At 44.1% G+C, this 71,789-nt stretch overlaps 2 protein-coding genes across 2 annotated transcripts; one reads left to right on the top strand and one right to left on the bottom strand.

Moving 5' to 3' along the window:
- The first annotated feature begins 22,280 nt into the window (after positions 1 to 22,280).
- On the top strand, positions 22,281 to 23,910 carry LOC129626642 (RNA-binding protein 42-like). The gene has a single exon (XM_055545890.1). It carries the CDS (start codon positions 22,335 to 22,337, stop codon positions 23,766 to 23,768), a length of 1,434 nt encoding a protein of 477 aa, XP_055401865.1. The 5' UTR covers positions 22,281 to 22,334; the 3' UTR covers positions 23,769 to 23,910.
- A 39-nt stretch (positions 23,911 to 23,949) lies between these two features.
- FBXO32 (F-box protein 32) lies at positions 23,950 to 61,503 on the bottom strand. Its single transcript, XM_055545893.1, has 9 exons — positions 61,193 to 61,503; positions 54,992 to 55,104; positions 54,092 to 54,141; positions 52,948 to 53,040; positions 38,971 to 39,064; positions 37,941 to 38,125; positions 31,085 to 31,267; positions 29,905 to 30,048; positions 23,950 to 29,265 (listed from the first exon to the last, which is right to left on the bottom strand). Exons 1-9 carry the CDS (start codon positions 61,306 to 61,308, stop codon positions 29,176 to 29,178), a joined length of 1,068 nt encoding a protein of 355 aa, XP_055401868.1. The 5' UTR covers positions 61,309 to 61,503; the 3' UTR covers positions 23,950 to 29,175.
- Positions 61,504 to 71,789: the final 10,286 nt, after the last annotated feature.

Genomic DNA, 71,789 nt, shown 5'->3' with positions numbered 1-71,789 from the left:
TAGGAAATATGTTCATGTTTACTAACACACACACATCAATTATTATTTCAATGAATCTGTATAGATTTCTTTTTAGGTTGAGCTGCTTGGCTTGTGGTGTTTTAGTTCCCTGCATAGATGGAACCCATGCCCCCAGCAGTATGGAATTCTAAGCACTGGACATAAGGAAATTCCCTATATAAATATTAAAAGCCATAATGAATACATTCACTCTAAAGAAACTGCAGGAGTATCTACAAGGCAGGCTTCTATTTGTCTGCCCCAAATAAGGAGAATATTACAATATTGCAGAGCCAATGGTACTGTTTACTTTCAATTTTATGTTATGATTCACATAGCTGAGGTTATTAGAAAAGGGACCTAACCTCATATAAGTCTGAGAACAGAAAAAAAAAATCATAGAGGTATCAAATTCATGTTTCCTAAACTGGTATTCCATGGAATACTGTTTTGGGAAGTGTTAATAGGCTTATCATGATGAAAGGGCTCTGTGGTCCAATAAATTTGGGAAGCGTGTCATGGTAGATCCCCTACACTTATGTAACACTGCCCAGGGATTATTAAAGGAGCTTAAAAAAATATGTTTTCCAGAAAAATTATATGATATAAACAAAATATTTGTCAGACCACTTTATGGAAGCAGAAGATATAAAAGAAGAAGAAAACATGTCAAATTTAATGTGATTTTTGTTGTATAAATTTATTTGGGACTAAATGTTGGTCTGCACAATAACATGAAATATTTAAAGTTGTGTGACCACATTCCTTGTTAAGAGAAGCTGCTATTAGGTATGTCTTCAAATAGCTTTTAAAATCTATGGGGAAAATTGCATTTGCTTTTCAATGAGGAAAAATATTTTTTAGAAAAAATATATTCTCTATTTCTGCCATTGAAATACAGCTCAGCAGAACTTATGGAAAAACTAACAGCAAAGATGAAACATCCCGTTTCAAAGTAGTCATTTTGTGGATGAAGGTAGAAACCTACAATCTTTCCCCCACCACAGCATTTCATATTTAAACCTTCTATTTTTAACCTGATGGTGGGATTCATGGCTAATGCTTATGAGATCTGTGTCTAGACAGTTGAGAAAAACAGGAAATGAGTTACATTGTTGTAGCTTAAGAGAATTTAACCTTTTGTCTTCTAGCTCCAAGCTCTGCCTGCTTTAGAAAAACATTCCTTCTCTCTTGAGGATTTCAGGGCATTTAAGGAACTATAATAATCCAAGGCCTCTTCAGGGAGCAGAGATAGCTATTTTGGTGGAAAAGGAAATGAGAACATGGGTTTACTGGGCTTGGCCCATAAAATGAACACAGCCATTTGGAGGAACGTGTTTGCTCTCTTCTTCTGAATTCTGGGTGTTCACAGCTGTCTCGGATGGTGTGCTTCTGAAGGGTAGGAGCTCAGCCTGGCTAACTCCCTCTGTGATGGGTGCATCCTGTGATGCTATAGGACATACACTGCCCCTCAGAAGGACAAGTTAAGAAGCAGCAGCAGATGGTATCTATGCAGTGCTTTCTATGTGCCATGCACATCACATACATGATCTCACTTAATCCTCTCAATGACCCTAATAAAATATGGTTACTACTATTACCCCCACTTTACCCATGAAAAAATGGAAGCACAGAGAAGTTAAGGAACTTTGTAAGAGTAGCAGAAGGCTTTCCTGGTGGCTCAGGGGTAAAGAGTCCGCCTGCAGATGCAGGAGACGCAGGTTTGATCCCTGGGTTGGGAAGATTCCCCGAGAAGGAAACAGCAACCCACTCCAGTATTCTTGCCTGAGAAATCCCATGGACAGAGGAGCCTGGCGGGCTACAGTCCATGGGGTCACAAAGAGTCAGACACGACTTGGCGACTAACCAACAAGAGAAGCAGGACTGGCATTTGAACCCAAATAAATATGATTCCAGAACCTATGTTCTTGGCATTCTATACTGTTTAGGGCTGTTTTGACAATTAAATGAGATGATGTACATAAATTTGTCATGGTTTCTGGCCTCTCAGTTTAGTTCAGTTCAGTCACTCAGTCGTGTCCGACTCTTTGCGACCCCATGAATCGCAGCATGCCAGGACTCCCTGTCCATCACTAACTCCCTGAGTCTACCCAAACTCATGTCCATTGAGTCGGTGATGCCATTCAGCCATCTCATCCTCTGTTGTCCCCTTCTCCTCCTGCCCCCAATCCTTCCCAGCATCAGGGTCTTTTCCAATGAGTCAACTCTTCACATCAGGTGGCCAAAGTATTGAAGTTTGAGTTTCAGTTTCAGCATCAGTCCTTCCAATGAACACCCAGGACTGATCTCCTTTAGGATGGACTGGTTGGATCTCCTTGCAGTCCAAGGGACTCTCAAGAGTCTTCTCCAACACCACAGTTCAAAAGCATCAATTCTTCGGTACTCAGCTTTCTTCACAGTCCAACCCATGACCACTGGAAAAACCATGGCCTTGACTAGACGGACCTTTGTTGGCAAAGTAATGTCTCTGCTTTTCAATATGCTATCTAGGTTGGTCATAACTTTCCTTCTAAGGAGTAAGCGTCTTTTAATTTCATGGGTGCAATCACCATCTGCAGTGATTTTGGAACCCCCAAAAATAAAGTCTGACACTGTTTCCATTGTTTCCCTATCTATTTCCCATGAAGTGATGGGACCAGATGCCATGATCTTAGTTTTCTGAATGTTGAGCTTTAAGCCAACTTTTTCATTCTGCTCTTTCACTTTCATCAAGAGGCTTTTTAGTTCCTCTTCACTTTCTGCCATAAGGGTGGTGTCATCTGCATATCTGAGGTTACTGATATTTCTCCCGGCAATCTTGATTCCAGCTTGTGCTTCTTCCAGCCCAGTGTTTCTCATGATGTACTCTGCATAGAAGTTAAATAAGCAGGGTGACAATATACAGCCTTGACGTACTCCTTTTCTTATTTGGAACCAATCTGTTGTTCCATGTCCAGTTCTAACTGTTGCTTCCTGACCTGCATATAGGTTTCTCAAGAGGCAGGTCAGGTGGTCTGGTATTCCCATCTCTTTCAGAATTTTCCACGGTTTATTGTGATCCACACAGTCAAAGGCTTTGGCATAGTCAATAAAGGAGAAATAGATGTTTTTCTGGAACTCTCTTGCTTTTTCCATGATCCAGCGGATGTTGGCAATTTGATCTCTGGTTCCTCTGCCTTTTCTAAAACCAGCTTGAACATCTGGAAGTTCACTGTTCACATATTGCTGAAACCTGACTTGGAGAATTTTGAGCATTACTTTACTAGCATGTGAGATGAGTGCAATTGTGTGGTAGTTTGAGCATTCTTTGGCATTGCCTTTCTTTGGGATTGGAATGAAAACTGACCTTTTCCAGTCCTGTGGCCACTGCTGAGTTTTCCAGATTTGCTGGCATATTGAGTGCAGCACTTTCACAGCATCATCTTTCAGGATTTGAAATAGCTCAACTGGAATTCCATCACCTCCACTAGCCTTGTTCATAGTGATGCTTTCTAAGTCTCCCTTGACTTCACATTCCAGGATGTCTGGCTCTAGGTGAGTGATCACACCATCATGATTATCTGGGTCGTGAAGATCTTTTTTGTACAGTTCTTCTGTGTATTCTTGCCACCTCATCTTAATATCTTCTGCTTCTGTTAGGTCCATACCATTTCTGTCCTTTAATATGCATCAAAACTAATTCCTGCTATTATTTGTTTGTGTAAGTAAAGTAACGCTACTTTTTGTTACAAGTGGATGATGACACCTCTGCTCCTTGTAAGATACACAGTGTGTAGTGCTTGTAAGTAGCTGTTGAACTGAGTGTATTGAATAGTAATGGTAAGGATTTGTATTTACTGTATTACCTGCAACATTATTGTAGGGCTGGAGATACAATGATGGCAACAGCTGGTCAGGTTTGAGCCTTTGAAAACAAGTAAAGGAAACTGGATCACACAATAAAGTCTACAATTTTGACTTTATTAGCCATTGTTTATAAGAGTCTAACAAATGGCTGCATACCACATACAACAAATATGACATAGACTGAACAACTATCACTTTCACTTTGTCACACTCAAAAGTGGCAGGGATACCCTATTAGGTAAGACAGAATCCTTGTGCTCATGGATTTACAATCTAGCAGAGAATACATTAAAAAACAAGCAAGTGGAATCATTACAAATTGTAATAGGCACCACCAAGGAAATTGTGGAAGGGTTGCAATATAGAATAATGGGTTGGGATGGGGAAGGAAGTGCAGATCTTACTTTGCATGGGAAGGAAAGGAAGACTTCTTTGACCAGGTGACATTTAAGCCCTGATGATAGGAAAGAGCCTGGAAAGAAGAAATAATACAAAGGTTTTGGTGAGTGGGTGGGGAAAGAACTTGACAAGTTCAAGGGTTTGAAAGAGTGTGTGTGGCTACGATGAGGCCGGAAAGATGGTCAGGACAGGTCATGGTGGGCCTTACCAGCCCTTGGTAAGAAATTCAGTTTTATTCTAAGTGTAATAGGAACCCACCAAAGGGTCCTAAATAGACAAGTGACATTATCCGATTTGCTGCTGTGTGGAGAATGAAGTAGACAGAATGGGAGTGCTGTTGAGGGGCCTTCCCTGGTAGTCTAGTGGCTAAGATTCAGCATCCCCAATACAGAGGGCCCAGGTTCGAACCCTGGTTAGGAAACTGAGAGGGTAACGGGTAGGAAGGCCAGGAGTCTCCAAACGGAGGAAATAGGCTGCAAGTGTCAGACATTTTTTCTCTTTCTTTTAAGTGGCAGGAGGAAACAAACTAGTGATATATTTTTTTCCCCTTCTCTATACAAATTTAAAAGGAGCCATTAGGCGGAACTGACTTGACAAACCATTATGTTATACTCAGACATTGTTCCCCTAATCTATGTAAATGAAACTATTTGTATGGTTATCTGCCCTTCTACAAGATTTAAGTCAATCATTTTATGGCCCAGGATGACTCATCTGGTGCCAAGATTATCCCAAAATACATCTTATGGATGAGGGGCCTGGTACCATTCTGAGTTTTAAGACATTCCTTTCTTTCATTAACGGACTGCTAGTGACTATATAACATCCAGCTAAAAAACTAGCAGGGGGGTACTCTTTCTGCCCCCTTCTGACGCCTATGTCAGAAGCTTTCTCTATCTCCTTTATACTTTAATAAAACTTTATTACACAAAAGCTCTGAGCGATCAAGCCTCGTCTCTGGCCCTGGCTTGAATTCTTCTCCTCTGGAGGCCAAGAATCCCGGTGTCTTTTCATGGCTCAGCAGCAACCTTTCGAATCTAGATCCCACAGACCATAACTAGAAGATTCCATGTGCCACAACTAAGACCCAGCACAGCCAAACAAATAAATAAATAAAAATAAATATGAAGGAAAGAATGCTGTTGGGATTGTCTGTACAAAAGATAGTGGTGACTGGGACCAAGCATTCCTTAGGAGGGAGGGTGGATAGTCAGAGACCAAAAAAGAGATGTGATGGTGGAAGCAGTGGTCAGAGTGATGTGGGGCCAACAGCCTAGGAAAGCAAGCAGCCTCTAGAAACTGGAAAAGGCAAAAACATGGATTCTCCCTGAGAACCTTCAGAAGGAACCAGTGCTGCCAATCCATTCTAGACTTCTGACCTACAGAACTGCAAAATGAGAAATTTGTGTTGCTTTTCACCTCTAGGATCGTGGTCCCTAATTACAGCAGGGAGGTGCTGGCAGGAATAAGTAATCTGCCTTTCACCCTGCCTCACCCTCCGGAGCTCTTTGTCTTCCTTCCATTGGCTGGATCTAACCAGAAGCCACAGGTGAGAGATGCACAGATGCTGTTCACAGGGGCCAGCCTTTTAGGTGACAAAGAGGATGGAGGGGAGAGGAGAGTGAAACTGGAGCAGCAGAGAGAAAATGTCCAGCGCAGCACAGGCTGCCAGGCTGAGCGGTTTGCTCTTCATCTGGAGCCTATAATAAAGCAGGACGTTTGGCGTGCTGCCTTGGCTTATCTCGGCCCTTTCTTTAGTGAGTTCTCTCTAGCACAGCCTTTGAAAACATCTTTGGTTTTGCCTCACACCTTTATAGTGCAGATAAAGGATGTCAATGCACCTGTTTCTAATATCTAATTCACCCGTCAGAGGGATGCAGCAAGTTTCCAAAGCAAATGAGATGAATTAAAGTTAATCCACCATTTACTGTAAATATAAGAAGAAAAAGCTGCTTGACATCGCAGTATTGTGAGTGAATTTACCCCAGTCTTTTTCCTGTTTTCCCCTAAAATGGAAGTCTCAAAGCACCTATCCTCCGACCAACTTCATCAGCATTTCCAGGGTGTTTTAAGCTTTTACAGACTTGGGGATTCTCATTTAGTTGGTCAGAGTGAGGACTGAAAATCTGTTTTCTTTTAAAAATAAGCTCCCAGAAGGAGAAGGGATGCATGTATATGTATGGCTGAGTTCCTTTGCTATCCACCTGAAACTATCACAACATTGTTAATTGGCTATGCTTCAGTATAAAATAAAATGGTAAAAAAATAAAAATATGTCCCAATAGATTATAAGGAGCAACAAGTGCCTTAGAGATTTTTTTCTTTTTTGGACAAACTGACTATAGATTCACTAGCTCCATATGATGTGAAAGCAGACTTTTTGTTAGTCTTAAAACTGCCTCCTTCAGAAGCTTACCCACTTCCACTTCAGGTCAGCTGGATTGTGATTGGAATTAAATTTACCAAACACTGTTGGGTATGAACAGAAACATCTATTTCGTTAGTTAATTATATTGCATACATGTAATAAACTACTATGATTTGGCAGCCACTGAACTATGCATGGTGGATACAGAAATGAATGAATAATAATACAGATTTTCAAAGATTTAGCTTATTGGGAGGGACAGCTCTGCCAACAAATAATTATAATATGGTGAGATCGGGGCTGTGATGGGACCATGGACATAGTGCCTTAGGAATTGGGAGGAGATGCTCAAAGAAGTCTTTATAGAAGAGGTCACATTGGCGCTGGGTCTTGTAGGGAGAGTTGGAGTTTATGGAACAGGGAAGGGCATTCCAGACAGTGGGAAGAATTCACAACAGAGGCATGAAAGAGATGGCTAGTTTAAGGAGCTGCCTGTAATTTTGAGGACCTGGGGCAGAAGGTATGTATGTCTCTGAATGTGGCTTTCGGGGATGCATGGACTATATTATCACCAGCCCTGCTGCCATGACACTGAGCTTGAGTGTTAGATTAGTGTTAATGGGAAGCTTCAGAATAATTTGAAAAATTATTATAAAAATGACAAAAGTAACTCTTGCCATACTTTGATACAAGCAAGAATAATTTTGCAGTTAAACAGTGAAAGTCCTCTTTCACTACTCTGTTCTGGGTCCATCCAATTCAGTCCCCACTGCCCCCCGTCCCCCACCCTGACCACCCTGAGGTAGCCATTGTAATAGCTTGGGGCATCCTCATTGATGTATTATACATTTTATTATGTATGTTTTCAAATATACTCCTATGGACTGAATTGCGTTCCCTCCTAAAATCACATGTTGAAGCTGTATCTCCCAACGTGACTGTATTTGGAGATCGGGTCTTTAGAAGGAAATTAAGATTAAATGAGCTCAGCTGTCCATCATGTGAGGCAACAGCAAGAAAATGGATGTCTGCAGGTCTAAGAGAGCTCTTATCAGAAACTGGACCCTGCTTGATCTTGATCTGGGACCCTCCAGCTTCTGGAACTGTGAAAAAATAAATTTTTGTTGTTAAAGGCCCCTGTCTGTTTTATTTTGTTGTGGCAGCCTGAGACTAAGACACCTTCCCAAAATTAGAAAAAATAGCAAAAAGAATCTTAATTGACATGTTATCCAGATTCAATGATTATCTATTGAATGATCATAAACAGGGAAGTGGTGGGAGTAGATAATGTGTTCTAGAAAGACCTCTCAGGCAGCAAAGTGGGTATGTTGGAGGGGTTCAGGCTGGAGATGGGGAGACAGGTTAAGCAGCTCTTGTAAACTTCCAGGCAAGCGATGCTGAGGGCTCTAGTTGGGGGAAGGCACTAGAGGAGAAGAGGAAGGGCTGACCAGGGAGGAATTTAAAAGTGGAATTGATGGGCTACATGTGTTTCAATCATGTCTGTGTTTCATTATATCTAAGATGCCATGGATTGTTAAGATGCAGCCTGAATTCAAAGACATAAAAAATGGAAAGAATGTTAATTTTAGGATTGATGAAAGGCCCTAGAATTGAGAGCTGGGACCACCAACCCCTCCATGGGAACAGCAGACATGAGCTCATAATTTAGAGTGTAAAAGAGAAGCAAGGTTTTGATATCTGGAATCCTGATGCATAGCATGGGTTAATGAACTTCTTTTAAAAAATTACTTCTTAAGTTGAACTCTTCTTTTTTACTGTTCTTGATTAAAGAACATGTTGGAGGGGTGGGTTTTGTGGCTGGGAACTTTATAGGAGCCTCTCCATTTTAATAAAATGCTATCCAGATGAGATGATGTCATTTACAACTTCACAATCATGCTCAGTTTGGGGGCAGCCAAATTCTGTCTATTTAATAAAAAAAGGATGTTTTGAATGGGGGTGCTAGGGGATTTGGCCTGTTGATTCCTTTTCATGGTGCTTTCTTGGGCTTTCAGACAAGTTTGGACTCCACAGGCAGATGGAGCTCTTATCCATGTTTTCTCTCCCCAGTGACAACAGGCCTACAAGCCTGTCATTACCCAGTACTGGCATCTCTCGTCTTGGAGCTGGGATGGTTACATAAACACTGAGAGCAACATAGCTTGTCCAGGCTACACTTCAAGGACCTGAATTCCCCTTTGGATGGAACAGCACTCAAGTTGAAGCAGGCTGAGGGGCAGGACGCCGCTTCCCCAAGCAGAGCCAGAGGTGGGATTGATGGCAGGGGCACCAGGAGGGACCCTGGCCACACCACCCAGTGAATTCACGTCTGCACAGCCAGGACTCCACCATGATGTCTGCCTTTTCACATTTAAAATTGGATTGAAAAATGTGTGCGAGTGTTTTCAAAGACTCCAGATCCAGACTTCTTTTTTTGTTGCAAGTTATTTTAGGGCTTATATTTTATCGGTTGCTGTTTTGGAAAAAAGCTTTCGCCTCTGCGTTCCCGGAAGTGCCCAGCAAAGTGAATGTGCGCTCTGGATTTAGACAGCCCAGGTTTGAATGCCAGTTCCACTGTGTGTCCCTGGCCAAGCTGCTCATCCTCCTGTACTTCAGTTCTGTCTATAAAGGGGGGCTAATAAGTAGTGCCTATTCCATAGAATTGTTGAGATAGTCAACCATTTCACATGCTTAGAACAGTGCCTTGCTAATTCAATATACAAGCAGCAAAAATAACCACAGCTAGAAATATTGAATACTAGCAAAAGTGTTCGGCTTACTCTGTGCCAGGTACTTTTCTACATAAAACAGCTCTCTTTATCCAACCAGCAATCCTATAAGTAGATGCTGTTATTATTCCTGTTTTATAGATGAGGAAACTGAAACATAGAAAAGTCTATTGGGTATAAATATTCTTGTGTCTCTGCTGAACCTCATATAAACCTGGTTGTAGAGTATTAAAATTATTGGTTTATATGCCTGGCTCTCTTCCATATATATGTGAGCTCCTCAAATATGATAACTCTAGCTGTCTTTATTTCCGCCCTCCGGGCAAGTTATCCACATTAGTTATCCACTTTATACATAGTAAGTGTGTATATGTCAATCCCAATCTCCCAATTTATCATAGATCTAGTACCAGACACACAGTAATAATGTTAAATAAATTGGAAGGAGCTTAGTGGGAAGTGTCAGTTTGGGGCATCAAAATGAAAATACATATTGTTTCAGTATTGGCTCCCAACCGTTGTTATATGGTTCTTTCCGAAGCTCCATGGGAACAGCTTCCTTGATGACCTTCGGGCCAAATTATGCAGTTTTTCATTTCCCGCTGGTTATTGGCAGTTTCACTCCAGAACTGGGCTTCAGCCTGGTTTATTTTATAATGTCTCTCTCGGATTCCCGCTGTAGCTCTCCTCCCCTCCCGGCCAGTGCAGCGGTGACTGCAGTCCCTGCTGGTTTCCCTATGGCTGTCTCTCCTCCCGGAGCTTAGGTGTGGGTGGGTGGTAGGAGGGTGGCATCAGGGTGACATTTGCCTTACTTGGCATTCCAGCGTGAGGTTTCCGTCCTCTCTACACGGGCTCTTGCTGTCTCTCCAGCTGCTTGGTAGACGGTTCTCTCTCAGGGGGGGCGGGTGCTCAAGGCTGGGTCTTCCATGGTGTGTGAGGGCCGGTCCTTTGCAGGCCCTTTGGGAATCTCTCCCTCCCCGACACACTCCCCAGCTCGGAGAGCTGCCTCCAGTTGCAACCTCTTCCCCTGACCCTACTTCAGTTCCTTCCTCTTCCATGGCTGCTGGAGTCACTGACCTGGGGGACATCCCTTTTAAAATGTGTTTTTTTTTATTGTGGTAGAAATCGCATAATATAAAACATACTATTTTGACTATGTTTAACTGTACAGTTCAGTGGCACTCTGGACATTCACATTGTGCGACTCTCACCATTATACATCTCTGGAGTTTTTCACCTTCCTAAACTGAAACTCTGTCCCCATTAAACTCTAAGTCCCCATTCCTCGTTCCCACCCTCCACCCCTTAGCCCCTGGCATCTACCAATGTGTTTTCTGACTGTGAATTTTTTTTTGGCAAAGAGGATGGGATCTGACTCTATGAATTTGACTATTCTTTCTCATTGTTGTTCCATCACTAAGATGCGTCCGACTCTTTGGGACCCCATGGACTGCAGAATGCCAGGCCTCCCTGTCCCTCGTTATTCTAGGTACCTCATATAAATGGAATCAAACACTGTTTGTTTGTACCTACTATATACTGGAATGCATTTTTAAGGTTAACTTAAAACTTAGATAGCATATTAAAAAGCAGCGACATTAGTTTGCCAACAAAGGTCTGTCTAGTCAAGGCTATGGTTTTTCCAGTAGTCATGTATGGATGTGAGAGTTGGACTGTGAAGAAAGCTGAGCACCAAAGAATTGATGCTTTTGAACTGTGGTGTTGGAGAAGACTCCTGAGAGTCCCTTGGACTGCAAGGAGATCCAACCACTCCATTCTAAAGGAGATCAGTCCTGGGTGTTCTTTGGAAGGAATGATGCTAAAGCTGAAACTCCAGTACTTTGGCCACCTCATGCGAAGAGTTGACTCATTGGAAAAGACTCTGATGCTGGGAGGGATTGGGGGCAGGAGGAGAAGGGGACAATAGAGGATGAGATGGCTGGATGGCATCACCGACTCGATGGATGTGAGTTTGAGTGAACTCCGGGAGTTGGTGATGGATACGGAGGCCTGGCGTGCTGCGATTTATGGGGTTGCAAAGAGTTGGACATGACTGAGTGACTGAACTGAACTGAACTGAATATATAGGGGGATCCTCTTTTAATGAGGTGCAGAGAAGATGGCTCAAGCCCAGTCACCTTCTTAGTGTCCACTCCACCCTGGGGAAACGTGCACGCCCGTGTGTGCCTCTGGAGACGTAGCCAGGTGCCTTGTTACCCCTCTCTCTCCCAAGCCAGTGTCCTCTCCAAGTCTGTCCTCCCCCACCCCAGTTAACAGTTGCAAGTAGGGAATGAAATGCCGGTCTTCTAGATCATTGGAACTCCTGGACTTTATGAATGAATTCTCCTGGAGTCCCGGTAGGGGAGTGGGGGAGGATATAGGCTCTTCCTGTGAACACTGTTCTCCAGCTCTCTTCACTCTTCCTGTTACACTGACTCAGAGGGTGGAGGGAATTCAGTTGATTCTGACCTCTCCATAAGCCCTTCGGGGTGGTGGCTGGCTCCAGCTGTTGAATTTACAAGGTCAGAATACTCAGTGCCATTTGTCCTTTGCACTGAGTTTTATCTCAAGTCCTGGGACTTCGTTGCAGCTTTGTTGTTCACAATAGCCAAGACAGGGAAGCAAACTAAGTGTCCATTGGCAGATGAATGGATAAAGAATATGTGATATATAAATATTTGCATATATATGTTATATTATATATAATATATAAGCTGAAGCTCCAATACTTAGGCCACCTGATGCAAAGAGCTGACTCATGGGAAAATACCCTGATGGCGGGAAAGATTGAAGGCAGGAGGAGAAGGGGATGACAGAAGATGAGATAGTTGGATGGCATCACCAATTCAATGGACACAAGTTTGAGCAAGCTCTGGGAGATGGTGAAGGACAGGGAAGCCTGGCGTGCTGCAGTCCATGGGGTCACAAAGTTGGACACAACACAGTGACTCAAAAACAAAATAATATAGATAAATATATAATTATATAAAAATACATTTTTTAAATTTTATTTTATTTTTAAACTTTACATAATTGTATTAGTTTTGCCAAATATCATTTTAATATCCCATATTAAAAATATGTAATGGAATATTATTCAGCCATGAAAGCAAAAATAAAATCTTGCCATCAGTGACAACATGGATGGGCCCTGAGCACATTAACATTATGCTAAGTAAAATAAGTAGACAGAGAAAGACAAATGCTAGATAATCTCACTTATATTGGAATCTAAAACAGCCAAACTCACAGAAATAGACAGGAGCTGGGAGCTGGAAGAAATGGAGAACTGTTGGGTAAATGATACAGACCTTCAGTTGTAAGATGAATAAATTCTGGGGTATAGCCTGAGTTAACAATGTATTAGATACTTGAAAGTTGCTCAGAGAGTAAATCTTAAATGTTTTCACCACAGACATCTAAAATGGTAATCACATCAGGTGATGAAGGTGTTCAGTTCAGTTCAGTCACTCAGTTGTGTCCGACTCTTTGCGACCCCATGGACCACAGCATGCCAGGCTTCCCTGTCCATCACCAGCTCCCAGAACTTACTCAAACTCATGCCCACTGAGTGACTGATGCCATCCAACCATCTCATCCTCTGTTATCCCCTTCTCCTCCTGCCTTCAATCTTTCCCAGCTCCAGGGTCTTTTCTAATGAGTCAGTTCTTCGCATCAGGTGGCCAAAGTATTGGAGCTTCAGTTTCAGCATCAGTCCTTTCAATGAATATTTAGGACTGATTTCCTTTAGGACTGACTGGTTGGATCTCCTTGCAGTCTAAGGGACTCTCAAAAGTTTTCTCCAGTACCACAGTTCAAAAGCATCAATTCTTCAGCACTCAGCTTTATTTATAGTCCAACTCTCACATCCATATGTGACTACTGGAAAAACCATAGCTTTGACTAGACAGAACTTTGTTGATGGAGTAATGTTTCTGCTTTTTAATATGCTGTCTAGGTCATAGCTTTTCTTCCAAAGAGCAAGCATCTTTTAATTTCATGGCTGCAGTCACCATCTGCAGTGATTTTGGAGCCCCAAAAATAAAGTCTGTCACTGTTTCCATTGTTTCCCCATCTATTTGCCATGAAGTGATGGGACCAGATGCCATGATCTTAGTTTTCTGAATGTTGAGATTTAACTTTTTCATGATGATGTTTAAGCCAACTTTTTTTTTTCATTTTTAATTATATGTATTTTATTTTAATATCCTTCCCAAAGAACATTTAACATTTATAGTTGATAATCTAATTTGGGTTAAATGTATCACTACTCAGTTTTATCTTTTGAAGTGTTTTCGACACAGGACTTTGCTCAATGATGTAAGCTTTAGTTGTTATCATTCTGTAGCAGATGCTATCTATGTATGATTTGGAGGTGATCTTAGCTATGGTGCACATAAGATTAATCGCATTTACTGTGTTGTGTACTGGAAGTATCCGTAAGTTACTACCCAGGAATCTCTGCTGAATCCTGAACATCAGTTTCCATTCTTCAGGTCCATGCAGGGCAGCAAACAGAACCAAAAAACTATTTTGGTGAATCTTAATAAACTTCTCAATTTTGTAAGCCAACTTTTTTTGATGAAGGTATTAACTAACCTAATTGTGGTATCATGTAACAATATATTGGGTTGGCCAAAAAGTTTGTTAATATTTTTCCATAAGGTGTTACAAAAAATCATAACATCCAATGTATCAAATCATTATGTTGTATACTTTAACCTTATGTGACATTGTTTTGCTGTTTAGTCACTAAGTTGTGTCTGACTCTTTGTGACCTGTCAGCATGGATTGTAGCCTGTCAGCCTCCTTGGTCCATGGGATTTCCCAGGAAAGAATACTGGAGTTGGACACAACTAAACAACAACAAAAACCACAGAAAGGAATGAAATATTGCCATTTGCAGCAACATGAGTGAACCTAGAGATTATCACACTAAGTGATGTATGTCAGACAGAGAATGACAAATATCATATGATATCACTTACTAACAATACAACTGAATATACTAGTAAAACAGAAACACAGACATAGAAAATAAGCTTATGGTTATCAAAGGGGAAGCAAGGGGGAAGGATAAATTAGGAGCATGTGATTAACAGATACACACCCCTATATATAAAATAGATAACAATAAAGATTTACTGTATAGCACAGGGAACTATATATTCAATATGTTTTAATTATCTATAATGGAAAAGAATCTGAAAAATAACACATAAATATTTATATATAACTGAATCCCTTTGCTGTACACCAGAAACTAGCGCAATATTGTAATAAATTATAGTTTGAAAATCACTTTCATGTCAAAGCACTTCAGAGCTGTGAAATGCCTGACTAGAAAGAGGGGCAGATGCTGACCGGGAGAGGGGCGGAGGGAGCTGTGTTCACACATAGGAGGGGAACGGACACAGGGCTGTACTCTGTGTATAATCTTTTCTCGTCTACTGGGGCAAGGCTGTGAGCACAAGCCAAGAAGTTTTTCAGTTACTTGTTGGCGAGTCTCCCTCTAAAAGACCATTTGGATGTCAAGGCTAATGAAAGTTTAGCCGAGGGACCCTGGGCACCTGGTGTAGGAAATATTTCACAAAGACTCTTCACATGGTGTAGTACTGGGCACTATGTGGCAAAAGGAGCTGCAGAGTCATAAAAGGACAGCAGGTTTAGGGTCAGATTTGAGCTTAGAACCCATCTCTGTGGTTTAGGAACTGTGTGACCAAAGTGTGTGATAGTAAATGTTTAAAAGAATCAGCTCTCCAAATAAGGAAAAAAAGTTCTGATTTGTAGTTCTTGCTGATTTCTGAGATGGAAATATTCCCACTATGGTTGATTGTAAGTTATTAACATACTACTGAATGTGGAGTTGAAAAAGGTGAATGCATTCAGCTCAGCTCTCATGAGCCGCTTCCAGCCTACCACACTGTGTGATTTTGGACACATCATCTACTTTCTCTGAGCCTCCCCGGTTTCCACACTTGTGAAGTGAGGATAATATTCAATACTAATATCTCCCTCACAGGGCTGCTATGACAGTTCAAAAGAATAATACATTTGAAAGCATTTGGCCAAGAGTAGGATTCAGTTTATTACTGATGTTGCATCTTGGCTTTCTCATTTCTTATTACCTAGGAGTTTATAAAATTGAAAGGATTTTCATCCAAGAATAATTCTAACTGGTGAAGGGTGTGTAAATGTCTGTTGTGGAAGCTGGAGAGGGGATGGAGAGACCATTGAAAAAGCAAGAAATAAAACAAAAAGACAAAATAAACTAGTTTCATCTGAACTAATAAATGATTTCCTAAAATCACAAAAGGTTATATGAAATAGAAGGGACCTCGAAATAGCTAAACCAACCCACCTTCCTTCCTATTACAGATGAGGAAACTGAGTCAGAGAGAGAAAGCGACTTCTCTGGTTTAGCTTTCTAGGTTTAGCCCAGCTGTGATGGAGCCCCAAGTAGAAGCCAGCTCTGCTGACTGGCTATTTGGGACTCATTTGTGAGTCCACCTCTTCTCAGCTTGTGCTTGTTGGCATGAGCAAAGAGTGATGGAAATCTCAGGCTTCCTTTCATACTATTCAGGAAAAGTGATTTGACTCAATTATCAGAACAGTTCTTTAAACCAGTAGTCTCCAAAGTGAGATGCTGGAAGAAAAAAAGCCAACAACTACTATTGATTTTTCTATTAAAGAGTGAGACGTCAAGCAATTATCTTCTGCCAGGGAATAATCTTGTGTTGTTTCATCGAAGGAATTACTCAGACAGGTGTGGAAAGGATTAAGGGAATACAGAAGATGCTGAGGCCCCCAGAGATGAGCAACAATGACAATTACTTCTCCCAGGTTTGGAGAGAAGCCTAGGGATGGCTGGAACTGTGAGGAGGAGGGATACAGTTTTTGCCAGGGACCAGGGACCAGGGACCAGCCAGGAGAGAGCAGGCAGGAAGGACACTGAACTCTTTCTCTGCTCTGGTCTCTGCCAGCACCTCCTATTGGGCAAACCCAACCAGATGCCAACTGGCAAGAGAGTCTGGGGGATGTAGGGCCCTTTGTGGTCCGCCTCCTAGGGCACTGAGCTGGGCAGAGAAGCGGAGAATGTATCTTCAGGGTCAAGCAGAGAACAACTAGCACAAAAGCCTTAAAGATGTTTAATGTTTGGGTTGACAGTGGTCTTTCCATCTGTATCAGACATCATTCAGTACCCAAGGCACTTTGGTCTCAATGAGGAGTGGAGGCCAGTGGAACCCAAAGTTGATCAGTGTACTGTGACAGATTGCAACTTCTGTATGCCCAGCTAAATGGAATTGTGGATTACAGTATCTAGTTTGAAATAAGAAAAATCTCACAAAATGGACAAATGCTTTAGAAGTTTCCTAGTTTCTTGCAAAGAAACAGCAAAGTGAAGATACTGTTTGCAGATGCCAAGGAACAAGAGAATGTGAGCACTGACATTGCTCTTCACTGGCCACATTAGCTCAATGATAAGCTAATGAAATTGAATTGAAAATTGGCCCAAAAGTTCATAATGGTCACAGCTATTTGGAATATGGATTTATGTCCATTATTACTAATAATGAATCTCCTTCTGTGTGTGCACTATGCTTTGAAATATTAATTAATGATAATACTGCCCGCCAATACTTCATAAATATATAAATACACGTATTTTGGTTTATGCTTAAAAAATATTTACTGATGGGATGGTTGGAGACCACTGGTTTTAAATAATAAACAAAGGCTAGAATTGCAGGGGTCATTGATTTAGTCATTGTGCTTCTCTTTAGAGACAGTGAAGGCAACGTGGTTTTTCTGCCTAGAAGACATAATGCAAAAAAACAAAAGGGAGAGTGGGCTTGTGAATAATAATAACAAATGTTTATAAGTAAGCTTCTGTGTTAAGCTCTGCTCTAACCACACAAAATCCATGTAAAATGCATCAACTCAATTACTCCTCACAGCAACTCCATGATGTGGGTACTGTCATCGTTCCCATTTTACAGATAAGGGGACTAGGCAGGTCAAGGTTTTAGTACAGTGTTCGGTACAGCCAGGAAGAGGTAGCGTGGGGTTCGAACCCAGGAAGTTGACTTCACATTCTTTGCTCTTGATCTCTAGGCCTTGCTGCCTCTTTGAAGGAAGTAGGAGCTCCGTGGAGTAATTTTGAAATTAAGGAAAAAAATTGCAAAGTAAAATCAAAACAATTGAATACAAGTTTTAAAAGTACAGAGACAGGAGAGTCACTCAAATGCTCTTTTGTGGGTTAAGAGTGACTATTTCCTTGTGCTCTTTGGCATCTGCCAAATATGATTTTCAGGATGTGGTAGCTGGCTAACTGCCTCTAGTACCCAGTAGATTCTGCTCTCCTCTGGGTTTTCCCTCTTGCCCTCTGAAGCCTTCCTCTAGACTTGCCTTGCCCTTGTTCTCTTTCTAGGAGCTTGTATTTTTTAGGGTTCTTGAGAGGAATAGAACCAATAGGAGGTATTGGTCTCTCTCTCTCCATCTCTCTCTATAGATAGTAACCCCTCTCCCAGATATATTAATAGATATGTAAAATATTTTGTTCTTTAAAATCTATTATACAGATTTACTTATTCATTTGAAACTTATGTGACCATTGTTTTTCAGTTTTCTTCAAACCAGTCAATCCTAAAGGAAATCAGTCTTGAATAATCATTCAGTTCAGTTCAGTCACTCAGTCGTGTCTGACTCTTTGCAACCCCATGGACTGCAGCACGCCAGGCCTCCCTGTCCATTGCCAACTTGCGGAGTTTACTCAAACTCATGTCCATTGAGTCGGTGATGCCATCCAACCAGCTCATCCCGTCATCCCCTTCTCCTCCTGCCTTCAATCTTTCCCAGCATCAGGGTCTTTTCAAATAAGTCAGTTCTTCACATCAGGTGGCCAAAGTATTGGAGTTTCAGCTTCAGCATCAGACCTTACAATGAATATTCAGGACTGGTTTGCTTTAGGATGGACTGGTTGGATCTCCTTGTAGTCCAAGGGACTCTCAAGAGTCTTCTCCAACACCACAGTTCAAAAGCATCAATTCTTTGGTGCTCAGCTTTCTTTACAGTCCAATTCTCACATCCATACATGACTACTGGAAAAACCGTAGCTTTGACTAGATGGACCTTTGTTGACAAAGTAATGTCTCTGCTTTTTAATATGCTATCTAGGTTGGTCATAGCTTTTCTTCTAAGGAGCAAGTGTCCTTTTAATTTCATGGCTGCAGTCACCACGTGCAGTGATTTTGGAGCCCCCAAAAATAAAGTCTGTCATTGTTTCCACTGTTTCCCCATCTATTTGCCATGAAGTGATGGGACCAGATACCATGATCTTAGTTTTCTGAATGTTGAGTTTTAAGCTAAGTTTTTCACTCTCATTGGAAGGACTGATGCTGAAACTGAAGCTCATTGGAAAAGACCCTGATGCTGGGAAAGATTGAAGGCAAGAGGAGAAGAGAATGACAGAGGATGAGATGGTTGGATGACATCATCGACTCGACGGACATGAGGAGCAAGCTCTGGCAGTGGGTGATGGACAGGGAAGCCTGGTGTGCTGCAGTCCATGGGTCACAAAGAGTCGGACACGACTGAATGACTGAACTGAATATTTATTTAAAAATTTATTTATTTATTTGGCTGCACCAGGCCTCAGTTGTGGTACATGGGCTCTTTAGTTGTGGTGTGCAGACTCTTAGTTGTAGCATCTAGTTCCCTGACCATGGATGGAACCTGGGCCCCTGCATTGGGAACTCAGAGTCTCAGCCATTGGACCACCAGGGAAGTCCCTGAGCTCACAGTTCTGATGGGCTGCTCCAGTGCCCAGGACACTGTTGCTTCATAAACATGGCTTATTGGAGAGAAGTTGAAATGCTGGGTCTCTGTGAAGCTTCTTGGGCAGAAGCATGATTGGCGTCAGCCTCAATGAAGCCCATGTAGAGCGGGAAGGAGGCAGCTGCACACCTGCCCCCAGCAGGCAGAGCCATCCGGTCCAGCTTCGCAGGTTCATGTATCAGGGCGGCCAGAGTGACTGGGTGCTGGCTTAGGCTATGCCTTTCATGGCAGACAGTTTCCCCACTCAGCGGGGGACGGGGACATGGAGCAGAAGGATGAGTGGGAATTTGAAGGGGCAGAGCTAGAGTGTCTGCTAGGTTCTCTGTCTTAGTTTCCTGTGTGGTTGTAACAAGTTAGCACAAACTCAGTGGCTTAAGACAACACAAATTCATTAGAAGGCCAGAAGGCAGACACAGGTCTCTCTGGGCCAAGGTCAAGGTCTCAGCAGGGCGAGGTTCCCTTCTATAGGCTCTAGGAAGTGAAGTCGCTCAGTTGTGTCCAACTCTTTGCGAGTCCATGGACTGTAGCCCAGCAGGCTTCTCTGTCCATGGGATTTTCCAGGCAAGAGTACTGGACTGGGCTGCCATTTCCTTCTCCAGGAGATCTTCCTGACTCAAGGATCGAACTCAGGTCTCCCACATTGTAGGCAGACGCTTTACCAACTGAGCCACCAGGGAAGTCCATAGGCTCCAGGGGTGGATGTTTAATCCTTGCCTTTTCCAGTAGACTTTGATCTCGTTCCTTGGTTCTGGGGGACCATTATTCCGCCCACCTTAGTAGCCTTAATGCTTTCCATTTTAAAATAAGCTATTAGTGTAAGATATGATTTTTAATGGAAAGGTATGATAATTTCACTAATTTTAAGAATGCTGAAGTTTTTCTTTGAGAGAATTCGAGATATATTTATGTTTAACTTACTAAATTTATAAGTTATTAATTAACTTGGGAATGTTTTGCTTATTAGGATTGAAGCTTCTGTGAGCAGGTATTTGAAGTGCTTACTTTCTAAAAAAGCAAATGCATTAGAGTTATAATTACAGTTTTAAAACATTTAAAAGAATTTTTATCGTCGAAGGGGCTTGTTTAGTCTGTTCAATGTTTGAGTTTCTCAAAGAATAATAAAAGGCCCTCTTATTTCGTATGATAATTTACTGGACTTATATTTACTTGAATTTAAACTTTAATGAACACTAGGTCTGCACATTTGTTACTTTTTCAACTACCATTAATTTGTAACCAAGATGCTATAAATAGGTCTATGCACATAAACTCAGGCTGATACTTATTCTAGTCCAGGGTAAGTCTGTGGTCCTAAGCGAGACTTTCAGAAACATTTTGTGAATGTATGTGTGGATTTATTCATTCATTTGGCCCAGGCACTATGCTAGGTACAAGTAAGATTACAGTATAACAGAAAATATAGTATTAGTCACTGAGTCCTGTCAGACTCTTTGTGACCCCATGGACTGTGGCCCTCCAGGCTCCTCTGTCCATGGACTTCTCCAGGCAAGAATACTGGAGTGGATTGCCATTCCCTTCTCCAGGGGATCTTTCTGACCCAGAGGTCAAATCCGTGTCTCCTGCACTGCAGGAAGATTCTTTACCATCTGAACCACCAGGAAAGCCAAAAAAGTGATACCAGATGAGATTTACTCAGTTGGAGAAAGCTGCAGCTAAGAAATGGCCCTAAGGAGCAATGGATAATTATCAGACAGAGGGGCTGGGAAGAGCATTGTAGGAAGGTAGAATGGCCTGAAAGAAGACTGCATGGCAGGTGTAGGGAATGGTGAGATTTTGTGATCCTGTTGGGAGTTTTTAAAAAATTCTAATTATTCTCAGGTGCCTTTTATGTCAATTTCTGATGGAGAGTCAGTGTCAAGATCAGGGCACGCTCTAGAGTAAATGTGTCGAGTAAATCAGTCACCCCCGAGTTAGTCACCAGAGCAATCACACATAAGTAACTGGGAACACAGTGCAATTCCTAACCTGATTCTCTCGTTGCTCAGGGAATCATAACTGCTAACATTTATTGAGCTCATATTATGTGCCCAGCTCCAGGCACTTTATAAGTATAAGCTCACTTAACCCTCATAGCCATAAGAAATAGGTTTATTATCAACACGGTTGAGGAAATTGACACAGAGAAGGGTTAAGTGACAAAAGCCACACTGCACGTGAGTGCCAGGACCACGATATAAACCTTGCAGAGGCTGTTTCCCCTTTCTGGAATGCTCGTGCCACCATCTTCTGAAGCCAGCTCTTCTCATCTTTCAACATCACTTCCTCAGATGGCCAATTTCCGCCCCACATCTTGTTATTCTGCACCTTAGTCCCTTGCTTTTTTCCCTTCATAGCACTTATTACAAATTAAATTTGTCCCCTACTTATTTTTTTGTCACCTACTTGGACAACAAGGAGATCAAACCAGTCAATCCTAAAGGAAATCAACCCTGAATATTCATTGGAAGGACTGATGCTGAAGCTGAAGCTCCAATACTTTGGCCACCTGATGTGAAGAACTGACTCACTAGAAAAGACCCTGATGCTGGGAAAGATTGAGGGCAGGAGGAGAAGGGGATGACAGAAGATGAGATGGTTGGATGGCATCACCGACTCAATGGACATGAGTTTGAGCAAACTCAAGGAGATGGTGAGGGACAGGGTAGCCTGGTGCACTACGGTCCATGGGGTTACATGGAGTTGGATGTGACTGAGCGACTGAACAACAACTTGTTTTTTTCTTTCCCACTAGAATCTAAATTCCATTAAGATATAGACTCCATCTGTCTTGTTCACTATCTTATGCCCAGTGTCTTGCACAGAGTCTATCATGCTCAATAGATGTCTGCTGATGAGTAAATTAATACTGACTTTAAAGTTCATTATTCCCTAAGCATTCTATTTTATGAACAGTAAGTAGGAATATCCCATTTAAGCATAATACTGTATTTATGATTCAGGTTGGTATTCAGCAGCAAGCTTAGTTTTCTGTGTATTCCTAGAAAATTTTATAACAATGTTAAGTTTCTGAGAGAAGGAATATAAGCCTCACTCAGCAAAAGGTAAACATACTCAGTTTGATAAAAAACCAACTTGGAACCGGCGGAGGCGACAGAGCTGAGGCGGTAGTACCGGAGACAGTGACGGCAGCAGCAATGGCCGGAGCGGGGCCAGCCCCGGGCCTCCCGGGTGCAGGAGGACCTGTGGTTCCGGGCCCTGGTGCCGGCATCCCTGGAAAGAGCGGCGAGGAACGCTTGAAGGAGATGGAGGCGGAGATGGCCCTGTTTGAGCAGGAAGTTCTGGGGGCTCCCGTAACAGGAATCCCAACTGCCGTGCCTGCGGTGCCCACAGTCCCCACGGTTGAAGCGATGCAAGTCCCAGCAGCTCCTGTGATTCGCCCAATTATCGCGACCAACACATACCAGCAGGTCCAACAGACTCTGGAGGCCCGAGCAGCCGCTGCAGCCACAGTGGTTCCTCCCATGGTGGGTGGCCCACCTTTTGTGGGTCCAGTTGGCTTTGGCCCTGGTGATCGGAGTCACCTGGACAGTCCAGAGGCTCGAGAAGCCATGTTCCTGCGACGAGCAGCTGTGGCCCCCCAGAGTGCCACTATTCTGCGTCCAGCCTTCGTCCCTCACGTGCTGCAGAGAGCAGATTCTGCTCTTACCTCTGCAGCAGCTGGGCCCCGCCCTATGGCCCTGCGGCCCCCTCACCAGGCCCTCGTGGGCCCCCCCCTGCCTGGGCCCCCTGGACCACCTATGATGCTGCCACCAATGGCTCGGGCCCCCGGACTGCCCTTGGGCTCCATGGCTGCTCTGAGGCCTCCTCTGGAAGAGCCAGCAACACCCCGAGAGCTGGGCCTGGGCCTGGGGTTGGGCCTGAAAGAGAAGGAAGAGGCTGTGGTGGCAGCAGCGGCTGGGCTGGAGGAGGCTAGTGCAGCGGTGGCGGTGGGAGCCGGGGGCGCCCCAGCTGGCCCTGCAGTCATTGGGCCCAGCCTGCCACTGGCCCTGGCCATGCCTCTGCCTGAGCCTGAACCCCTGCCCCTCCCGCTGGAAGTTGTGCGAGGCCTACTGCCCCCACTGCGCATTCCTGAGCTCCTGTCCCTGCGTCCGAGACCCCGGCCACCTCGGCCTGAGCCACCCCCTGGCCTCATGGCTCTTGAGGTGCCGGAACCTCTGAGTGAGGACAAGAAGAAAGGGAAACCAGAGAAACTGAAGCGCTGCATTCGCACAGCAGCTGGGAGCAGCTGGGAGGACCCCAGCCTGCTAGAGTGGGATGCAGATGAGTTCCGGATCTTCTGTGGGGACCTGGGCAACGAGGTGAACGATGACATCTTGGCCCGAGCCTTCAGCCGCTTCCCATCCTTCCTTAAGGCTAAGGTTATTCGCGACAAGCGCACAGGCAAGACCAAGGGTTATGGCTTCGTCAGCTTTAAGGACCCCAGTGACTATGTGCGCGCCATGCGTGAGATGAACGGGAAGTATGTGGGCTCACGCCCCATCAAGCTGCGCAAGAGCATGTGGAAGGACCGGAACCTGGACGTGGTGCGCAAGAAGCAGAAGGAGAAGAAGAAATTGGGCCTGAGATAGGGTCTGTGGCCAGGCACCCGCTCCCATCCGGCCGGGCGCTGGTTCCTCCCCACAATTCTTTGGAAAACCCTCAACTGTCTACCCACCCATCCTCCCCAACACCAGTTTCAATAAATTTACGTTCATTTCCAAAAAAAAAAAACCAACTTGAATTGACATGCACCAAAAATGCACCAGTGTGTGTTGTTGGAAAAACATTTATTGCAATTCAGTGTCAAAAAAATTTTACAAAAATATGCCACCGTCTGGTACAAACAACTATAAAAAAATCAGTTCGTCATGCAAGAAGAGAGTGCAAATAATTTATACAGAAGGACTCAGTTCACACAATATTAAATAAACATCTCTGCATGTAATTGGTCTAACCTTATACTTTTAGTTAAAATGTTCAATCCCCTATAGCATTTTTCATTAAAAAAGTACTTGAAAGCTTCTAAGCTTAGGATATGGACTTTCACATACACCTCCTCTAGCCAGGATGATTGGCAGTATCGGCAGAATAAAGATGGCGCCACGTGTTCTCAAGTGCAGAGCACAGCTTGACGCCTTCTGTTTAACAGCCTTGTATATCATTAATTAAATAAACATTTCTATACTCAAAGACAGAAAAAGTCATGTTCAAACTCCGGAAGTAATGTTGCAGCAGATGGAGTTTCAAGCCGTTCAGAGTTTTGAAGCAGCCATCCATTTTTGGCCAAATGGAGCAGGGCCTGAATTTTGAGAGATCTCTCAGAAAACTTTGTTTGCTGAGTTCAAGGGTACTTTGAAAAACGTCTAGCAACAAAGTCATGAATATCCTGGTCCCTTGCTCCTTGCCGCCTCATGGACTAATCCCCCTTTGCTTGTGAGGTTTAGCAGAGAGTGACCTTCCATTGGTAGAAACTCATTGGGTCTCACAGCAGGTACCAGAGGACCAGGAGATGGAACGGATGGGGTAAATGTACCTCTTAGTCTAAGGAGAGAGGAAACACCTGCTTGGTTACCATCAGAATCTCAGTTTCTAGAAAGCAATCCAGGTGCTCAGCAGTCATCTGTCTCAGGGGCCACCTTTACAATTAAAACCTGAGTACCTAGAGAAAAATGAATTTGTCAACATAGGCTGCTAACTTTATGGCAAGCAGGTTGTACTCACTAGTATGCCGTACCCACAGCAGAGTCCGAGTTCTATAAAAACGTTAAGAGGTTCCTTAACTTCTCCAGGAAGAATCAGGGGCTCTAAATGTTTTTTAAAAGTTAGCAGCCAGACACCTAGCACTGGACCACCAATGTGAAAGTCTTGAGAGGAATCAGCTCTGGTGTCACGTGTGTCCAGCCACAACAAAAGGTGCTGGGGTAGGGGGCACAAAGTCAAGGCTCACCAAGTCCCAAGTTTATACTCAGGACCACTGCTGAGTACCAGCTGGGTTGAGGCATGCCTCCCAAATATTCTGGACCCACTACCTCATCTGGAAAGGCAGAAGGAATGCCAGACTCCATCATCACTAACCTTCCTCCCAGCACTAAAGTCTAGGAGAGGAGTTTCCTTCCTCTGGAAAACCACGAGACGACTCCTTAACAAAACAGAGAAGAAAGCATCTACAGAAAATGTGGAGTTGAAAGGAATTACGATCTTGTTTGTTGAAGACATCAAGGGCCCAAGCTATATCAAAAAGCCCCATCTCTGCATTTGCCTAGAGGTTCGGGTGTTTCTGAGGTCTGTTTAAACACTAATAGGATTTTAGGCCAGCATCCAGTCAGAGGGATGGTTCACAGACTCTGAGAGTTGGAAACAGATTAAAACAAAAAAACACAAAAAACAACAGATGTCAACATGGAAAATGATGATAGAGTTTAGTTTAAAAAATTCACACATAAAATTACAGTTAAAAAAATTCACACATAAAATAGTGTTTGCATAGCAAGACGTAATTGCCCTACAGCCTGGCAGAAATATATAAACTCAGGTGCATATTTTATGATAAACATTGTATTGAACACTAAGCATGATATACTGTTGAAATGACTGAACTTCTTGCAAATCACACACTTGTTTAGACAAATCAGATTCCAAGCCCCTTCTCTTCTCCCACATAAAAACAATGGAAACAAGGAGCCTCTGTTAATTGCAAGCTCCCAAACAGTTTTTGAAGAGCGAACTGCAATAAGGTAATCACACTTGTCACCTTCCTTCATCGTTGCCAAGTAAAGCCCGTTCTTGCACTGACAGTTTTGCAGTGTAAATCCAGCCCATCTAACATATCTCCTCTGATCTACTTCAACATAAAATGGATCATGGCTAAATAGAGCTCATCTCACAACTGACCCTTTTGATCTCAAAACTGGAGATGTTTTCACAGTAGTTTCTGCCGCCCTCCTCCCACGTGACTGGTCCATCTGCTCAAAGTAAGTGTTGAGTCATAATGTGATCTACTTCAAAATGTCTGGATCTTGCTATAAATTGAGTCCTACGTAAGCGTCACATATTCTCCTTTCCCCAAATGCTGTGCCTTCTTCTCAAGAAACTCTAGGATTGTTGATCAGAAATGTTTGCATTGAAACAAATCATTACACTCGCGTGCATCAACTTCTATGTCCTGGACAAAAACTCTTTCCTTCTCTGGAGGTCCAGATTACTCTCGTATGCGACATCAGTTTTGAATCCTCTTTTCCAGAGTTGCGGTGGGATAGGTAGGTACAGCAAAGACAGTAGAGCATTCTATCTTTTCCAGCACTTTCCACTGTCATGTCCCTTCTGGCTTTTTAGGCCAGCAGTTCTGAGACAGAGATTCTTTGTTTTTTGTTTTTTAGGTCAGGTTGTCCTGGGAGGGTTTGCCAAAAGAAATTCTATAGACAATCAGTGCCCAGGGAACAAGCATTTTCTTTTAAACATTTTGGTTTTACTTATATGAGCGGCTCTGGCCACACTTCAGAGGTACTCCGTGTCACCAGCAGAGATGCTCATACTGCTTGTGCTCTTTGTCCACCGCTGCCCCCCCTGCCCTTGCACAAACCACAGCATCAAAGACACCCCACTTCTGTTCCTTCCCCTCTCCCTCGCCACCTGCCATTTCCTTCCTTATAATCCTCTTCCAAAGAAAGGGAATCACAAGTATTGGTTTCTTTTTTCTTTTTCCTTAAAAATTTTCCTTGACTCTGTCCACACCACCTCCAGTGATGTCAAAGGAGATGGGGAGAGTTGGGAGTCATGATCTGGGTAAACAGTTCAGAAAACTGTAAGCCTGTCCCTTGTGGTAGGGTCGTTTTGCGTAGGTGTTCTTGCTGCCTGGGGCCTGCAGTGTGGTCTTGAGCACCTCGGACAGTCCAAGCGACACTGGTTCCCCAGTTTTGTGCTGACAGTCAAAGCAGGCGACATTTCTGGAACTGTCAACCTGAAGGTGCTGAGGAGTCTCGGTTTACTCCATTAGCACGAAGGCACTGAGAACAAGTTGGGGGGAAGATGTGAAAGGCCATGAACGCCCCAAATTGCCAGAGTCAAAGGTTCCAGAGCCCTCACCACAACAACAATCTCAGCTCCACTCACGTCTTTAAGGAGGCTGAGACCTTGGAGAGAACCTGCCTGAATTAGGGCAGAATGAGCCTTTGATTCCATAGTCTGGACCTGCATTCTCCATGTGACCTTGACTGGGGTGGGCGGGATCCTGTGAGGTGTCACAATGGTTTGTGACCCTCCAAAGCTCAACCAACATGATCTTATTCTTTAATATTTACTTTCCCCCAAAATTGAAATACAATTTACCTTTTTCTTCTTAGGGGGGATGATGATGAAAAAAAGATATTGAGAAACCCATAGGCACAGACCTTGTACAGTGAGGAACATCAACTAGTGGTCAAGCTCTTCTCCAGATACTGGTACTTGGGTTGTGCTTTGAGAGAAGGGCACGAAGGGGCCCCTCATCACTAGCTGGTCCCTTGGCTTGTTTCTGTACGTTCTTAACCATCTATCCCCATTTCAGGTCACCCCCAATTCAAACCCTAAAACTACACTCTTGCTCAACATACATGTGGACCAAGTTCCTATTTCTGCTTCACTCATTGGCCAAGATCATGGAGGGTGCCCACTTTACGTACAAAAAAAAAGGAAAGCAAATACAATTGCAAAAATATATACACTGTTGTAGAAAAGCAAAGTTCTATAAAAGGTAAAAAACAAAAACATTCCCCACTACCCCCCAGGAATATTGACTCCTTAAGTCCTGAGATTTCCTTCTTCCACATATAACTACCTTTTAGTATTTGTCTAGCAGGTTCCCCTGGGGTTGAACTCAAAGTACCTCCATCCACTCCCTGTCTGGCTAAAACACCAGGCTTTATCAACCTCGTAAGAAGCCCTAGCTCAGGTTGACTAAATTTCAGTGCTGGATGTAAAGAAAACTCATCACCCATCAAGAAGAACAGCAGCTGATATGTAAAACCTGTTCTACAAGTCTTTATCAGGCCTCTGGCTCCAAACAGTCCCCAGAGACAGGCTTATCCATCAAGATACCCTAGGAAACCCAGACAAGCCAAGAGGTTAAACAGGAATAAGAAAATCTTCATGGCTATTGGGTGACTCGTTCCATTTTTCCTGCAGCAGGATTTCCTCTGGGACTGCTTTTAATTGGCCTTATGTTGCACAAAATAAGCTACAATGTGAAAGGGAAAAAGGCATATGTGCTTTGGGGTTTGTTCAAAGAGAAGAAACCCCAAAGAGTGTCCCATTTGTCTAAAAGGGAAGCCTGAAGCATGAGGAAGGATGCCTCCAATCTCTCTTCCTGTTTCACTTTTGATGAAGACACAAAACAGACAGAGACCGTCTACTGGACCATGCGGTTTGTCAGAGCGAGCGTTGCAGCTTTCCGAGGTAGACTATTGTGCGGTGTCTTCGGAAGATAAGGCCCTACCTATACCCATGTGGGTTTAAGATGAGTGGTGCTTCCATTGCCTTTGCCAAACAAACCCCAAATCAAAACCCAAAGCCCAGGGGTTTCTCACATGTAGTTTTTCTTCTTATTTTTTTTTTCTCCCCAACAAATTTTCACATTGTAAACAAAGAGCGTTCTAGTTTGTATTCGAGTTTTGCCCTCTCTTCCACAACTCTAGGGAACTATCAAGGAGTTGCAGTGAACTTCAAGAGAATTCCATTTTCACCGATGAAATAGAATTCCTGCCTTATAGTCTTGCTGGCAAATCGTTAGGAAAAAAAGTTTATTTACAGGATTTCTGTTTTCCATACCAATTCTAATGAGAAGTCCATATGCTTAAACTTGCAGCCAGCAGCTGTATCTCTCCCCTCCAGTGTCCCTTATCTCAGAAGTTTTGAGCCAATGTTTAACATGTACACTATTTACAAACGAAGTGTCCAAACTCTGGATTCCCAACCATCCAATCATCAGGGGAACCCTTCTGAAGTGCTGTCATGTGCTGGGATTCAGAACTTGAACAAGTTGATAAAGTCCTGGGGTGAAAGTGAAATGGAACAGCTCTCTGGGTTATTGGCTGTGCACGGGTGATCGGTGCCCTGGAAAGGAACATCACGGTTAGGTGGGCATTCTCCCCAGCATCCCATTGGCTTGTGGTACCCTGAGGAATTGCTGCTGCCGCTCTTCAGTCACTCAGTCATGTCTGACTCTTTCGAGACCCCATGGACTATAGCCCATCAGGCTCCTTTGTCCATGGGATCCTCCAGGCAAGAATACAGGTGTGGGTTGCCATTTCCTTCTCCAGGGGATCTTCCTGACCCAGGGATCGAATTCATGTCTCCTGCATTGGCAGGTGGATTCTCTACCACTGAGTCCCCAGGGAAGTCCTATCCTAAGGCATTGCCCAACCTCAAAACAACATTCCTCTCTCAAGAACACCCTGTGTTATGCAAAACTAAAGAGTGCTGTGTGTGTGTGTGTGTGTGTGTGTGTGTACCTGTGCACAGAGAAATGGGGGAGTTTGGGGGTACTGCAGGGAAAGTTGACACAATGGGGTAAAGGAAATGAAAGTCTTTGAAAGTTTCTCTCCCCAGGGCCTGCATCAGTCTTACCTTCACCTTCACCTGGGGGCTACAATAGTGGAAGAGCAGGAAAGCATTTGGCAACACGGTGCGGGTGTCATTGGCTCTTAGGGGCTGGGCTTGGGGTGGTGTGGCCACCACCTCTGAGACACATACCTTCCAGGAAAGAATGTGGCAGTGTCTGCAGAGCTGAAGGGTGTCTCCATACTGCTCTTTCCGTGGGTAGCATCGTGCAAGTTTAAAATACATCTTCTTCCAATCCAGCTGTCCTTTGTCGGACAAGATTAATCGCTTGCGGATCTAAGTATCAAACACATAAAAGTTGTTCTGAAAAGTTCTGCTCCTGCCCCCTTTCCCCACCTTTTTCATCTATACCCTGATGATAGCCAGGGAAAGAGTAGCAGAGAGATAAAAATGCCGCTTCTGATCTCTACCCAGTGAAAGAAACAATAGCTTTTAACCAGTCTTTAAAAGAAACAGGTGGCTGGTGACATCTTCTGGTGTTGAAAGTTTAGGTGATCTCCATAAACAACTTCAATCTTTTCTCTGCTACAGACTTGAGTGATTATTTCCAGGGAGATGCTGTGACTGTTTGGCACAGTGGCTCTATTTTATATCTAAATATTAGTGGCTTCGTGAACAGATCCTGTTGAACTCACACTTCTATATAAAGAAGTTGGGGGAAAAAAAAATCTGAGGCAGTGTGCGGAGGGGGAAAAGGCCTAGAGTTGGTGTCCGAAGACCCAAATTCAAATCCAAGGCCATTTTCCTCACCTGGAGAGCACGCCACTAATTTGGATATGTCATTTAGCCACTTGTGGCTTCAGTCCCTCCGTCTGTTTAAAGTGGGCATAATATGCTCAGTCACTTAGTTGTGTCCGACTCGCTGCAACCCCATGGACTTGCAGCCCGCCAGGCTCCTCTGTCTGTGGGATTTCCCAGAGAATACTGGAGTGGGGTTGCCGTTTCCAACTCCAGGGCTACCTTTCCCTGGCTTATCAGCATAACATGAAATAACATGAGGAAAATCCTTTAGCTGTAAAATGTCATAAAAATGTAAGTTATTTTGTTATAGAAAAGAAGGGCTATTGCCAATTTATGAATTGTTTTCAGAGCAAGCTGTAAAATGGGAATGGGCTAAAAATATAAGTTTTTTTTTTCCTTCTTGAATTACATAAAAGAAATCTCACGAGTATTATTTAGAAACTCTTCAGACTGCTTTCTAGTCAAACTAGGGAGCACCCCAGGGTGGGTTTGAGAAAGATGCCAAGGAAGCTTGGCAGGGTGGCAGGCAGAGTGGGAGAGAAGGAATGAATGGCCGCTGGGCCACACCGACCTGCCGCTCGGAGAAGTGGTACTGGCAGAGCTTCTTCCATAAGAGCCGGTCCTCGCTGAGCACGTGCAGGTCGGGGGCCACCTGGCCCAGGCTGACCAGGTCTCGCCCGTCGCTCAGCCTTTGCATGATATTCAGTTGTAAGCACAAAGGCAGGTCTGTGAAGGTGAGGCCCTTGAAGGCAGGCTGCAGGGAGAAGGACGGTGTTAAGTTGCAGGGCGGAGAGCAGCCAGGTACCAGGCGACACCCTCCAAGGATGCAGCTGTCCCCTTGCCCTCCAGCCTCAAGCTGGTTTCTTGATCAGAGCAGCCATTCTCCCTGCCCTGAGTACAAGACAGGACCCATGACCGAGATGCACAAAGAACAGCCTGGAGCAGCTCCGGCCAATGGTGCCAGAGAAATTTTCCTAAGTTGCACAAAACTTTATGCTTAAAAAAAAGTAGTTGACATACACTATCCTGTTAGTTTCAGGTGAACTACAGAGTGATTTGATATTTGCATATGTTATGAAATGACCATCTAGTAAGTCTAGTAACCGTGTGTCCCCATATAAAGCTATTACAACATGATTGACCATATTCCTTATATTGTACACTATAGCCCCAGTGGCTCATTTGTTTTATAACTGGAGGCTTGTACCTCTTAATTTCCTTCACTGATTTACACTTTTGCTGTGAAGTGCTAAGTTGCTTCAGTTGCTTTGCAACTCTAAGGACTGTAGCTCACCAGGCTCTTCTGTCCATGAGATTCTCAAGGCAAGAATACTGGGGTGGGTTGCCATACCCTTCTCCAGGGATGGAACCTGAATCGCTAATATCTCCTGCATTGGCAGCTGGGTTCATTACCACTAGCACTGCCTGGAAAGATTCTCCTAATAGCAAGAGTTGGATTTTTGTGCTTTTCTCAATTACAATAGTCCTGAAGGACTCACTGCCCTGGCAGGGCACCCCCCAGCCTCAGATCTCATGGCCTGCCGCCTTGTGACCACCGATCCTCCAAAACAGGCTTTCTCACTGGCCCCCAAACACTGCACACAAGGCTGGCGCTCTGTCCAGGCCTCTGCTCGTCTATAAGTGACTTTTCTCAGATCAAGTTCAAACTTGTGCATGCCAAGTCGCTTCAGTCGTGTCCAATTCTTTGCGACCCTATAGACTGTAGCCCATTAGGCTCCTCTGTCCATGGGGATTCTCTGGGCAAGAATACTGAAGTAGGTTGCCATGCTCTCCTCCTCCAGGGGACCTTCCCAACCCAGGGATCAAACCTGTGTCTCTTAAGTCTACCTACATTGGCAGGTTGTTTGGTTTTTTTTTTAAACCAGTAGCCCACCTGAGAAGCCCCTGTTCAAACTCACCTCCTCTGAAAACTGCTTTTGTGTCTCCCTCAAGTCTTAGGCACTGCATCTTCCTAGAATTCCTATGATCTCTTTCAGATACCATTGTCTTTTTTGGCTGTACCAAGGGGCATGCATGATCTTAGTTTCCTGACCAGGGATGGAACCCAAGCCCCCTACACTGGGAATGTGGAGTTTTAACCACTGGAACACCAAGGAAATCCCATCTTTCAGACCCCATCTCCAAAAGAAAGCTTAATGGAAAATTCCTGCTAGGATATAAGCTCCACAGAGGCAGAAATTTGTGTGTTCTTTCATTGCTATGTCTAGAAGAGTCTAGAAGTGTGCTAGCATATAGTAGGCACTCAAATATTTGTGGAATGATGAAAATAAAATAATTAAACAGGTAAAAACAACCACAACAGAAAGACTCTGTACTTGTGTGTGTGTGTGTGTATATATACATGTATGCACACTTTGGGAAGGGCTGGTCAAGAATCTTTCAGCCTAAAGATCCATCTGTTCAGGCATCTCTATTGAACCTTAGGCTCCATGGAACATTTTGAAAACTACTTATCTGTGGAGAACACATTGGCAATTAATTGTGAGCTTCTCCAGAAGCTTCTTCTATTATATCCTTGCATTTATATTTAAGCCCTTTATTGTTTAAATGTGGATGAGCTTATGTTAGCCTATCCAGACCTAGATCCTTGAAGCCAAGGTCTAAGCTTGTAACACTTGCAGACTAGTCTAGCATAAAAACCCTCTTCTGGTGCTAGAGTTGCTGCAAGGGTGAGGACCCAGAAACATAAGCAAATCATTGGAGAACAAAGGTTAAATGCCACCAAGGAGACAAGCACCAAGTGCTATGGGAACTATCTGTACAGAAGGTACTTAGTAGTACTTGTTGCTATTTCTTGAACAGCAACTAGCTTCTGCCATCTGGATAAGAAGTCAGCACAAATCGCTTGAGACCAAGACTATGGTTCTGTGTCCTTCCCATGCTAGTCCTGGGTGAGCTCTTGAACTTGAAATAGTGACATTTTTAGCTCAGTGTTCTATCACCTCTGGAGGTCACAAGAGGGGAAAAAACACACACACACACAAACAGGATGAAGAAACCTTTCCTTAGCTCAGGGGAAAATATCCTGGGAATGGGTATTGAGTTCCCTCCTTGAAATTTTAGCTAACTAAACTCTGTACGAGGCATGTCAAGGCTGGAACACAGGATTCCAGGGGGACACAGTGTCAGCCATCCCCGCCTCCTCACTCTGCCGTGTCTTTGCAAAGCAGGACAGGCGTGTAGAGGGAAGGTGGGCAGTCACAGGGTGCCTTGGGACGCTGGATGATGGAGAAGAACAGGAGGTGGCGTGGGAGGACCATGGGATGGAGAAGCAGCAGATCGAGATCCCATGGGAAATCTGGGTCTCAATTTCTGTACGTCTGGTAAAGAAACTGCCTGCAATGCAGGAGACACAGGTTCAATCCCTGGGTGGGGAAGATCCCCTGGAGAAGGGAATAGCAACCCACTCCATGGCCTGGAGAATTCCATGGACAGAGGAGCCTGGCTGGCTATAGTCCACGGGGTTGCAAAGGGTCGGACATGACTGAGCGACTAACACTTCCTTTCATACTTCCTTCGTGTCCAAAATGAGCAGGCTTAGAAGTCTCTGAGGATCCCCTCCAGCTCCAACCATCTCAGACTTGGAGTAGCATCAGCCTCCTAACCCGTCAGAAGTGTCTCTGACTTGACAATTTATACTGTTCAGGCTGCTGGGCTGAACTTTCAATTGTTTGCAGAATTCAGGACTTTGCTGGACTGCAGAAGGTCCTAGACCCATTTGTCATTTATCATCTGCGGCTGATCATATGAGCCAATAAAACTGCCATGAGATTTTCTTTTTGTTTCCAGCACTTCAAAGCATCTACTTTTTTGGTTAAAACTCCCAGGCCAATTATTACATGAACTCCTATTAAAGTCCACTTGGCAAATTCACTCTCAAATTTTCAAACCTGAACTTTTCCAAAATCCTTGCCCAGACCCCATGCTGAGCCTTTACTCCTGATAAATGATTAACTGCTTGCGTACCTTCTTCTATTTGAATATAAACATATTAAAGAAAACAAGTCACTCTTGCTCCCCCTATCAAGTATTTGGCTAAAAATCCTTTTATATTCACCCTGCCTTCCCTGCCCCACTACGCTTCCAAACTCTGCCTTGCTCACAGCACACTGTGATTCTGTGATTCTCCCCCGCCCCCCCGGCTCCAAGCCAGTTCTCTTCGTTTTTCTCCCTTTTATTATTTATTATATTAATTATTTTGCCAATAAAAATTGGCTCCATAGAATGAGATAGGAAATTCTGAAAGAAAACAAGATTATGTGCTGGGGAGATACTGATAGAACTCTGGCAAACAGAAAACAATGACTGTAAATGTCACCTTAACATTTTCATGTAATAACATACTTCTCTTTGGTCCAAACTGTTAAAAAGTTTTAAAATACAGTCCACACTGAAGTAATTAAGTCCCTTGGGGCTTTCCTGGTGGCTCAGATGGTAAAGAATCTGCCTGCAATGCAGGAGACCTGGGTTTGATCCCTGAGTCAGAAAAAGCCTCTGGAGAAGGGAATGGCAACCCACTCCAGTATTCTTGCCTGGGAACTACATGAACAGAGGAGCCTGGTGGGTTACAGTCCTTGGGGCCACAGAGTCGGACACAACTGAGCAACTAAATTTTTTTCTGCCCACCCCCACTTTCTCTCTCTCTCTCTCTGTCCATTTTTCTTTCCTCTGAAGACGTGGGCATTTCTGTAAAAGCACTTCAGAGCTCCGTGGGTTCCCAGCACTGCTATCAAAATAATGTAGCTCAGAGCCATGGAGGGTTAGGAAGGAGGGCCTGAGGGAGCAGAGACTGATGGGTATCTTAAGCTTCTGCAGACAGGCCTGGGTTCAGCCCACATCTTACTGGTGGGGAGGCCCCGGCCAGATTATTCTTAACCACTCAGTCTGATTTTTCTCATGAGACAATGCCTGGAAGTACTGAGCACAGCGGCCAGTTAATATTAATTTTATAATCACCCCTCCTTACAATTAGGCTTCCCTGGTGGCTCGGATGGTAAAGCATCTGCCTGCAATGCAGGAGACCCGGGTTCGATTCCTGGGTTGGGAAGATCCCCTGGAGAAGGAAATGGCAATCTACTCCAGCACTCTTGCCTGGAAAATCCCATGGACGGAGGAGCCTGATAGGCTACAGTCCATGGGGTTGAAAAGAGTCGGACACGACTGAGCGACTTCACTTTCACTTTGCTTACAATTAGTCACTAGACAAGTTAATTAATACATTAGAGGACTTTGAAGAGTGCCACAGAGTGAGCCCCTCATAACAATAAAAATAGCTGACCCATTTACAATACTACATGTCAGGCTCTGCTCTAAGTGCTTTCTATGTATTAACTTATTAAATCTCATACCAGGGCTATGAGATAGGCATGATTGCTCCTATTTCCCAAATGAGAAAAGTGAGGCACAGAGATGTTGAATATCTATCCCCAGATCTTGCAGCTGGTATTTTCATCCTCATCTGTAATACAGGGCAGTATTTCGCGACTGTATTCCTCTGAACACTGAGCAAGTTCTTTAGGTAGGTGTAGGGAGGAGTTGCCTTCAGTCACTCATTCATTCAACTAATGTCTACTGACTGCCATCTGCTTTGGTCCAGGGACAGGAAACAGAGCAGGGAACTAGAGGTACTGTCCTTTCTTTGTGGAGTTTATAAGCCAGTGGATGAATATACGTATTAGATAATTTCAGTTCATCATAGCGGCTCTGAGGACAGTAAGATGACAGAGGCTTCAACAGACTGGATGGTCAGAAGCAGCAGCTATCTTAAAGCCCCAAGGTAGGACCAAGCTGAGAATAGCTTGGCCTGGCGTGCCATGAGCAGAGGGGAGGCTGAGATGAATTTCAGGGTCTGATCCATCCTGTGTGAGATTTCATCGGGTTTAAAAGGTTTGCAAAAAGCTGAATCACTGAATACATAGTTGGAAGAAAGCTGGATTGAAAAAATTTTGGAAACCACTGATGCTAAAAAGCTTTGCCATTTTAGGAATAAGAAGCTCAGGGTTCTGACCTCAGCTCTGGCCTGACTGCTGTGTTACTTGGGAAAGTCACTGGGCTTCTCTGATCCCTCCTCGCCCCTCATTCCATGAAGGGTAAAGCAACTACAATGGGTACCTCCCAAGAGAGTCTGTAGATAAACTAAGGAGGGCTTTGGGGAGAGTAGACACATGAAAGTGGGCAGATGTGGCCAAAGGAGGGGGCAGCTGCTGTGAGGGAAACAGAGAACAGAGGCAAGTTCTGGGCAAGCGGGACCGTCTAAACGGGTGTTCCAAGTTATTGGAGGGAAGATGCCCTTGAGACTAATGGGATTTGCTCATTTATATAATTGATTAGGTATCACTGGTATCTATGTAGTGTGTGTGTGTATGTGTGTAGTGTAGCCCATGTAATTCTAAGGAAGTCATAGAACTCTGAGGTTTCTAATTATTCCCTCTGTTTCTGAGTTAAAAAAAAACCCAAGACACAGAGAGGTTATTAACTATAAAGTCAAGGACACTGAATTTTGCAAGCTTCGTATAGTGAAACACTTAAAAGAGGTCAAAGAAGTTTTTTTTTTTTATGTTTCATTCTCAAGAGACGAGGCAGAACCTAACATTATCAGCCTGGGTCCCGGAACCACTTAAAACAGCCGTGGTGAGTGATTAGATAAGTCAGCCAAGTGCTACGTGAGCGGCCTAAGTGTGTCTGTCCATTAGGGAGCCTTGAGAGATTACACCAACATCTTTCTCACATTTTTCGTGTGTCTTGGTCCTTCTGCTCACTCTCAACAGGACAAGAGCAAAGGGGTCAGCTTATGTTTTAAAGACAGAAGAAACTACTGGTAGTAGTTTAGCTGGAAATGTGGGGGGTTTGGTTTATTTGTTTGCCTTGAGTGAGACTTGCCCATCTCTTTCCCCACCTGAATGTTTACAGTCTTTACTCAAAGGCTTCCTTTCCTTCCAGTTAATAACTGGAACTAGAGTTTTAAAAGGCTGGTACCACCAGTTCTCCAAGCCACCGCCATCATGGCTTCTTTGTATTCCAGGCAGCATCTTAAAGCTATAAAGGAACTTGTACTTTAAGAGGAAACGGGCAGAAATCTCCAGATCCCACTGAAGATTTCAGTGGTATAGCCAACATCTGATCCAAAGGTCAAGTTTCCAGTTTTTCCCACCTTTCCATTGGTTGTCATCCTCCGTGTGCTTTGATCCTGCTCTGCCAAGTTCTTCCCACCCTCCCTTTATCAGAAAGTCCCCAGCCCATCCTTGGCACCCAAGACACAGTACCCGAGCAGAGCTGTCTGGACTCGTCCATCACCAGAGCAGGTTCAAAGTCCTGGTGAGGCTGCCCAGCATCTCGGCAGAGGAACTGACTGCAGAGGGGCCTTTCCTGCTGGGAGGAAGCTGGGGGGGGGGGTGGTCCCTACTTACCCTGGTGATTTGGATGTTATTCAGCTGCTGCTGCCAGTGCAGGATCGTCTCCATCCGATACACCCACATGTTGATGTTCCCCACCAGCACAGACTTGCCGACTCTTTGGACCAGGGTACATAAGGATGTGTAGAGGGTCTGCAGGAGCTCCCTTATTAGTCTAATGTTTTGCTGGTCTTCAAGGACTTGAGTGGGGGGAGAAAAACAGTAGGAAGAGTTTATGAGACTAGAACACTCCATAATTTTATAAGTGGTCCTTTCTTCTGCTCTATTGTGCTCGTGTTACCCGGGTACACCCCCAGGGGATATGGTCTTCTTTCTCACTGGTGTTTATTCTACACTTGCCTAAGCTTCTGCACTCGAGGGTATGGGGTAGAGTTTCCATTATCTAGGTCCCTCTTTGTTCTCTTCTCTCCATTTTCCACAAAGACTCTTTCTCTTTTCACTGGTCCCACCAGCACCATGGGCTCACCTGATCAGAAAGCAGTGTCTCTTGCCCAGCACTGATGTGTCTTTCAGATGATCAGTGGTAGAAGCATGGGTCTAGGGGTCAGGAACTTGGATTTCCATCCAGTCTGGCTGCCTCTTTGTGTGACTGTGGATAAACCACTCTTTCTCTCATGTATACAATGAGTCAGTTGAGCCAGAGACATCAAGTTTTTTCTAGCTCAGAGAGTCTGTGAATCTATCCTGCCTTGCACCCTGCTCACTTTTCTAGGAATGTGAAATCTAGAGGTTTGGTAGCCAAGGCTGGGACATGTGCCTCCACTGAGAAGCCTGAGAGGCAGAGAACAGGACAAATGGATGATTCCAATACAAGGACAGGATGGTCATCGTCTCATCCTTTGTCATGCGCACGAATGGCCCTCCTTTCTCAACTGGAATCTGGCACCCATGAAGTGCATCTGGAGTCATTCATTTCCATCCACTCACATTCCCTTAAATCCAGTGACATGTCCACTGCATTGGAAAATCCATCTGCCCAGCCCCAGGCCTATAAAAGGGGGTGAGAGAGTGGGAAAGAGCTCACCTTTCAGTACTACTTTTTCCAAAATGTTCATGAAGTTCTTCTGGGCAATGCCACTCAGGGATGTGAGCTGTGACTTCGCTATCAGTTCCAACAGCTGTGGATAAAAATAGAAGTTGCCAGGCTTAGACTACAGAGATATTTTTCTCCTCTAATCTTCACTTTTGAGTCACGTGACACATAGATATGGATTGACGGGGAGAGATAAATGGCAGCAGGGCCACAATGCAATAAAAAGCAGATGCTCTGAGTGAAAGACAAATGGGGATAATCCAAAACCTCGGCATCAGGCTGAATGTTTAATTGCTTTTTTTCTTTTAAATATAAAGAGCTTGGCATCAGTCAGGGCTAATTCACTCTACTTGTTCTACTTCAACAAGTGAAGCTGAGGTTTTCCAAGGGGAACAAAACCTCCCATGACCTGTGATGTTGGAGTTCTATATAATCACTCCCAGAGGGAGTTCTTCTACCCAGACTTGAACTTCTCCCCATTGGCTGGGACTGCTCTCAAGGCACCAAAAAGCTCAAGTTCAGCAGTGATGTGCACTTTTCAAGGAAGTGGCAAATCTTATCCAGATATCTCCTGCTTATGCAGTGCTCAATAAACATGTCCATTAATTAGAATCTTACATCACGCTTAACTCTGTAGAAAGATGCCAATGCATGACTGAATCCCTTTGCTGTCCACCTGAAACTATCACAATATTGTTAATTGGCTATGTGTGTGCATGTGTGCTAAGTTGCTTCAGTCATGTCTGACTCTTTGGTGACTCTGTGGACTGTAGCCCACCAGGCTCCTCTGTTGACGGGATGCTCCAGGCAGGAATACTGGAGTGGGTTGTCATGCCCTTTTCCAGGGGATCTTCCTGACCTAGGGATTAAACACACGTCTCCTGCGGCTTTTGCATTGCAAGCGGATTCTTTACCACTGAGCTACTGGAGAAGCCCCCTAATTGGCTATACTCCAATATAAAATGAAAAAAACAATATATGATATAGTAAAATTCTAATAAAAACTTGTAGAGTGAAAAAAAGAAAGAAGTTAATAACAGGAAAAGAGACCTTTAGGGATATATAGTGTATACATATCTTTCTACCTAGAGGTTAGGATCCTTGTAGTTCTTAAAATTATGTGCAAGTCTTGTTTTGACTACTTATTAGCTCTGTGACTCTGGGAAACTTCCTGAATTTCTTAGTGCCCCAAGTTTCTTCATCTGTACTTGTAATACTAGAGTCTTCAAGATTGGTGAGTGTTAAGTGAGGAAACACACATAAAGCCATTAGCAAAGCACTTGGCATAAATTAGGTAGAAAATACAGGTTGGTTGGTTTATTGTGGGAGTATGGTCCATTCCCACCACCCATGTTATCACTAAACAAAAAGAAATAAAGATAATAATTTAAGTTGGTGCACCCTTAGCATAATCATTCTTTTTCCCTCAAAAGTAAAATTCTTACAGATACGGCAAGATTTTTTTTTTTAATCAAAAATTTTGTCATTGAAAAAAATGAAAATTTAGACTGAAATGGGGTCTTAGTGATCATACAGTTGAACCCAGTTAACAAATGAGCAAAATGAGGCCCAAGAGACTAAACTTCACCAACTACACCACAAAGAGTGAAAGGGATCAGCAGGATCTTCTTAACACACTTCATGCTTTCACAGTTATTGAACAAAAGAGGTTGATATAAAGGGAAAGTAATTAACTGTACCCGGAACTCCACCAGGCAAAGGAAAACTGACTAGTCTCACAGCCAGTCAATTAGATGTAGAGAACCAAGATTCCCCTTTATGTTAAAGCTTGAGTCTCTGCTCCTAGGAAACTTTCCAAAGAAGTTTCATCTCCTGGGCCAGGCCCCAGCCCAACTTCACTTCAGGTCAGTAATCACCAAGTATGACACTGTACTGGGTGCTGGAATCCAGGCTGAGGGAACTAGCAAAGTGACATTTAAAAAATTGGGCTGTAGAGAAGAATTGAAACTTTTGGATCAAAGCCCCAGGCAATTCAAAGAACCTCTGCTTCCAAGGCATTTGTTTAAAAAGTTTTGTCCCCATGAAGCTCCTTAGGAGCCTGTTGAACCATGCACAGACTTTTAATTTCCTGAAAATAATTTTGCTCAAAGTTAAAAATATGCTCGGGCCACCTGATGCTAAGAGCCAACTCATTGGAAAAGACCCTGATCATGGGAAAGACTGAAGGCAAAAGGAGAGGAGGGCGGCAGAGGATGAGATGGTTGGATGGCATCACTGACTCAACGGACATGAACTTGGGTGAACTCCAGGAGGTGGGGAGGGAGGCCTGGTGTGCTGTAGTCCATGGGGTCATAAAGAGTCAGACACGACTTGATGACTGAACAACAACAACAACAACAAGACCCCCCATCCTTCCCTGCCTGGCTTAGGTATCTCTCACACATGCTGGGAGAGATGCCGTCTTTGGGCTGGGGAGGATGGTGAAGAAAGGATGGTTTGCTAAGATCAGTACTGGGGATCCAAGGTTGGATGTCAGGAACTGACCAAATGCCCATGAGGAGAGGAAAGAAGTCAACACATCAGCAGAGGCCATGTCCCAGGAGGGGTGACCAGACTGGATGTCCTCTGCATGTCCAGTTCAGCTCTGTCACCAACCAACACGTGACAGTCAAGAGAGGAGTGAAAAATGGCACAAAGGGACTGGCCAAACTTCGTTTATCTCCCTGACCAACAACAAGATTCAGAAGGCCAAGACCATGGTCTATTAATACCCTGAGCCTCACATGACCAGCACAAAGCAAGATGAAAGAAAACAACAGTCTTGAGGTGGCTCTGGGAAGGGCAGTCGGCTGTGAGCCATGACTCATCACGGGGTAGGAGGTGGGGTAGGCAGAACTCTGCCTGAAATCCATCCAAAAGCCCCATTCCATGTGACTGCCATCTCACGAGGGCGTCAGCTTCAATCTTGTCTAAAATTGCACCAATCCCAAGAACACAAAAATTCTCAAGGCTATGACTGTACATTTGAGGGGAAACAAGAAAAACCCTTTGGCCTGACTGAGATGATCTTTGACTAAGGAAGAACAGCAAGACCGAGTAGCAAAAATCAGTCAATTGGCAGAAGAATAACATGTCAACCACCCTCTGTTTATTCCTGTGTCAAAAGAAAGTCCTTCCTTTCACTGCCAGGCAGCCTCGGGGTCACGAGAGAACCCTGGAACAGGAGGAGACCGGACGCTCTAGCCGGGTGACCTTTGCAGCTGTCAATCACTTAGCAAGTGTTTTCTGCATGTCAATTCTGTTTTAGTGTTGTGGTAGGTGACATGGATTAAGACACACGATCCCTAGACTCAGGGGGGTTACCGTCTAGTCTGTGATGTAAGTCATTTTACGTTCCAGAACCTCAGTTTCTTCATTTCTGAAGTGGACATTAAAAAAAAAAAAGACTACCTGGGACTTCCCTGGTGGCCTAGCGGTTAAGAATCTGCCTGCCAATGTAGGGGACACGGGTTCGATCCCTGGTTCAGGAAGATCCCACATGCCTCAGAGCAACTAAGCCCATGTGCCACAACTACTGAAGCCCGGGGGCCTAGAGCCTGTGCTCTGCAACAAGGGAAGCTACTGCAATGAGAAGCCTGCAGACTGCAACTAGAGAGCAGCCCCACTTTCCGCAACTAGAGAAAGCTTGTATGCAGCAACAAAGACCCAGTGCAACCAAAAGTAAATAAACAACTTAAAAAAAAAGACTACCTACTTCACAGGCTGTAATGAGAATTAAATATCAGTATATAGAAACCAAATACAGGGCATCATTACAATAAGGTATTATTTCTTTCCCTTCCAAATCCCAATCTTTTAGTGAAGTTTAAAGTTGATTATCACTAAAAAAAATAATAATAATAATAAAGTTGATTATCAAGGGTTATCATTTCCATAAAGCTTTTCCTATAAAGGGCTAGATAGTAAATATTTTTGCCTTTGAGAGCCATAAAGTCTCTATTGCAACTACTTAACTCAGCAATGGTAGTACAAAAGCAGCCCAGGACAGTATGGATATGAACAGGTGTGGCTGTGTTCCAATAAAACTTTATTTATAAAAACAGACATGGAGGGCAGATTCGGCTCTTGGGATACAGTCTGTCAATTTCTGATAGAGTATAGAATTTGATATATATATTTATCACAGAGTTCAAGAGTGAGGGCTCTAGAGCCAAACTGCCGGCCTCCATTTCCCTAGCTTTAAAATGTATATGGTAACAGTTTAGAATTGTATAGAACAGTATAGAATTGTTGTGAAGATTAAATGCATCCATAAAGCACTTAGAACAGTGCCTGATACCAAAAATACACTCAATAAATTACTATCATTTGTTTCTTATCATAGCACAGAGAATATTACTAGGTAAAATTATTGCCAGGGAATGTGTAATGAATTAGTAGGGTAAAGTACAGCTGGTTTAAAGACCTTTAGAATTGTTGTATTTCAACTTTATATATTGTCAACCAAATGCTTAAATTCTTTCAAATTCTCATATTCCTTTCTGTCATTTTTATTATAGTTCTGATACATTTAATAGCTTCTTGTCTGATGATAAAAGTTAATGTTGATACATTCTATGACTCACCTAGTTGCATCTACCATGAAGTCTCATTTTGTTAACACTAACAGGTGCTTGCCAAATGCCAGTGACCGTGCTCAGTACTTTACACGTGTGATCTATTTCACCTTCAACGGCAACCCAATGAAGTGGGTTCTCCACTAGTCAAAAGAGGACCGTGGCCCTGAGAAATTATGCAACTCATCTAAAGACATACAGCTGTAGCAAGTGGAGGAGCCAGGACTTGGGCCCAGATATGTCTAACAGAGAACATATTTATTTATTTATTTTAACTTTTTGGCTATGCCAGGTGGCATGTGGGAATCTTAGTTCCCCAACCAGGGACTGAACCTGTGCCTCTTGCAGTGGAAGCGCTGAGTCTTAACCACTGGACTGCCAGGGAAGTCCTGAGAACAGGTTTTTCTGATAGTTTAAGGACTTCAGTTTCTCAAGGCTAATCGAATTTGCATCTAGGGCCAAACTTTAAAAATAGTAGTAATATCATGTATTGCTATGTTCTAGGAAACAGAGTCTGAAAACCTTATATCAATATTACCATGTGATAGGTAATCAGCTTGTAACATTAAGGAAGAAATAATATCCAGAAAGGGTTAATAACATGTTTTTTTTTGTGTGTGTGTGTGTGTGTGAGTTGCTCTATCATGTCCGACTCTTTGTGACCCCATGGACAGTAGCCCGCCAGGCTCCTCCACCCATGTGATTCTCCAGGCAAGAATACTGGAGGGGGTTGCCACGTCCTTCTCGAAACAACACATTTGTGTGTGTGTTAGTTGCTCAGTCGTGATGAGGCAATGTGTGTGTGTGAGAAAGTTGCTCAGTTGTGTCTGACTCTTTGTGACCCAATGGACTATACAGTCCATGGAATTCTCCAGGCAAGAATACTGGAGTGGGTAGCCTTTCCCTTCTCCAGGGGATCTTCCCAACCCAGGGATGGAACCTAGGTCTCCCACATTGCTGGCAGATTCTTTACCAGCTGAGCCACAAGGGAAGCCCAAGAATACTGGAGTGGGTAGCCTATCCCTTCCCCAGCGGATCTTCCCAACCCAGGAATCAAACCGGGGTCTCCTACATTGCAGGTGGATTCTTTACCAACTGAGCTATCAGGGAAGCCAATAGCTTTAGGTAAATCACATAGGTCTACTTTCCACATCAGTATAATTCTACAGATCCAGAACCAGTACTGTATGAAACTGGTAGCAAGGAGGACAGAATTGATTAATTTTACTTGTGTCAACGGAGCTGTGTGCCTAGGGGTGTAGAGCTGTATCTAGCAATTTATTTACCAAGATGACTTAGCCAGTTGGATTCTTTGCCTCTGGCCACAAGAGAAAAAGCAGAGGAAAATGGACTATTTGCAAATGGCTGTTTGTTTTCTGCTGGGCAAATTTTAGTCCAGGTGCCAGTAATTTGTGGCTGTGTTTAAAGAGAGGCGGGGGCGGGGTTGGGGTGAGAAGAGGGTTCTAATTCCAGGCTATCATTATCGTGGGGCTGCCTGGGGATCCAGTAGGATCCTCAGTGACTAGCTGTGCAGTAACAGGACCGGTTCTGGGCTCCTGGAGGAAGGGTTGGTGGTCACCGCGTGCTGAAACCACATCCTGCCCTTCGGCTTTGACTCACGCTACTCTTAGACACACTGAGAAGAAAAATCTAGTTGCAAACAACATCCTACAGCCAATCTCGGAACGGATGCCAACTACAGCTTGAAGGGGTGTGTGGAAGATGAATGGGCAGAAAAGAGACTGCCCTCATATCTCACTTTGCCCGCAGAAAAAGTAGGTTTCTATCATCTCTTCCGTTTGGTTCATCACAGCATTCAGACATTTTTTTTTAGCTTTCAGACTTTTAAAAATAAATTTGCTCGAGTCACTTCTCTGCTTGAAACCCTCAAATACCTTCCCTTGGCCCTTAGAAAAAAATTTAGCCTCCTGACCATGACTGGCTAGGTCCTCCCTGACCTGGTCTTCGCTCCCTGTCCAGCCTCATTGCACCCAGTCCTTCCCCAGCTCACTCCGCTCTGGCTCACAGCCCGCCTCTGGTTCCCTGAACCACCTTCTAGCTCATTCCCACCTCCCAGGCTTTGTCCCGGGCACATCTTCATGGGCAGCTCCATTCAGGTCTCAGTTTCAATGTTGCCTGCTGAGAGCTCAGAGAGCCCTTTCTGGACTCTCCTAGATCTTACTATGGTTTCATTGTTCTTCATCATTTCATTTGTACATGTCTGGAATAATCTTGTTTACTTGCTTGCTGACTGTCTAATTGGAATAGAAACCTCAAGACAGAAAGGGTTGTTTTGTTTACCACTCTACCCCAACCTGCTGGAGAAGACTCCTGAGAGTCCCTTGGACGGCAAGGAGATCAAACCAGTCAATCCTAAAGAAAATCAACCCTGAATATTCATTGGAAGGACTGATACTGAAGTTCCAAAACTTTGCCACCTGATATAAAGAGTTGACTCATTGGAAAAGACCCTGATGCTAGGAAGAATTGAGGGCAAAAGGAGAAGGGGGCAACAGAGGATGAGACGGTTGGATGGCATCACTGACTCAATGGACATGAGTTTGAGCAAATGCATGGAGATAGTGAAGGACAGGGAAGCCTGGGGTGCTATAGTTCATCGGGTAGCAGGAAGTTGGACACGACTTAGTGACTGAGCAACAACAACTACCCCCACCTGGCACATGGCAGGCACTCAACTGTATATATATATTTAACACATGTGTCTTTAGACTCAAGGAGTAGTATAGCTAGAGGGGCCCTGGATAACAGTTTATGCATATTCCCTCCTGCTTTAGAAGAGGGGGCTCGGGGGGGGGTCAAATGACATGATCAACAGTAGATGGTATGGACTGTCAGGCTGGTATTCATATGGAGTCTTTTCCCAGACTGATACATCACTTTTAATGCAAACACATCATTAACACTTACCAGGAAGGCAAGCAGCTGAGATTTAAAGGAACACCAGGCAACTGGGGCTTCAGAAGCACAAACAGAAAGAGCAGCTACTTGCCTTGTTGGTTCGAGGTTAGCTATGCAGCATGCATACCCAAACATACTCTGTCTTGCATAGAATATTGTTAAAAATGTAATTCATCCCTAAATTCCTCCTTTCCCTATGACAGTAGGCTCTGAGGTTTAAAGGACATTCATGTCTGGTTAGAAAACATGCCAAAGGATTCTCAAAGGTAGGAAAAAACTTTAAGAAGCTTGGAGAAGCCCCTGCCGTTTCTCCCATGCTCAGTACCCAAGCTGGGTGCTCATAGGAAAATTATGTCTTCTGCATTAAACCTTTGGTTATATCAGGCAGTGCCTCTGTGTACTTGCAAGACCCTTATTTATTCAATGGACAACCTAGATTAGAACCTGGAAAGTTTTGTCCTGACTTTGAGCCTGAACACTGACAGGTTGGAAGAGGGAGCATTTTGGCTACATTAATAATCTCCAGGCATGTCAAGATTGGGTAAATATTATTTGCAAGTGAAACATCTCTCTAACTGAGGGCCAAGTTTATACAAATCAATTGTATTCTCAGCCGAGAGCAACTTGCCTCTCTGTCTTCTATCCATCCCAGAAAATTCTGAACTTAAGAGTGATGCTCTGTTCCCTGTTGCATAGACCTGAGCACCTCTGTTTGCCACAATGAGCCTGCTGAAATCAGGCTCCCTGTCTACGCAGCCTCTTTACCCCCATCCTAGCATTGAACCAGGCTCACTGTCCCACTGCCCTTGGCCCCTGGCCCACCATCACTCTCCTTTTCTCTTTTTCCCATCTCCAGTTTGGGGCTCATGCCATTTGTCTCTGCAAAGCCTTCTACTGTCTCTCCACCTGGCCAAATTCTGGCCTTCCTTCAAGGAAGGAGACTCTCAGGTTCAACCTCTTCCAAGAATACGCCTCCAGTGTTTCTCCATCTCCAAAGTGGGATGCGAAAAAGTCAATCTCTATATTTTATTTCATCTTTAATTTCTATTTTCATATATTTTCTAATACCTAATTACCACCCTACAGATGACAATAGTTATAGCAACAATGGATGTACTGGGCACTGTTCAACGGCATTTCAAGGCATTAAATTCAGTTTAATTTTGTAGCAACAGGACAGTAGGTACCATTATTAGCACCTTTTAGAGGTATATGGGGCTTCCCATGTGGCTCAGCAGATAAAGAATCTACCTGCAATGCAGGAGATGCAGGAGACGTGGGTTCACTCCCTGGGTTGGGAAAATCCCCAGGAGGAAGGCATGACAATCCACTCCAGTATTCTTGCCAGGAGAATCCCATGAACAGAGGAGCTTGGTGGGCTACAGTCCACAGGGGAGCAAAGAATTGGACATGACTGAAGCAACTGAGGGAGAAGGCAATGCACCCCACTCCAGTACTCTTGCCTGGAAAATCCCATGGACAGAGGAGCCTGGTAGGCTGCAGTCCATGGGGTCGCTAAGAGTCGGACATGACTGAGTGACTTCACTTTCACTTTTCACTTTCATGCATTGGAGAAAGAAATGGCAACCCACTACAGTGTTCTTGCCTGGAGAATCCCAGGGACGAGGGAACCTGCTGGGCTGCCGTCTATGGGGTCTCAGAGAGTCGGACACGACTGAAGCGACTTAGCAGCAGCAGCAGCAGAAGCAACTGAGCACGCAGGCATGCATCTGTATATGATTTACAAGTGAATTTATGAATATATATAAATTGAGAATATGTGCACTGTCAGGTGTCCATGGTCAAAAACACCACTATTCTGGTCTTCCAGCCTTCCTCCATTTTAGGGGATGCCCCCACTCCGGTGGGTACCCCCTACTTCTGCAAGTACTCTGTTACTTTTGTCATTGTGTGGGCACCCACACTTCTTCAGGTAGCCCCCTATTTCTGCATGTACACCTCCAATTCCGTGGTCATACCCTCAAGGTCTGTGAGTGTCCCCCACTTCTGAGGGCACCTAGAAATTGCACGATCTCCTTGCCTAAATGCTTAGGATGACTGAGAAAGCTAGGAATCCTGAGATGCAGCACTGCTTGGTAAAATCACCAGCACCCGAATCAGCATTCACCTTCAGCTTAGCTCAGGACCCTCAGTGCTAATACCCTACGGTGGCTTCTCCCAGTTCCCAACCACTTCTGCCATCATTTTCAAACGGGCTTAGGGCTCTGCTCCTTTGATTTTATTGCCATTGGGAGGGCTGGCCTCCTTCCCTCCATCTCGGTTCCTCAGTCTCGAAGGAAAAAGACACCACCAGTTTTAAGACCCAGGGGGCAAGACTCGAACTTCAAGCAAAGGAAGGCTGTGCACCACCAGATTAATCCAAGGTCACTTGGGCAGAGGGACCCGGGGCAGGGCCCAGTTGCCCGCACACATCATGACCCATCAGGGGCTTGGCAACAGCACGCCCTTTAATTGAAGGCATTGGGTTTAAATTTGAGTCATCATCGTGCCATATTTCAGCCTCTTGTTTGCCAAACCGCCGGTCAACTTAAACTAAAACATGTTTTTGGAAAAAGATTTTTAGGGGGTGGTAAGCAGTCAGTAACTTGCTGGAAACATTCAAATGGACTTAGGGCTGTAATGCAGAAAAAAATAAAAATGTGTATCGGTTTAGGTTGTGGATGTTCTCTATGGCAGAGGAACAGAGAGAGTGCGGTTGCAAACTTTTTGTTTGTCCTTCCCCAACTGTTGCACACAAGGGGCAATTCATTAAGGTCATGTGTGTGTGCATGCTAAGTTGCTTCAGTTGTGTCTGACTCTGTGCGTCTCTATGGACTGTAGCCCGCCAGGCTCCTCTGTCCATGGGATCCTCCAGGCAAGAACACTGGAGTGAGTTGCATGCCCTCCTCCAGGGGATCTTTCCGACCCAGGGACTGAACCTGCATTTCTTATGTCTCCTGCATTGTCAGCTGGGTTCTTTACCACTAGCACCACTGCCACCTGGGAATCCCCTTCATTAAGGTCAGGAAATTGCTATTCAAAGTTCTTCCTGGTCTAAAGGCAGCATCTACAGTTACCAAGTACTTGGCCACATTCTCATGCCATAGAGAGAGCTGGGAGGCCCAAAGATCATTCTGGCATTAAAGTGTTAAAGCCCTCTCTTGCACTCATGCCTCAGTGTGTCTTATTTAAAAACTTATTATGCAAAATATAAGTTGGGCTCCCAAGTGGTTTCTGGGCTGGTTGGCAAACTTGAAAACATGCTAGCATCAACTGGTGGATAAACTTAAGTAGCAATGCCAGGGTACCACGTTCAGCTGATGAACTCGAATGCGCTAGAGGTGGGCTTCCTAGAGAAAAAAGTTTCACAGGTGATTCTAATGTGCAGCTGTGTGTCTTCTGGAGACCTACTTTGCTGGCCTCTCTGTGCCCTGGATGGGTTAGTCAGCACTTGTGTTTTCCTGGTTACAGTTCTAACCCCACCACTGGCCCATCTCCTGGAATCTTCACCGGCTCCCCAGGGGAATTTCCAAAATGTGTTGGTCTTGAGGCCTGGTGTAAACCCATTTTTGAAAAAGTGACCTTTCATAAGTGGGTAAGTTGCTGCTTTTAGAGATTTTAAATCATCTTTAAAAACCACAGTTAAAACTGTGTTTAAGCCATTGGTGGTATGGAGAGAAGTGGGTAGAGGCAATGAGTGTAGCCTAAAGCCAATTAAGCAAAGGTACAAACGTTATATAAAAACCTCTCCAATTTATCATCAAATTTCTGATTCTAAAAGTTCCACAAAATTTTCATGCTCTCTGATAAAAATCATAACACTCAGATAGGAGTGTTGGCCATCTTTTTCATTCCCTCTGCCTGTCTCTTTTATGGAGATTGATAGCCAGTATGAACACGATACATTTTTTAAAATGTACTTTGTCTTTAAAGAGGTTAAACAAATTTAAAGGCTTCAAAGTTGATTCTTCTGCTACTGAGAAATCATTGTAGTATTAAGAAATCATTAGGCCAAAGCAGTAAGATGAGGATAAAACACTGGCAAGCTACTTTGCAAAGTTGCTTTAAGGATAAGAAGACTATTTGAGAACAAGTAACTTAAGTGTCTTAAGTTCCTTAGAAGAAAACCCTCAAAATGTGGTGCCTATCATTAAAATGTTTAAGCTCTTTATAAAAATAACATTTCTCAAATTACAGAGGACTCTAACACTGAAGAGGAAAAAAAGATTATTCTTTCCAAAATAGATATTTTCCCCCTCTTTCTGAACCTAATAACAGAAAGCATTCAACAGTTTAACTTCAAGATTAGGAGATTGTGCTCATGCTGTTAGATACAAGTTCTTCATGCTGAGTTTTAATCGAGAGCAAAGGGCATGATTCTCCAGGTATTTTTTTTTAAGTAGAAAAATATATATATTTTTTTTAATCAACCAAATTGAAAAGATCTTTCAGGGAGAATAAACAATAATTTTTTAAACACACAATAAGATTTAATAGTCAACTAGTCTAAAAATTAAGTCTGGAAAAGCTTACCAATTATAAAATCTTGTCATTATAATCAAAAATATTAACTGAAGTCCCAGAAATAAAATTGCCTTGTATGATCAACTAGAGTTGACTCTTATAAACAGTAATTTTGATAGGTAGGTAATAACATATGAGTAGCTGACTTTGACTAACATATTCCGGTCTGCAGAAAATTTCCATGTATGTTACTGAGTTTCACAGCTACTCTGTAAAGTTAGGTTATTCTAAGTCCTTCTGACACTTGGGAGTGTGAGGGTGAAACAACGTGAAAGACGTGGAGCTGAGATCTGACCGCAGGCCACTTTACTTTCAGTCCTTTGCTTGTATGGAGCTCCTCCTTGTAGCAGCTAAAGAGTGTGGACTTTAACCGCCGGTTTCAGATTTGGGTATCTTCCCTTATGTAGCTTTGTGACTTTGGACAGGTCGTTTTACTTCTCTGTACCTCTCTCTTTATGTAAACAGAGAATAAAAGTACCTACACTTTACACGGTTAATGGAAGGCTAAGAGGTATCAGTGCACACAATTGCTTGAACTAGATCTCCACAATTCAACTCCTTTTTTCCTTTGCTTTATCTTATTTCTTGGGGAAAGGAGAACAGGTAGAAAGGAGAACCATCTAAAAATTAACCATATGCTGATCAGTTTGGGATCAAGACATCAGATCTGGGAGACTGGAAACTATTCACTTCCCTAGTGACAAGTTCCAGGTCTTCCTGGGCCTGACTCCAAACAGCCTGCACTGAGTTGTGGGCCGAAATGACCTCTCAGAGTCAGCAGGGTCACACTGAGTGACATGAACATTTCATCAGGAAGGTCTCTGACTGTTATCCCTTTTGGTCTGGAATAAGGGTTCATCTGAAGAGCAGACAGATCTGATCATGGGCTCAGCTCAGAGCTTCTAACCTACAAGAGGCCTGGGTTTGTGTGTGCGTGTGTTTTAAAATCAGGTCAGTTGGGACAGCCAGGCCGGTATCTGCCCAGATGACAGGTGAATGATCCAGGCCTCAAGGGGGCTTGAATGTCATGGCTCTGGCTGAGCCTTTGCAATCATCTGACTCATTGACACGGCACCGAGCAGCACAACAACCCAGGAAAAAGAAAATAAAAACCCGACCGACCAACACCCATAGGGGTAAACTGCCTCCTACTTCTGATCCTAAAACCCAACAGCTGCTACCTCCCGGATGGAACCGCTGACAACACCACACAAGGGAGCTTAGGGGGAAAAACAGACACCGAGCAATTAAAAAGAATCAGTGACTTGAAGGTCACGGTTAGGCTTAGCTTGTTTTACTACCTTCATCATTACTATTTTGCTAAAGCTCATTAATTTTTTTTTCCCCCCAACGCAGGGTTTAAAATAGGAAGCGACTGACCCAAGCGGGTAGTTTCAGGCTTGCAGTGAACCTGGGACTCAATATTGTCATCACGTGGCGGTGGAGGGGTGGCAGAAGGGAGTCAGGGAAACAAGGTTCCAACGAGCCTGAACACCCAGCTTTGAGGCTTAAACCAAAAATGTCTTAAAAGTTCACCCAGAGTCAGCTAAAGTTGGGCAAGGAGGAAGGCCAGTGAGAACGACCAGAGGGGCATAAAATTTTTAAAACAAGCCAAGGTGCTTTACAACTTGTTTTCTGCTAAATTCTCTCTGGCTAATGTTGCTGCCAGAGCCCATGCTGCACGCCCTGTGGCTCACATGAGGGATTATGGCGGTCCCTGTCTGGGGCTGCCAATCACAGGCACGGGTCCTAACAGGATCCATATGGAACCGGAAGTCCATCCGGGGAAGGGGAAGTTGAGGAGTCCATTTTCTGCTTTCCTCAAGATGCCCAGGGTCCTAAAAAGTTACTTTTATTCTTATCATGCAGGGGTGGGGGTGGGGGCTACTTCAAGACAAGCTAAAGAGACACTTCAACTTGAGAGTCTGGGTAATCTACAGAGACTTACCCGTACAACATAGTTAAATCTTCTGGAATCCAGAATGGCAGTTGAGAAGTCCAGCCTGTTGAAAGCTTCCCCCAGAGTGCAGTATCCATGGCGCTGAATGTGAAAACAAGGGGTGCAGAGGTCAAGTTCTAGAATGATCTGCTGGGACACTGCCGACCAGCTGGGTGGCTGTCTCAGGTAACCTGCTCCTTTCCTGCACCATGATCAGCTCTTTCTGGGAACCTCCACCCCCCTACCCCTCACCCCCATGAGCCACAAAGATGGGTGGTTCAGCAGACAGTTGCTTTAGTCAGTGACTGAAGTCATGACGTTTACCCCGTGGGCCCTTGTCCTCCGCATGCACTTGCTTGTTGAGGAACAGTTGGGAGATGGATATGTGATATATGTTGATCACGGGAACATACTTCTGGGGGGAGAATTAACCCTGCCTGTGTTAGCTCTGTCTGCCACCCTGCCTCACATCTCCAGGGCTTTTCTCACTGTGATCATCAGAAGTGTTTTTAGGGCTTCATGAAGGAGCCAGGAAGTTTTGGTCTTTCCCCTGTGAATGCGCAAGGCACTGAGGGTGGAAAACCCTGACTCACAGCCCCAGCTCTACTCCTAGTACCTGGGTGGTCTCGGGTATATCACTGTCTCCCTCTCAGGGCCTCAAATCACAGAGGGAACTAGTTCTCCAAGGTCCCTGACAGTGACAGAAATTCTATCAATCTGCCATGCAAATTTAGATACTACCACGTCGTGTTCTCTTTTGCATCTTGTTTGCGCAGTGTTGCACCAGGTAGGCACAAACACTTCTGCTGTATTTAGTAAGTAAACCTCCAGGGCTAAAATGAACCGAGCTGAAGTCTAAAACTGATGTTAGAACAAAAGGGAGGCGTTGTCCTGAGGGAAAGGCTGGAATTTTATAACAGTACATTTGAGATGGGAATATTCATCTCCATAAGGCACTTTTACAGTCATCATCTCACTGAACAACTGGGGAGTCCACCTAGTGACTTTTGCCTCTATCTCTGTAGCCCCAAACTCTGATGGATGGCTTGTGGGCTGCAAGCTACCACCACCCACACCCAAGGAGACAGTCCTATACTCTCCTAGGGCAGGTATAAAACTAAGCGTTCTCCTTAACAAACAGATGAGTGCTCACCTCTTTAGTACTTCCTTTGTGAACATAGATCCATTTTTCTTGGTGGAAATCTAAAAAGACAAACAAACAAAAAAACCCAATAGCTTTAAAATTTACAACATGCCGAAGATTTTGCATTTATGTTTCATTTATTCCAAAGTGTTAACAAGTTTTGACAGAAAATACAAAGACTCTACTGACAGTCTAAGGGGATGCAAATGCCTAATTTCTTTTTTGTGTATAAATACCAGAGTTATAATTTACTTTGTTGAAGGCATTTCAAGTCTTTGATACTCAGATCGAGTATACCAAAGCTCCAAAGTAAAGAAAAAGAATCTAATACCCAAGTACAAGTTTGTGTTAAATGCCAAGCCTACAAGTTAAACAATGCCATAAAGAGTAGAAATAAAACAGATAACATGAGAAAGCCATGCAGTAAAGATGGAATTAACTAAAGATCTGTAATTCCGGCTTATTAACAGAAATTTAGACTCTCTGTTCATACATCCAGCATCTAGAACTGTTACTAGTATTTATACAAGGAAAGAGGGGGTAAAAATGTACATTCAAAGCCTCAAAACCCAGTTCCAAATGAAAGCACACACTGCTGGGCTGACCATATCACTGAATAATAACTAAACTGTCAATATAAGTGACAAACTGGGAAAAAACACCCCAACTAGCAACTGACTTATAAACACAACTATAAAGAATACATTAATCTCACTCCTAAAATGCACAACCAGGTTTCTGAGTGCAAAGATCCCTGTAACCTCTGTCAATGACACAGTCAATGTGAAAGCCAATGCCAAACACGTGAGGTGTGATTCCCGCCCCCCACCGCCCCCGCCCCCGCCCCAAGAACCAATCAAAACGATCTACAGACAGCTTTCTTTCTTAAGTTCAAAACAAACAGCTTACACTGAGTTTTGGTTTTGCTATTCAGCATGTCCTTCTTTCTCTTCTTGGCTGCAACGTCATAGTTCAGGCTGTTGAAAAGATTCTCCTTATTGTATACTTCCTTGCTGCAGTAACTAGGAATAACAAGACCAGAGGGGATGAGCTGTAACAGTTATACTTTAACATGAGCTGTTTCTATAAATAACTCACTGCAGTTATAAAATTCAATCATATGTGCTCCTCAAACAAAGCAATAAAATAATCACTCAAAAGAAGTCTGCACAGGCCCAAACTTGCCTCTTTTAGGAAGAAAATAGTGTCACATCTCTATGGAAGACAGGGATGGGGACTTCTACTCGTTTTGAATGCCCAACAGTGTTTGCCACTGTATTAGATAAATAGCTCTGCACTCTTTAAGAGCCACCCAGGGTACAGCAACATTATTTTGAGCAAAAATTATGAATGGGTGGGGAGGGAGGAAGAGGAAGGGCTACTGCTATCACTGTAATATACAATATTTTCATTTTGCAAAAATCATCCATTTCAAGCTGCTTTTAAAAAAATAGCTTTATGGAGATATGATTCAAATACCATATCTTTGACCTATTTATTTATTTATTTTTAATTAACTTATTTTTTAATTGAAGGATAATTGCTTTACAGAATTTTGTTGTTTTCTGTCAAAAATCAACATGAATCAGCCATAGGTATACATGTGTCCCCTCCCTCTTGAACCTTCCTCCCATCTCCCTCCCTATCCCAAGCTGCTTTTAACTAGCATGCTCCACTCCTGTCTTTAAAACATTTACAGAAGTCTGACTTATAGACTGTATTTCTAGGAGGTGTTCAGCATATAGTATTAGTTGTTTAGGTTTCATATCATTCCTTGACTAACACTAGACATCATGTTGTGAGGTGAAGACCTTGAGTCCTAAATGAAACAAGCTGAATTTACAATTCACACATCTGTTAAGGGCTGAAAAGACAGAACTGGCCAATTCACAGGTCACTAAACAATGTACAGCTTCACCTTGGGTTGGGGCATATTTCCTTCAGTAAGCTTAGCTGTCTCTGGGGGGCTGGAGTTCTATTATGTAATGGGACTTGAGAGTAAATCTCCAAAGAGTTTCCGCAGAAGAAATGCAGGAGAAATATTGAGAAGATACAATGAAAAGATCCCTTTACCCCTACCTCCCAACTCCCATGTGGTATGCGTATGCCAGGAAGGATTTTTATTTTTTTCAGGCAAGATTTATAATGTCAACCAGTAAAACATCAACTAGGTGTTTCTTTTTTTTTTTTTTTCTTACATCAACCATATATTAGAGCCCTTTAACTTTCTGAATTCTTTTGCTGAATTAAAATGTGATTTGATTAATATCTTGTTTGGACCAATATCTGTTGGATAAGATGAGGCACGCCTGCACTTCTACATGTTATGAGTATTATGTAAAAGAGAAAAGAGGGGTTGAAAAACAATCTCCGGTATCCTATTACTATCAATACAATGGTCTCTCCAGTACTTCAATAAGTACAATAAGTATCTTGCTAACATGCTTACACGTGACAGTACCAACAATATACTCAGTGTTTCTAGACCCAGAGGGATAGGCTAGATGGATAATCAGTCATTTGTTAATCTTCCCTCAGAAGGCCAAGCTTAATACCATTTATTGAACTTCCTAATATCATTAGCCCTCTCCTTCTCATCCCGGGATACAGGATACTTTGAGGTTTCAGCGGGTTTACTGTAGAAATGCCCCGTCTTAGGGAACACTAAGTCTTCCTGAGCCCAGGGTGAATGTTTTGGGCCTGGCTTTGTGTCACACGTGAGTGTGTATTTGCTTGCACAGCTCTAAGGGCACAAAACCACTGAGCAGCCAGCTGCCCTGTGCCAAGTTCAGCAGGATAAGAGGGGCAGAAGAAATGGAGAGCGGAATTCGGAGTCCTTAGAGCTAATTTAAGAAATTTCTGTCAACGCTGAGGAGAAGGGAGGAAAATGGAAAGTCACTTGACTGGTCCATGATGTACCAAAGCTGAGAACAGCTTTAGAAAACAAAGTGGAGGCCATTTTGTGTAAAAATATCACACGAAGACTTATTTTTAAAGGAAACACACACTGGCACCATGAGCAGACACCTACAGCCTGGACTCCACACAGAGCACCACAAAATGAAGCTGTCTTATTCTCAACCACACATTTAAGGGTTAGCGGAGCATTTTCGGAGCCTGGGCCATAGATTGTGACCATTCCTTAGCAATGTTAAATATTTATCTTTCATCTTATTCTTTTCTAATTGAAAACATTCCTCAAAGGAATTTGAGCACTTGCTTTCCTCAGAAATAACAATAACCTGCTTTAAGCCCGAGTGACTCATTTCCAAAGCTAGTTTAAGAAGAATTTGACATAATTGATGACGCTCTCCCATTGGAGAATGTAGAAAAGCTTTAACCAAAGAGAAACCCTGCACTTTTCACTTAGGTTTTGGACTTCAGAGGTAGGGCCTGGAAGGAAGAACTACAGGGTTTATTTGTGTTGCCTGCTTATATGTTTTCTTTTAAGCAATAATATATTCAGTTAGAGGCTATTTTGAGAGTTCAATTATGTCCATTTCAAGAAAATGCAAAGCCAATGGAAAATTACAACTGAAATTTTGAACAAGAAAAGCCATCATCATTTAGGAACCATGACTTTTTTTTTTAATAAGCAAAACCATTTAAAGAGGCTGTCTTCTTCATTAAATGCAATAGTAACCAGTAACTTGCTATTTTATAGTCAGTTCTAACTAATCTTGATTTTTATAGGCACAGGCCTAGAATAAGAAAAAAAAGACCTCTTCCAGCCCTGTACTGTCATCACACACATACCAAGATACTTAAAGACAACTTTAGAAAAAATGAAAGATTTCAAAATAAGTGCATTTGGCAGCAGAGACAAAGGGAGGGAAGAAGAAGAAAAAAAAGAAGTCCTATTTCTCATTTCATTTGTAATAGACCATTTGGAGAAAGCTGTGGCCTACTCCTAAGGCTTACTTGTAGATGAAGGCCAATGAGAGTTCTAGGCTAATTTGCTCCAATACATACCCAAACTGTCAGACTCACAGGGCGAGAACCCCATTGTTGTGGCAAAACAAACACCCTAGTATATGAAGCCCTGAGAACACTGCCTTGCACAGTAAGCGCTCATAAAAATCTTAACTATTATTTTATTTGCTTATTCACTATTTTATTTGCTTGTTTTTATTTGTGCATCCAGGGCACCAGGGTAAACTTCCTGCTTCCTGGTTCAGCCTTAGCTGTACTTTTGGAGTTTTCAGAGGCACCACTGCAGGCTTGCAGAAGAGTGGCCCAGGCTCAGGGAGCTGAGATTACTCATCTGGAGGGTGGGGCGGGGCAGGGCTGGGGGTTATTGGTGAGCAGGACTGCTTCCGAGGTGGCTCAACCACCAGTTCCTTGAAGCCTTGGATCACCCTAATTCCTGCTGAACTCTTTCCTTGAATTTTCTTCATCTGTCCAAATGTAACACTTGCATTCCTCTTAGGTAGTTTCAACTTTTTCACAAGGCGCCCTCCTTGAAGCTTATCTGAAATCCTCCCTTGATCTCAGTTCAGGGCACTTAGCTGTGATGGGGTTTTGGAACATTCTGCTGCTGGAAGAAGACAGGGCCGGGGACACAGAGAGAATGGCCAGCAGGGTCCAGAGAAGGTAGGTGCTCTGGGCAGAGAAACTGTGGTCCAAACACAAAAATCACCATGGTCCCCAGGTTGCAACACACCAAGGGCACCCTCACCCCTGCTGCTCCCCACCCCCACCCCCGCACTCCTGTCCAGGCAGCTTACAGAATGGGAGGTGGAATCAGACTATAAGTGCCTGAGGCCTCTTTCTCAGGCCTCTGTTGCACATCCACCCCACTCCCTCTCTTTCAAAAGGGCCTGCCTTTTGTTTTCTCCTAACAGGAGAGGCATTCAGCTTCACCTGAGTAGGCAGGCTGGCAGCCCAAACCTGACATCACAGGGCAAGATCACCAGGACTGAAAACAGGAGGGATATTTGAGCCTGCAAACTCAGAAGGGTCTCAGAAGGCCAACGGCTTTGAAGAAATTGGCAGACTTCTCATGTGAAGTAGGGAAGGGATTGTTTACAATTGCTGGGAGAAAAAAAAAATACTCTGCAAACAAACAGGCAGCTGCTTTGCTAGGAGCTACCAAATGAGTCCTCAAATCTGACTCATCCAAAAGCCCCAAGTGGTCACTAAATGGATCACCATTTGTGATGATGGTGGTAAGGTGGCAGTTCTAGCTCAGATGGCTTGAAAAGGGAGGAAAGAAAGGAGTTTCAAGAAGGGGAGAGAGGGGTGGGAAGCTAAGGGTAAACTTTCGTGGTAAGGTAAACCTGTCTCCAGGTCTCCCCTACTATGGAGAGAGAGGCACCACTATTCTAAATAGGAGTGACACCAGCTTATCTCCCAGAGCAGATTCAGTGTGAATGTTTATGCCAAGCAGAGCCTCTGATTTGGAAACTCTCCTGCTGAACCCACTGGTCTGTCTCCCACTGAGGAACAGCCTACACTTGTATCTGGGTGAGCCGCTGGGACACAGCTAAGCAGACCATGGCTGCACCTCCCTAGAAGAATCCAAACTATCACCTCAAAATAAAGTCCAAAATATTAGATCCTCACTTCTTAGGAATGAGGAGGAAGGGAGGAAGGAAGGAAGGAAAGAAGCTTCCATTCCTACTATACTAAAAAAGAGGCTTTTAGTCCAGGGAGAAAAATTTAGGCCAAATAGGCAACTAGAGTCCCTAAAAGAGTCTAGAGACAGCAGTTGGTCTTTTTATTTTTCTGTAAATTTTCTGAGTTTCCATAAGTAAGATTTCTTTAGAGTGCTCCCCAAACTCCCCAGGGACGACCTCAAAGTGTCTTTAAAGTAAAGGTCAATGTGCTCTTGTCTTCCCTGGCAGACCCCCAAGGTTAATTACTTTTATTTTTTTCCACTGGAAAACAAAAAGTGATGCTTCACAAATCACAAACAGGTGCGGGGCCCTGGAGGTCAGGACGCTGAAATAACCATATTTCCTTGATAGTTTTTGTAAAATTGAGTGCCAGGGGCTCAGCCAAACAACCACTAGTAAACCTGAGTGGGAAGCTGGCCCTCCTACAGGATTCTCCACCGAGGTCAGTGTAAGGGCTGGGCGTGGGGAGCAGTGGTTTTCACCAAAGGCCACGGGTAAGTCACCCAAGGGTGAGCGGGTTGCACTGATCCCCTCTGGGCCAAATGGCAGCGATGTGGATGCCAGCTGTGGTGATGAGGACTGACAGACTCCAGGCCGTCTAACTCCTTAGTCGCTGCTTCTGTGTTATTAAACGGGGTGGGGGTGGGGCATCAGGCTCCTCGGAAACTCAGATTTTCCACCACACTGACAGTTCAGGTGCAACTTGACTCCAGAGGCTCACCCAAGCCAGGTGGACTTTCTGCAGGGGATGGGCATCACTTGAAACGGGGGCGCACGTACTACACAAAGAAAACGACCGAAAGGGCCACTGAGGAAACAGGTGCAAAGACGCGGTCCTCCCACAGGCCGAGGGCTTGTGGGGTTCTCAGCCCGCCTCCCTCCCCTCCTCCGCAGCTCTGCCTCCTCGGGTCTTTACTGTCGCTCCGCCAGCACGGATGCCCCAGGGACCATCTGGTCGCCCCTTCCTGGTTACTCATCCTCCCTGCCCACTCTGTGGTCGTCTGTGCGTGGGAAGAGCCTGGAGGCGCGGCGGGCGGGACCTGTGTCCAATCCTGTCTCAGACTTGTGCTCAGAGCCCCGCCACCCCAGGGTCCACCCCAGGGTGAAGGTCATGCGGCCCACTCGCCGGCGTTCACCCCCCACCCCCACTCCCCACGCAAATCGCACGACGCTGGTGTCCTTTAAGGCAGTGGACCCTTGAAGTTGGGTCTAAGTTTTAGCGTTTGGGGATAAGATCAGTTTCTCAGAGGGACTAGGATTCTGTTAGAAGTGCCCACTTGGAGACGCTGACCTTGAACAATAAGAGAAACCAAACACCCGTGCTCTGGCGACATCTCTGCAGAAACCCGGGATAAGTCACTTCCATCCTTCTGGTCCGGGGCTCCCTCCTCACCCTGTTCCGGCCTGCCTGCGTCCCATTCACCCGCCCCCGACTCCGAGAGGCCAGCCCGAGTCTGTCCACCGCAGCTGAAGTTGGTGGCGACCCCCTCACCTGCCGAGGTCGCTCACGAAGCTGCCGCTCTTCTCGTCCAGGAAGCGTTTCCAGCCATCCGCTGTCTTCACCCAGCTCTGCCCCGGCGACCGCCAGTCCTGCCCGAGGAATGGCATGGCACTGCCGAGGGATGCGACGGATGGGCGCGACGGACTGATGGACGGGGACCTGCCTGGCGGCCTCGAAGGCGCGCCTGTCCTGGGCGGCTGCTCGGGGTGCTTGGGGGCCGGTGAGGGAGCGGCTGCGAGATCCGGGGGTGCGGAGCGAGGTGCCGGCGCTCGCGGAACGCACGGTAGAGGGTCGCGGTGCGCGCGAAGCTCGCTGCAGTGCAGCGCTGCGGTCCGGGCCGCCGTATTTATCCTGGGCCGCCGGCCGCGGCTCTTTGTTGCCGGAAGAGCCGCCTGCTCTTAGCCCGGCCCCCCCAGCCCGGAGGCCACGTGGCTTTGTTTATAGGCTCGACTTGTTTTCCGAGGCGCCCGCGGCTCCAGCTCTTCTGGCTGTTGCACAACCGCTCGCCAATGGAAACTTGAAGCCGCGCTGCGGGGCCGAGGCTCCCACTGCCCGCTCCGCCCCGGGCCCCTCTGCGCCCCCTTCCCGCACGCAAAGAGCGCAGCTGCTGCGGCTCGAGCGCGAGGCCGGGCGCTCGGGGAAACTGCGCCCAGTCCTCCTGCAGCTCCCGGCCTGGCGAGGTGCGGGGAGGACTAGGCCCGGGTGGCGTCTGGATCGCTACGGATTGGGGGTGGGGAGAAAGGAGGCTCCCCGCCTCCCAGCCCCGAGCTGTCACAGTCGAGCCCGGCGGTTCCGAGCGGCCTTGCGGGAGCCGACCCGGCGCTGCGCAGCCCGGAGCCGGGTAGCGGGGTGCAGCCTCCTGGCCTGTCTCACTGCCTAGACCTCGATCTCCTCGGCGGAGGAAGGGATCCGCCGCGAGGCGGGGATGGGGAGGAGGGACTCCTTCCTCTGCCTTCGAACTGTTGAAGAGTCTGCTGTCAGACCTGTCCCCCGGGTGGCAAAGGAAGGAGGAGGAGGCCGGGCGGCGGCTGGTCCCCGGGCGGTGGGAGTGGAGAGCAGGGACCGTCCCCTACCCGACTCGGCGCGCCCTAAGCGAGCGGCGCTGGCTGCTGCGGCGCCCGGCCCCGCACAGCGCAGTCGGGGAGCAGGTTAGACATGTCCTAGCTCCGCTCACTGCCCGAGCCTCCCTCTAGGGCGTCGGGGCCTGGGCTTTTGTTCTGAAGAACCGCTAAGCCCCTTCCCCTTCCTTGCTGTTTGGTATCCTCTGGGCTATTAGGCCCTCCTCCGGGAAGAATCAGGCCAGGAGTTTTGTTTTAGTTTTGGTAAGAGTTTCCAGAAAGCCCCTCCGCCCAACTGATGGGGACTGAAGGAAGTTCGGTCAAAGCCCACAGTGAGGAGGCAATGCCTCCGGAGTCCTAGACCCTCACAGACCTCTCTTTATTCACCTAATCCTCCTAACCGCGAGCAGAGGGTCCAGTCTGGCAGCGATCCAGCCCCTGAGAAAGGTTAAGCCTGTGACTTAGCCAGGGTCACAAGGCTTGTTTCTTCACAACCCACTGTACAATCTGAAATCACCCTGTTTGCTTTTTGGTAATAAGTTTTACCACTCTATGCAGAATGTAAACTCCGGGGGAGCTCCAGCGTCTTGTTTGGGGAGCGTCCCAGCTCCAGCACTTTGCCAGGCCTTCCATAACTATTTGTCGTATGAGTAGGTGAATGCATATGGGAGGCTGCTGACCTCAGGCTATCATCTTGCTCTTCATGACTTCTGGTTATGGTGCTTTATGATCTGTTCCGTTTGGTGACTGGATTGCAAAGAGTGGTCACAGCAAAGTAAAATCTCCATGCTCAAGAGTTAGCTTCTGCTTGATTCCTTGATACCTCCACAATCCCTCCTCGGCAGCCACCAACTCTTGCCATCTTTAAGGCTCAGAGTAGACAAATTGTGTGTGTCTTGGGAGGGGTACATGTTGGAGGGGAAAGGAGATGTTTTTAATAAAAGTCTGTTTTCAAGTAGCCAGAGTTTTCTGATTCAGGTTTTCCACCATAAATAATTTATTAGTGTAGTAATAGTAAAAATAGCTTGTAAAAACACTACAGAAGGTCCCAAACAAATGATAGTCACTATGATCCGGCTCATAGATGAGATAGTGTTGGGTCTGGCCTTTGTTGGGGAAAGCTGATACCTGCAAGGGAGCATAATTAAGGGATGTGATTATTAAAAATGCATGCTAGTTTCACATGAGCTATAGCTCTGTAGAAACTACAGAAGGCAGAAGATTTGAATTCTAATTCTGCTAGAGCAACGTATTGTCTGTCTGACCTGGATGAATGACAAATTCTGGAGGCTCAGTTTTCTCAGCTGTCAGGAAAGAATAGAGCCTATAAATGTCTACCTTTCAGGATTGTTTAGAAAGTATTTTAAATGGGATTATTGTTACCCGTTCTTTTCCCTTTGATTGTGTAATGCCCTCACGTGGCACACGGCCTCTTAATAATATGTAATTCCCTGATTCTTTTTTAAAAGTTGAAATATAGTTGACTTACAATATTATATTAGTTTCAGGTATAGAGCATAATGATTCAGTATTTTTATAGATTATACTCCATTTAAAGTTATTACAAAATAATGGCTATAGTTCCCTGTGCTGTACAATATATCCTTGTTGAATATCTATTTTGTACATAGTAGTTTCTATCTCTTAATCCTATCTTGCCCCCCTCCCCACTATTATCCATTACTTTGTTCCCTCTGTTTTGTCTCTTTCTGTTTTGCTATATTCATTTTTATTTTTTAGATTCCACATATAAATGATAAAATATTTGTGTTTCTCTGTCTGACTAATTTCACTAAGCATACTATTTTCTAGATCCATCCACATAGCTGCACATGGCAGATTTTTGTTCCTTTTTTATGACTGAGTAGCATTGCATTGTGTATATACACCACACCTTCTTTATCCAATTGTCTGCTGATGGACACTTCAGTTGCTGCCATATCTTGACTATTGTAAATAGGGCTGCTATGAACATTGGGGTGCATGTATGTTTTCAAATTAGTGTTTTCATTTATTTTGGATATATTGCCAGGAGTGGGATTGCTGGATCATACGGTAACTCTTATTTTTAGTGTTTTGAGGAACTTCCGTACTGTTTTCCACAGTGGCTGTACTAGTTTACATCCCCACTAACAGTGTACATCCGTATCGTCATCAACATTTTGATAATAGCCATTCTGATAGGTGTGAGTGATATCTTATTTTTGTTTTTATTTACATTTCTCTAATAATTAGTGATGTTGAGTATCTTTTCATGTGCCTGTTAACTAACTGTATATCTTCCTTGGAAAAATGTCTACTCAGATCTTCTGCCTATTTTGTTTTTTTTTTAATCACATTGTTTGTTTTTCTGATATTTGAGTTGTATAAACTGTTTACATAATTTGGGTATTAACTCCTTGTCAATAGTATCATTTGCAAATATTTTCCCTTGTTCAGTAGGTTGTCTTTTCATTTTGTTGATGATTTTCTTTGCTGGGAAAAAGTTTTTAAGTTTAATTAGGTCTCATTTGTTTATTTTTGCTTTTATTTCTTTTGCCTTAGGAGATAGATACAAACAATCTTGCTATCATTTATGTCAAAGAGTGTTCTGTCCATGCTCCCTTCTAGGAGTTTTATGGTTTCAGAGTTTACATTCATGTCTCTACTTTTGAACTCGTTTTTGTGTATGGTATGAGAAAATGTTCTAATCTCTTCCTTTTACATATGGCTATCCAGTTTTCCCAGCACCACTTATTATTGAAGAGACTCTTTTTTTTCCAGTGTATATTATTGCTGCCTTCGTTTGTAGATTAATTGACCATGGGTGCATAGGTTTATTTCTGGGCTCTCTATACTGTTCCATTGATCTAGGTGTCTGTTACTGCGCTAGTATCATGCTGTTTTGATTATTGTAGCTTTGTAATATAAACTCAGTACTTCCCTTATTCTTAACACTGACTTTGGCCATGTAGCTTGCTTTGGCCAATGGGATGCCAGTGGATGTGATGTGAGCAGAGGATATCATGTGTGTGTTTGTCTGATTGAGCTTGTCTTCTTGTACTTCTACCAAAACCATGGCAAGAGAATACTCAGAGTAGCCACTGCTTCTCAAGCCTTGGTCCTAGGATGCAACACATGGAGCAGACACCCCACTTGTCCCACAAGTATGGTAGCAGGAAATAAATATTTATTTTTGAATGTCACTGTGATTATTGTGGTCTTTTATTACACAGAATTCTTGTGTCAGTTGCTGACTAGGGTTGAGTAGATAAAACTCTATGGAAGTTTTAACTTAAAAAATTTAAGCACAAGTAGGAAATCACAATTTGGGGGTCCTTGACTTTTTGGCTAAGAACTAATCTCAGGAAGCTTCAGTGTTTGTCTCTAGTCCTTTGGCTTTCTCCTTCTGTGGCTATCATATCTTAGCTCTGCCATTACTAATGTCTGAGTGACTGCTTTAGATTTCCCACACCATTTAAAATCCAATTTGACACTTTTTCCAACACATGGTTTCCAACCAGGAAGCCTTGTAATGCTGTGAGCCCTTCAAGATAAAGAATGTACTCGACCATGTCTAGACCAATTACCTTGACTCTGCAGAGGCTGTGGAGTTGGAATCCTTGTCATGACTGAGCAGTTGAGAACCACAAAGACAAAATGTCAGTGTGATGCCTGTGGACTCAAGATATAGAAGCAGAAGGATACTCTGAGAATTTCCCAAGGCCCAGTCTGGGCAGGAGCATGGCCTAGGAGCATGGCCTAGGGGTTTGAGCAGTTCACACAATGCAGGTACCGTGGCTGAGTTCCACTGCACAGATACTGAGCCTCTGCCTCTGCTAAACAGCTTTGTGCAACAGACTGACCAGATCACATGCTGGGTATTCGGTTACTTATCTGTGTTTCTCCCCTATGGGGCTGAGAGCTCCTTGTTGGCAGGGCTGTGTCATCACAGTGCCTAGCATAGTGCTTGGTGCATAACAGATAAACCATAAATAACACAGTGCATGTTGAGCTAACCCTGGGATGCTGGTAGTGCCACGTCTTTACCTGCTGACACCTTATTATTTCTAAGGACATGACAGAACAAGGAGGTGGGAGGGTAACATTCCCTAGTCCTGCCCTGCATATCTGAATTCTCCAACAATGATGCCTTACCAGTTGGTGAGGCAAATAGAGAAGGTGGTGGCTTCCCTTAAAATGATGTTTTCATGCGCTTGTTACCTTGATGGCAGATACTAGCCATACTGAAGATAGTGTGCCAAGAACTTCGCAAATGTAATCCTGTTTAACGATCCTCACAAAAGCCTGTGGGCTAGGTACCATTATTCCCATTTTATAGATGAGGAAACCGAGGCTCAGAAGAGTTAAATAGCCTGCCTGGGATAACCCAGCTAGTATGTGGTGGAACCCAGGCTAGTACCCAGTTCAGTTCAGTTCAGTGGCTCAGTTGTGTCCAACTCTTTGTGACCCCATGAATCACAGCACGCCAAGCCTCCCTGTCCATCACCAACTCCTGGAGTTCACTCAGACTCACGTCCATCGAGTCAGTGACGCCATCCAGCCATCTCATCCTCTGTCGTCCCCTTCTCCTCCTGCCCACAATCCCTCCCAGCATCAGAGTCTTTTCCAATGAGTCAACTCTTCGCATGAGGTGGCCAAAGTACTGGAGTTTCAGCTTTGGCATCATTCCTTCCAAAGAAATCCCAGGGCTGATCTCCTTCAGAATGGACTGGTTGGATCTCCTTGCATTCCAAGGGACTCTCAGGAGTCTTCTCCAACACCACAGTTCAAAAGCATCAATTCTTCGGTGCTCAGCCTTCTTCACAGTCCAACTCTCACATCCATACATGACCACAGGAAAAACCATAGCCTTAACTAGACAAACCTTTGTTGGCAAAGTAATGTCTCTGCTTTTGAATCTAACTTCAATTCCAACTGGAGCCAGATTGACTGGATTCAAATCATAGTTCCCTCCTGTAATGGCTGTGTGACCTTGGGCAAGTTACTTAACCTCTCTGTGCTACTCTTTGCTCATTTGTGAAATGGGAATGATGACAGTACCTACCTCAGAGGGTATTGTGAGGATTTATTGAAGTAATGTGTATAAAGTACATATAATAGTGCTAACATCAGTAGTAGTTATTATTATTTTCATGCAAAATTTGCTTAAGTCCATTTATGCCATTTCCCTACCAAATTTTAAGTGTTGAGGACATGGAGCCCAGCTCACTTAGCTATTTTCCAGATATGAGACAATGTGTCTATTGGAGCAAACTGTACAATGAAATGATAGTTTACATATTGTTAGTAATTATTTATTGCACTTGAACTCTGGAAGTGGGCCTTATTCTGTTCCAAAGACTGCATTTTCAGAGTTAAACCTGGCACAGTTGTAGGCTGATTACTACCATGTAAGGCTGTTTAGAGAAATTGTTTGTAGAGAGAACTGTGAAAAACTTGGTAAGTATAATAAATATGATAAATATGTTTCTAATTCAAAATGACATCTTTTTATAGCTTTGGCCGAGGGACTGACTTCTCCCTGAAATGTAATGATATTTTGATTTTTCATAGTTTCTCTTTCTAAAAGGGTGTTTTTTGTGTGTGTGTGAAAAATACTTATCAGCAGTAATTGTGACTTAAAAATAGCTTGTTGGGTTAGGCGGGGGCTGGAATCAACAAGTTTGTTGGCTCAGCCTGTTCAAGTTAGAGTAAATTTTATAAAGGAGGAGTTAGTGTATTTTCAACCTGCTAGTGTTGTCACGAGGAATGTATGTTTAATGCTACGGAAATTTGCATATGACCTTGAGCCTTGGCTGTCTAGGGTAGGGCATCCTTGAAACAGTGTGAAATATGTCTGCTAGGTGTGTTTGAGCAGGAACTGCCAGCTGTGTGTTATTTCTGGGTCTCTGGCTTCCAGGAGTCCTGCCAACAAAATTAAAGTTGGTCAGACACATGTCACTGCAAATATTCTCATTACTTTAATGAGAATCATTTGCTATTCTTCAAATAGGGGCTTGGTTCTGTTTCTGAGAGAGGGTCAAGGACATTTTGCTATAATCCTTCTTTTATAGGTCAACTTTAATGAAAATTCTTTTTTTTCTCTTGATAAGTAGCAGAAAGGATTTGGAGACAAAACTACTAACTTTTGTATAATATAGGGAAATAAATAAAACTGCAACATTTACACCAACAGCCCAGACTTCTAGTGTCTTTTTAAAAAATTCATAGATTTAAAATATGTGAATGTTCAATTTTGTTATATTAAAGTTTTATGTTACATTTGTAATGGATATAAAGCTTTAAATACAATATGAGTGCTTGAAATTGGCTAAAACTGTCTATAATTCTTCAAATAGTATCTTGAATGGTTGAGTAGCAAATCTGAGTTCTGAGATTTCTCCTATGCAAAAGTAGCTCAAACTAAAGTTTGCCTAGGCTTTGTGTCTTGTGGTTTACTTACTTATCAGCTCTCATGTTCACATAACTTTGTGAGGTATGTGATTTATTCCGTGAATCCAGATGAAGGTGAAGAAACTAATGACCCAGATGAAGAGACTAATGCTCGGGTATGTTAACCACTTACTTGAAAGTCTGCTTATAAAAATGAGAACCAACTTTTAGAGGTTACCAAGTCCACTTCCAAAGAAAAGAAAGTCACTCAGGAACACAGAACTAGTTAGTAGCAGTCCTGGGAACCGAGAAACATGATGCCAAGCCAATAGGGTCAGAATATTCCATTAACCTTTCGTACTGACCACTGTCCCCGAGAAAAGTAATGTTTGAAGCAAAATTCAAACTTTTGCTTTGCACATTCCAGTGATTGGATTTTATCAAGAGTTTCATCAGTGAGTTTGGTCCGAAGAATAGAAGAAAAACGGTCACAGGTATTTGAACCCTTAAAGAGACTCCTCTTCAAAGTTAGGCTCCTGGAGAAACAGCAGATTTGAAAAATCAAGTGCCTTGTAAGTACTTACTTGACCATCAAACTGAATGCAAATGTACAGCTTGTTATATTTTGAGAGAAGGGGTTTATGAATTATGGTGAGTGTGTTTCCTCATATGAGTCAGCTACTGATTTGTCAAGTCCTGGAGAAGTCACTTAACCTGTTTGGTGTTCAGTTTTCACATTTGTGAACACATACGTGGAATAGACATGGTTATACAGTTCTATGACATCATTGGTTGAAGGGTGATCAATAACAATCATTACAAATTTTCATTGGGAAATAGGAAAACAATTCTCTGCTGTGCTTTTTCTTGAGTCAGTTGTCTATCTCTGCCTGTCTTAGCCATGGTTTTCCCCAGAGTCTGTAAGTGAATTTTCTTCTCTGATGTGTGCCCGATGCCTGGTGAATAGGAGGTCTCTGTGTATGTACAGCTGAACTTCTAAGTCATAGCCTAGAACTGTGGTCTCTGAACTGAAAACTGTTTTACCGTTTGCCTCAGGTGATTTGATAAAAATAAAATGAACCCATGATTTCTTTTAAACAACAGTACATTCATTTCAGGAAGAAGAAGGTAATTTTAAAGGAAGTACAGAATGTTCATCTTTCCCATTTTGACTACTGCCTGAGAAATTCAGTCCCTTAAGAGACATACTATTTTCAACCAGGATTTACTGTTGATAGTAATTTAAGAAATAATTTAGTCTTTTAAACATCTGCTTTGCTAAAAATGGTATTCCATAAAAGCTTTTGCTAAATGTCTTCAAATGGTGTGTTTATTACAGAGATGGTACGTAAATTAGATTGTTTCTTCTATCAACTAAGTAAAAGGAGTGGTTATCTTTCTTCTGTTTTTTGATCATCTTACAGGCTGTAGAATTTATTATAGAATGTCATTAATTCATTTTCTCATCAAGGACACATCACACCTTTTCTATCTAAAGCAGCTTAGAGAACACAGAGATGACCATTTACTCTCAGAGGGTGTATAGGCCATAGGGAAAGAGAGACACATAAAAATACACTCCTAAAACTGTGTGTATGTGCAGTGATTGAGGTTTGCATGGAGGTCGTTGGGACATCCACAGGGAGGGATAAAGCACCAAAGCCAACCTGGGACAGTCAGGCGAGGCTTCCTGGAGTTGCTCTTGGGCTGAGTCTTAAAAGATGAGTAAGAACTGATGTGAGAATTCCCTAGTGGCTCAGTGGTAAAGAATCCACCTGCCAGTGCAGGAGATGCAAGTTTGATCCCTGGGTTGGGAAGATCCCCTGCAGAAGGGAATGGCAACCCACTCCAGTATTCTTGCCTGGGAAATCCCATGGACAGGAGTCTGCTGGGCTACAGTCCTTGGGGTCGCCAAAGATTTGGACATGACTTAGCGACTAAACAACAACAAAGAGCTGATGAAGCAAAAGGAGATAAAGATGGGAGTGGGGTGGCTACATAGGTGGGGGAGACAGGCCAATAACAAGAGGAGGGGAATGGCACTGGGTGTAGCAAGAATCAGACTGTGAAGCAGGGAGTGAGGAGAGCTGGGGATGGAGGGCTTGGGGCAGGGGACATGGCAGAGAGCTCAGTGAGGACTGTTGGGAAGCCTGGGCTTGCTCTAAGCAGTGGGAGCCAGGGAAGAGCTGTCAGCAGGGGAATCTCATGGTTGATGGTGCTGTAGGTACGTATCTCTTGGGTATCAGAGGGATTAATGGAGAAGCACGTGGGACAGGAGACAGGGGACAAATTAGGAGGATGTCTCCAGGCAGCAGCTGATGGGCATCAGAGCCAGGAGAGAGGCAGCTGGGGCGATGAGGAGGGGATGGACTTGAGACGCGTGTAGGAGGTAGACACTGCAGGATTTGGCAATCGATTAGATACAAAGGATGAAGACGGAAGTGCTGAGGAGGGCTTTCAAGATTCTAGCCTAGGTGAAAGGAAAAGTGAATGCTTGGATGGGAGGCTGAAGACTAGAGTGCATTATTTGAATGAGGCCTCACTTTCACTGGTTTAAAGTCGAGAACAGAACAAACTCTGTGTTTTCTCTGTCTGGGGGTGGGTAGGGGAGATTGCCTGTGTTGCTGAAAGGACCTTTTCCTACTTGCCCAGACCTGCCCAGAAGGAGGCGGGAACTCTCTTTGGAACAACATCCAGAGGGGCTCTTCTCTTTTGCCCTCCCCTATCTGGTCCATATGAGATGGCTCTTCTCTGCCAGTGGTTGCAGCACACAGCCTTGAACCATAAAATGAAAAGCTCCCTCTTCACAGGCTGTGAAAAATGTTACAAATATATATAGCGCTATTTCTCACTACAAATAAGTCCTAACAAACTTTCTTTTAAACAAATAAGCCAAGAATTATAAAATGCCTAAAACCAAGTGAATGCATGTGTGTTGAAAATTTGTTGTGTGTATGTGTTTACCATCTGGTTAGTAGCACCCTCCTGCTAGCATCCTGATTTAGGGGGGGATACCCCATTGTGTCTTGGTGGGAGGTAGTGCTTATTTCCAAATATAGGACCTGAGGGGACCAGATTTTCTCACTCCCTGCTGTGGTCGGGCCAGGGACAGATATGTGACTTAGACTTGACTGATTACAAACACTCCCAGGAGA

Source organism: Bubalus kerabau, chromosome 14, assembly GCF_029407905.1.
Source record: "Bubalus kerabau isolate K-KA32 ecotype Philippines breed swamp buffalo chromosome 14, PCC_UOA_SB_1v2, whole genome shotgun sequence".
NCBI lineage: Eukaryota > Metazoa > Chordata > Mammalia > Artiodactyla > Bovidae > Bubalus > Bubalus kerabau.
This window is presented reverse-complemented; position numbering and strand designations above follow the sequence as displayed.

Bases quoted from the DNA above. Each gene is read 5' to 3' on its own strand.
- LOC129626642 (XM_055545890.1), top strand. From the start codon at position 22,335: ATGGCCGGAGCGGGGCCAGCCCCGGGCCTCCCGGGTGCAGGAGGACCT.
- FBXO32 (XM_055545893.1), bottom strand. From the start codon at position 61,308: ATGCCATTCCTCGGGCAGGACTGGCGGTCGCCGGGGCAGAGCTGGGTG. The intron at 54,142-54,991 runs GTAAGCTGTTTG...TTGTCTTTTTAG, and splicing joins TAGCAAAACCAAAACTCAGT to ATTTCCACCAAGAAAAATGG. The intron at 53,041-54,091 runs GTGAGCACTCAT...TTTCACATTCAG, and splicing joins ACAAAGGAAGTACTAAAGAG to CGCCATGGATACTGCACTCT.